Source organism: Bufo gargarizans, chromosome 8, assembly GCF_014858855.1.
Source record: "Bufo gargarizans isolate SCDJY-AF-19 chromosome 8, ASM1485885v1, whole genome shotgun sequence".
NCBI lineage: Eukaryota > Metazoa > Chordata > Amphibia > Anura > Bufonidae > Bufo > Bufo gargarizans.
In genome coordinates this window covers 193,739,120-193,811,208 of record NC_058087.1, presented here as the reverse complement: position 1 = coordinate 193,811,208, position 72,089 = coordinate 193,739,120, and the positions used below count along the sequence as shown (strand labels likewise).

The 72,089-nt window shown below is 45.7% G+C and overlaps 3 protein-coding genes across 4 annotated transcripts in view; 2 read left to right on the top strand and 1 right to left on the bottom strand.

Annotated features, from left to right (window-relative positions):
• Positions 1-4,531, top strand: part of LOC122945799 (kinesin-like protein KIF22) — a 13,121-nt gene extending 8,590 nt beyond the window's left edge. The window contains exons 5-7 of the mRNA XM_044305017.1: positions 2,710-2,907; positions 3,996-4,055; positions 4,174-4,531. Of these exons, the coding sequence (XP_044160952.1) occupies positions 2,710-2,907; positions 3,996-4,055; positions 4,174-4,203 (288 nt within the window). The 3' untranslated portion in view covers positions 4,204-4,531. The remainder of the gene's footprint in view (positions 1-2,709; positions 2,908-3,995; positions 4,056-4,173) is intronic.
• A 9,325-nt stretch (positions 4,532-13,856) lies between these two features.
• LOC122945220 (kinesin-like protein KIF22) lies at positions 13,857-21,857 on the top strand. Of its 2 annotated transcripts, none has more exons than XM_044304194.1 (6): positions 13,857-14,104; positions 14,966-15,140; positions 15,332-15,387; positions 15,537-15,734; positions 21,058-21,117; positions 21,234-21,857. In XM_044304194.1, the coding sequence occupies exons 1-6, from the start codon at positions 13,865-13,867 to the stop codon at positions 21,261-21,263; spliced, it is 759 nt and encodes a 252-aa protein (XP_044160129.1). In that variant the 5' UTR covers positions 13,857-13,864; the 3' UTR covers positions 21,264-21,857. The 2 variants fall into 2 exon arrangements, with proteins under 2 accessions (XP_044160129.1, XP_044160128.1); XM_044304193.1 differs by having other exon boundaries at positions 13,886-14,104; positions 14,966-15,200; positions 21,234-21,855.
• A 7,334-nt stretch (positions 21,858-29,191) lies between these two features.
• LOC122945542 lies at positions 29,192-66,826 on the bottom strand. The gene is made up of 3 exons (XM_044304606.1): positions 64,019-66,826; positions 36,370-36,513; positions 29,192-32,610 (listed from the first exon to the last, which is right to left on the bottom strand). Exons 1-3 carry the CDS (start codon positions 65,585-65,587, stop codon positions 30,991-30,993), a joined length of 3,333 nt encoding a protein of 1,110 aa, XP_044160541.1. The 5' UTR covers positions 65,588-66,826; the 3' UTR covers positions 29,192-30,990.
• Between the last annotated feature and the right edge of the window lie 5,263 nt (positions 66,827-72,089).

Here is a 72,089-nt window from a genome sequence, read left to right as displayed (position 1 = left end):
AAAGGGCCTGTTGCTACGGAGAAGCCTAGACCCAGTGTCCAACGAACGAGTGCATCAAATTCTCATACCCCGACGAGATGCAGGTATGGTGTTGGAGATGTACCACAATCAATCCGGTCACTTTGGGGTCCAAAAGACTGAGGCAAATATCCGACAGCGGTTTTACTGGGTGGGCATGAGAGAAGACATGGAGAAGTGGTGTCGGGAGTGTGTAGCCTGTGCCTTGAAACGAGGTGAACACCATGATCAGAGGGCACCACTGAGACCCATTGTAAGTACTCGTCCTCTTGAACTTGTCGCCATCGACCATGTGAAACTGGAGCCTAGTCGCTCAGGGTATGTGTACGCTATGACTATTATTGACCATTTCACTAAGTTTGTTGTAGCGGTGCCTGTGAGAGACCAGACGGCCAAGACTACAGCCGAACTGTTCTGGAAACACTTCCTCCTGCCCTACGGTTGTCCAGAAAAGATCCTCACCGATCAAGGTCCTGCTTTTGAGTCCCACCTGTTCCATGAACTGTGCCGCCTGCACAACTGTAAGAAGATCCGGACGACGGCCTACCATCCGCAAGGTAATGGATTATGTGAAAAAATGAATCAGACCTTGATAGAGATGCTGAGGACCGTGCCTCCTGAAACCAGGGGAGATTGGCCTAATCTGTTGCCACAGCTCATGTTCACATACAATCATACCATACACTGTTCCACCGGGTATACCCCCTTTTATTTGATGTTTGGGCGCCAAGGGTTATTGCCTGCTGACCACTCCTTGGATGTACTCGTACCTGATTGCATCAACCCATTCCCTAATACCGACTGGGTTGCTGAACACCAAAGGCGATTGAATACGGCCCAAGCTATTGTTCAGGAACGTATGGACTATGCTAGAGACCGGCAGCAGAGAGACTATGACCAAGCAGCCCATGCAGAACCCCTGACGATAGGGGCTGTGGTATGGTTAAAAAATAACCGCCGTACCAGTAAACTGGACAGTAAATGGGAGCAAAGTCCCTATGTTGTCACTGCAATCCCAAATGTTGGAACCCACACTTATGAGATCACCCGGGAGGGCAGGGGATCCCAAATTGTACACCGAAACCGGTTAAAGCTCTGCCTGACACCAGGACCCAGTGCCGAGAGTTCTATATCTGAACCCCCTGTGTCAGAGTCATCGATACAGCCCGAGGATCCTATGCAGGCTGTCCGTAATCTAAGGTATGACGCTGATCCCATGCATTGGCTTCTGACACCATGGTTGAACTTGTTGGTGCCCGCTCCGGCACCTACTGTACCTTTACTTCCAGAAGAGCCGGTTCCAGATGCCCCGGATCCAGTTCCCCCTCTAGTGGATCCTGTTGTTCCTGACCAAGGTCTCACGGATGGAGATCCTCCTGTTGCTCCTCTCTCTTCTACCTCGGTGCTAAGGGAAGAGGAAACCCCTGTGTTGAGAAGGTCCACCCGGATGACCAGGGGACGTCCGCCAGTCCATTTAGGAGACTTTGACTATGCTGGTGGTGTCTCCTCCCGAACAGTTACTATCGGAAATAGCCTGCTTGATGTTTGTGCGCAAGAATGGACTCCTCCACGTGAGCCCTTGCCTGTTCTACACCCACGGGGAAACCCTGTGTAGTTCCTTATTATACTTCAGTCAAGAAAAATAGACTAACCTGGTTCACCTTAAGTCCGCTGTGCCAGGTCAGCGGCCGTGTCTAAGAAGAAAGAAGACGCCCCTTTTTCTCGCGTCATTTATTGCAAATGTTATATTTTTGTGTGAAATAGTTGTTTATTATATTTATAATGCCATGTTTAACTTATGCATCAGCTTATGTTGGTTCAGGCATGTGTGTGAGTACGAGGCCTTACTCACGTTAAAGTCTGGGGGTGTGCAGCATACGGGTAGGCTACCCGACACTGCTAGATTTGAATGTGTAGTTCCCTTTAAGCCAGTCAGGCCGGTTACCGGCAATCCTTATCACAGCCAGCAGAGGGAGCCCCCAGTTCAGTATAAATAGGCTAGGGCCTAGCTCAGGAAGGGAGAAGTTTCCAGACTCAGTGCAGAGAGGGTTCCCTCCTGAGTCCGTATGCATAGAAGTCAGAAGGGCATAGCTAAACAGCCTGAAGACACAGAATACCACAGAGGCCGATCAGATAAAGCAAGAGGTACTCAAGATAACAGAGGAGGTACTAGATAAGGACAGCTTCAAGGATGCGCCAGCTATAGGGCATTAGACCTTGGAGAAAAAGTCACATGTTTCAGGACCAGTCAGGAATAGTGTGCAAGCCGCCTGTACTGCAACTCCTGTAATTAACACTCTGTAAAGAACATTGCTAAAACCGGCCAGTCTGTACTTCTAAGAACCAACTGGGTTCAAATAGAAACCAACTGTCTTCCTTGGAACTGCGCTTCCAACTGCGTCCATGTATGATTCTCACTGACGTTCAGTAAAAAGTTCCCGTTTTGGTTGGCTAACCCGTGGTTGCTTCATTCTTCTACATTACTATACACGGCGTGTCACCGTTTAATTGACACTGGCGTCACGAACATTAAATACCTGCCTGTTCCAGTATTTGCCCCGATTGAAGACGACAGTGGATCCCAGGTTAGTGGGTAAATCTGCACTACAAAGCCCAGCATACACTACTGACCCCCTGGGACACTGCAGTTGTATTTGGATGTTTTTTATTGTCTTTATGTGAATTCCACAGGGAACCCCCACAGGCTGCGAGAACATGCCTGGCTGGGAGTTGACTCTGCGGACAGATCTGCTCCAGAATGGCCGAGAGAAACTTCTGAATCTGCTGAATGAAGGCTCGATAACAGAGCTCAAGTCCTTGCAGAAGATTTGGGACAAGAAGGCCAAGCTCATTGTGGGTTGGAGGGAGGTCAACGGCCCATTCAAAAACGTAAGTGAAAGGTTGTGTATGTGGTATTGTATGGCACAAGGGAATCCTGAATGAATGGCGCGGTGGATGTCATCTGGTTCAGGTCTGAGGGATTTTGGAACTTTGTCATTGTCCATTTTAGGGTAATTGACTTAGGGCTAACCGTATGACACTGGCTGCGGAGGAGGGTATTTTCTGTGTAGGACTTCATTATTTATCACTTCTTATACTATACTGGTCAACTGTAACTGGGCTTTAGGGTCTTCTCTCTGTCCCTTGAATGCTGGGCACCTGACAACCTCATGCCTGATCACTGCAGCAGCAAGCGTAAAGGGGTTATCCCATTTCGGCAAACATCTGGTGTGGGAAGCAGCAAATGGCAGGTGGGGACGAGCCTCCATAGCATTGCAGGTGACGCCAGGAAGGCTCGTCCGCGCCTGCCATTGGCTGCTCCACCCCCCCAGATGTTTTCATCAGTGTGCATGGACTAGGAGCGGCACGGGGTAAGTATATTACCTGTGACTGGCCCGGCAATTCCTTTAAAGGAATTTTAATATTGATGGCCTCAGGATACGTCATTGATTATCCAATCAATCTGGGTTTGACTTCCAGCACCATGGCCTGAGGATAGGCTATGAATATCAAATTCCTGGATAACCCCTTTAAAACAGCCCCGTAAATATTCATTGGCACAGGTTTAAAGACCGGGACCACCTGCTGTAAACTGACATTGAGTGTTTCTAAATGATATGGAAGACAGACTTATTGTGCAGGCCAAGGTTAAAGGGGTTGTCCCATTTCACCGATCCGATGGTCAGATTGGCCTAAGAGCCTAACACCAGGTGGCTGGATAACAAGGGAGCCACAAACAGCGTGTCACAGTAAAGCTATACGCTTACCCTGACTCGCACTATGGCTTGCTTCGCTGTTTACATAGCTCTCATGCATTGCAGTGGGAACTACCGAAACGGTGCAGAGCTGGCCTGCTCCGCTGTTAATCCGCCACCTGGTGGTTTCCTATTAGTCTCATCTTGTCTTCGTAACAGCAAGAAGGGACAACTCCTCTTCTTTTTTCTTTTTTTTTTTTTAAGAAATTATTTATTTTTCAGTTGGAGGACCTGGCCTCTATAGAAGGGATATCTGCCAAATTTGTCGACATATTTTTAGAGGTAAGACTCCATGTTTTGTGTATGGTTACAGCTCTAATGAGATACAAGCAATGATAGGAGTTTTACTTCTGTTGTGTGAGGGTGAAGATCCAATACTGACAGTTCTCCCTCTCCACAGGCCAACATCCTGAGAATAGTAGCAAGATGAAGACGCCCCAGGACCCTTCACTTCTCACTGAGAAGCCTTCACCTCATGGATTCTATGAAACCTCTTATTCGACTGCCTCGTGTACATTCCTATAGTCTCCACCAACCCCCTGGTACATGAGGCTAGTGGGGGGCCTCCTTGTGTTCCACCTCTCATTGTGACTCTTTACCCTCCTCAGTGTGAGGTCGGCGATGGCAGGAGCGTTGTCTTATTTTTGGATTATTTTTATTATCATTTTTTAATGTATTTGGTTGAATCTGTGCAGTGAGCTGCCCCCCACCCCACACAGGCATCATACAGATGTGTCTATAGGATCTCCATATACTTAGGGTCCATTCACACGTCCTGTTTTTTTTCATCCTGAAAAACGGTCCGTTTTTTGCGGATCCGTTGTTCCTGAAAATGTTTCCGTATGTCATCCGTTTTTTGCGGATCCGCAAAAAACGGAAACATGTATACATTTCAATAATCAAATAAAGTTGTTTGGATTTCTTTGAAAAAAAATTGAAGAAAAAAAAAAGAAAATAATTATTTGTTATGTGTTTCCAGGAACGGAATCCGCAAAAAACGGATGACATACGGAATGACATCCGAATGTCATCCGTTTTTTGCGGATCCATTGACTTTGTATTGTACCAGGATCCGATTTTTCAGGACAAGAATAGGACATGTTTTATATTTAAACGGATATGCGGAACGGAACAACGGAAACGGACAGCACACATTGTGCTGTCCGATTTTTTCCAGGACCCATTGAAAATGAATGGGTCCAGATCTGGTCCTGATCTGTTCCTGAAAAAACGGAACAGATCAGGAAAGAAAAAACGGACGTGTGAATGGACCCTTACACCATGTAACCACTGTTGTATATAAGATGAATCAGTTTAGGCAGACTGAACAGACCGCCCTGGGTAGAAAACGTAGCCCCGGCAGCCTGGGCCACACAGGGGAGTAATGCAGGTTAAAGTATAATGTAAGTTATTTGCTCATCTGTATGGATCCTGTGTGTCCAGATACTGGGTCCATATGAGCTGCGGCCACTGAAGTCTATTTTACTTGTTTTACTCTAGCCATATGTCCTGACAATGAAACGTGGAGGTTTTTGCGAAGCCTGAACTTTGTATTGTTAATAAAACTTATATATATATATATTTTTTTATTATTTATTTAAATCTTCCCCAACTGCACGAGAAAAAAATCTATAGAAATATCTATGAAAATTGCTGCGTGGAATTGGGAATAATAATTGTTATCCAAAAGCATCAGCTCAGAATACCCAGGACAAACCAGTGTGGAGGTCCCCGTGCGTGTAGCCCGGCCTACTATCGGAGAGTGTGCCCGCTGACTGTGGGTGGTGTGGCCAATTAGGCGTCAACCCCCTTGCTATTGGCCACATATGTATATTAAATAGTATTAAAGGGGTTGTCCGGCCTTAGAGCCAACACCCCTGGGGTCCTCCCCTGTAGCACTGAACATAATAAACCCACTCACCTGTTCATGCTACTGCTCCGTTCTTGGCCACTTCCTCTCCTTGTAGGACCAGGAAGCGGATTGGTCCCGTGACTGCTGCAGCCAATGACAGGCCTCAGTGGTTTGAACACTGCGTCACAGCATTGATGTACCGTTCAAAAGCAACTGTGAATGCTGAGGCCTGTTATTGGTCGCAGCAGTCACAGGACCCAGCCTCTTCCTGGTCGTGTGGGGACGGCGCAGCGGCAGGACCACAGACAGGTGAGTGAGGCAGAGGAGGACCCCAGGGGTCGTCGGCTTCAATGCCGGACAACCCCTTTAACCTATCCCGCTCAGGTGGATCTGGGTCGTCCACGTATTACGTGAAATACCATTAATTCGAATGGTTGCCTTGTTAGACTACATCTACAAAGAGATTTTGGATGCGACATCCATTGCTCAACCAAAGATCGCAGTATAGCGTTCCTGCCATAGGAATGAAGTGGGTCACAATGCGACTTGCACTTTTGCTACGGCCATTAAACGCAAATTGTAAAAAATCCTGCAGTGTTTGGATTTTTTGCATATCACAGTCACAGCAAACGCGCAAGTTGCTCTGCGACCCCCATTCATTGCCAAGGCAGCCCAGCCACACTGCAGCGATTGGGCGCGCAACACGTATCGCAGGCAAAATTGCAGTGTAGACGTATTCTAATGGCCCAAACACACATACATTTGGCCTGGTGTAGAAACTGCTTGAATTTTTTTTCCATACCACATGTTTTTTTGTGGCAAAAACTGTAGCATGCTGCATTTTTCAATAACTGCATAGGAAACGGAGCATCAGTTCTGCTCTGCATCATCGCCCTATACCCTGTGTAAGTCCGGCTGCACCTGCAAATGGCTTACCCTATGGAGGCCCAACATCAGTTGCTTGTCTAGAATCCATAATGATTAAGAACCCTTTTAAATTATGGGTTTAATCAGAGGTCATGTGACCCAAAACATCACTCATAAAATGGCTTCACATGTGTCTGTTGGTGTCCAGATCCATCATGTATCGTCCTAGAGATGTCAGCCATGCTTTAATGTTGATGGAAACAATCGCTCTGACGGGTGTTGTATTGCTGTTCCGATTGTGTCTCTGTTTCTTACAGGAGTACAGCATGCTGTGTGGGAGAGCAGAGGACTCTGTCAGTGTCCTGCCCGATGACCCGCGACAGATGGTTTTTGCTCTAATTGTATTAAATATCAATAAAGAATGTGAATTGTAGCTAACCAGCTAAGACCTGTCCTAGAATGCTAATTTAGTTATATGTTTATACAGCTAGACCTGCCAATAACCTTAATACAGTTCCTATGTTTGTGTGTTAAAGACAAAAGCAGAGTTATTTACAGTGACTTTATGTTTGGATGTCATATAACTGTTATATATTGTGTTCACAGAAGCAGAAAAGATAATATGCCTTTAAGACTCATTATATTAATGTGAGGTAAGCTCAATGACACAACATAAACAACAGAAAGCATAGGGTTAAACTGTTGTTGCTGGGCAGGAGTATTGACCAATCCTAGCCAGCCTCACACTGCCCAGGAGTTTTGACCAATTACAGCCAGCCTCACACACAGCCTGTCTGGGAAATTCCCCTAGCAGGAGCTGCTAGAATCATTATTCACCAAAGAGAGAAGCTGAACAGACATTCACTCCGCTAAGAGCTGTGTTTCATGGAAGCAGAGAGGCCAAAATAGGTATTTAAAACAGTTATATAATGATCCTACTGTTAATATCGTGATTAGAACTCTATACTGAACTAGTTAGATCTGTGTTTACTTACAGTTCTACCAATTGCAAACTACAAAATTCACAATCCAAATTCAAATTCCATATTGCAATCCAAATTGCATACAACCATACCAGATCATACTCAACCAATCTGCAAATACTTACTGTTAACTGCATACTGCAAATTGCGACCAAATTCAGCAAGTAAAACTATCTCAGATATACCTCTCAGAGAGATCATACAGTGCTTAAATAACTTAAAGTGACAGTACAGATACTGGAGAGAGAAATATATCCACCATTTTATGTTGAATGACAAGATTGAACAGTTGAACCACCATCTCAATCATACCGCCATTTTGTGATATCTTTTCAACACGTGTTATGTACATGGACTATCTGCTACGGAGGCGGCAGTGTTATATATGAAAAGTTGAAGTTAATAAATTTGGAGTGCTCTTTAAATCTACTGTTTCCATAGAACGGCGCTAGAGGAATTACAGAGTAATAGACAGTCTGGTTAGACTAAAAAAGTCAGAGATATCAAAATTCGTCTAATGCCAGAGTGCAAAAGGCACTTCATAGTGCTGCGCCTGCCACAGTGGAACTGTTACCCTCAGAGGGCGAAGTGATAGTGCTCTTCAACTTGCACAGTAAAGAGCGCATTAGAGCATCGGAGCGCCAGCATATACCTCCGCGCAGCAACTGTTCTCTGAATGAGCAAGCAAAGACACCTCAGCAGAACTACCATAGAACGTGTGCATTGGTCAAACCGCAGCCGACTCTTAAAGTGGCAGAATGGCAAAGGCAAAATAGTCAGAGAAAGAGCGCCAACCCTCCCTCGATCCCTAGAGAGAGAAAGAGAAGCATGGTGGGAGGCTAAAGTCCAGAGCTAGAGTGCCTGATCCGCTATCCATGGAGAGACCTTGTACTGCAGCCAGCTAGTTTCCCGCCACTAGGCCCAAAGCCTGCAGCAGCGTATCCAAGCCAGCGCATCGCAAGTCTGCACAGAGCATCGCAAGTCAGCGCAAGCATCGCAACACATCAAGAAAAGACACCTCTCCCTTAAGATTGACATTTGTTCCTGCTCTTCAGAATAAGGTCAGAGCTTTCCTTTTATTACTTATAATTGCATATAGGCTTTGGCATAAAGAGACATTTTTCATGTTCAGGAATAAAAGACAAAAGGACAGTTTGTAATACACGGAATCTATTGCATTTAAAGTGAAAATCATTTATTGCCTGCATTTATTGCTGTTACATTTAAGGTGAAAGTCATTTGTTTCTGCATTTGTCAATATTGCATTTAAAGTGAAAGGCATCTTATTATTCGTATTGATTGTGATAGCATTGAAAGTAAAATGTCTGAGCCTAGTATTACTATGCCACTGTTAGAGGATACAAAGATAGATAGGGTAGAAGGTGAAGAGCAAGAGAACCTGTCTGCGTTAGAAGAGTCTGATGCAGCATTAATCTTGCCTCAAACAAATATAGGCCAAACAGATAAACTAAGATGTTCATCACATGCCAGAAAACTGACCCCAAAGATGCTGGAAAATTTGGAGCAAGAAGCAGCATTAAAAGGAAAAACGTTTGCCAGAATGTATGAGAAGTGGAAATTATACATTAGAGGCAAGAAAGTATAAAAGGGAACTTGAGTGATATAGTAGAGACGGTAGAAGAATCAGAATCAGAGCTTATGGCAGCATATGTCAACCTGCGGTCATTTACGATACCTTCCCAGGACATTGTAAGGAACATGGACACATGTACTGCAGTCACTAAAGATTTAGTAAAGCTCATGAGAGAACTATCATCTGCAGCAAACTATGATGAAGTTAAACCAAGAAGTCGAATGAATGAGCTTTTTATGAGAGACTATGCTAGTTCCTTAGGTGGAACCACAATCTCAAGTGTAACTTCCTTTGCTAGCAGAAGTGCCACCCACGTATCAGAGTCCTCAAGTATTTCAGCCAAAAGAAAGGAATTAGCTGAACAACTTGCTGTGAAGAGAGCAGGAATTGAGATGGAAGCTGCCATCGAGGCGCAGCATGAACTGATGGCTGAAAAGCAAGCTGAAAAGGATGTACAACACCATCAAATGGAAGCCTAATTGAAAAGTCTGGAAAGGCAAAAAGAAGTTAAGATCATAGAAGCAAGACTCAGAGTATACGTTTTGAGGGGCCGCTGGGGGCTCATTTGAAGGTGGAGGTTAAGGAGAGAATCTGGAGGGGCGAGTATGTGGAGATTTTCTCTTTGCTCCAGCTGGAGAAGTTTGGTTTGGATAGGGTTAGGCCTGATGAGTCCAAAAAGGATGAGGAGGAGAAACGTCGGTATCACTGTTCCGCTCTTTTCTGTTACATGGATGCCATTGGTGAGGCCTTCAGGACGTATGGGGGTGTGGCTTGGTTGCGGTACGACGAGCAGTTTCGTCAGCGTAAGGCGGTCCGGGCGAGTATTCGCTGGGATCACAAGGATATCGGCCTTTGGATGCGGCTTATGGCGGCTCCGAAGGTGGGTCAGCAGTCCTTTCGGGGGGCGGCCGGGGGGTTCCCCGGCGTCCGAGCCTGGTATCGGGCATAAGAAGGGTTGCTGCTGGCAGTTCAACGAGGGTTATTGCAGATACCTCGCGGACTGTAGGTTCAAGCATGAGTGTTCCGGCTGTGGCGGGGCGCACAGTCTGTCGCGCTGTTTCAAGCGGGGGCGAGGAAAAGGTGTTGATGGGGGGCAGAAGAGGGGTGACCCCGGTGAAGGTGGAAGAGATGCTGCCGTGGTTAGAGAGGTACCCAGATAGGGCTGCTGCTGCTTTGTTGTTCGTTGGTTTCAGGGATGGTTTCCGGATCCCGTGTTGTTCGGTTAGTCCGGGGGTGGCCCCTCGTAACTTGGCATCGGCTTTGCGTCTGCCTGCCGTGGTGACGGAGAAGATTGGTAAGGAGGTCGCGGCTGGTAGGGTCGCTGGCCCATTTGCGGAATCCCCGTTGCCGGGTTTGTGGGTGTCCCCTTTGGGTTTGGTCCCGAAGAAGGAGGCGGGCAAGTTTAGGCTCATACAACACCTGTCTTTTCCGGAGGGTGGTTCTGTTAATGATGCTATTGCTGGGGAGCTTTGTTCGGTTTCGTATACTTCATTTGATGAGGCAGTTCGGTGGGTGCGTCGTTTTGGGAAGGGGGCTTTGTTGGCGAAGACGGATATTGAGGCCGCTTTTCGTTTGTTGCCCATTCATCCGGACAGTTTTCATTTGTTGGGATTTAAGTGGGAGGGCAGTTTTTATGTTGATTGTTGTCTACCGATGGGTTGTGCAATTTCCTGTTCTTTGTTTGAGAAGTTTGCTTCCTTCTTGGAGTGGGTGGTGAAGCAGGAGGCGGGGTGGACTTCTGTTTTGCATTATTTGGACGATTTTTTGTTTTTGGGGCCTGCTGGGTCGCGTGTTTGTTCTGTATTGCTGCACACGATGGAGAGCGTGGCGGGTCGTCTCGGTGTCCCGTTGGCGCCGGAGAAGACGGAGGGCCCGGCGACGTCCGTGAAGTTTTTGGGTATAGTGATAGATAGTGTAGCCATGGAGTGCCGGTTGCCGGAGGAAAAGGTGGCGGATTTGCGCGAGGATATTGTTTTCTTGAGTAGGGCTAGAAAGGTGCAGTTGCGGCGTGTGCAGTCAGTCCTGGGTAAGTTGAATTTTGCATGCAGAATTCTGCCAATGGGTCGGGTTTTCTGTAGGCGCTTGGCCATGGCGACGGCGGGCGTGCAGAGGCCTTTCCATTTTTTGCGATTGTCATCTGAGGTCCGGGATGACCTGCTGGTGTGGGAGCGTTTTCTGGAGGAGTTTAATGGGCGTTCTGTGTGGATGGGGGCTCCTGTGTCCAGTGCGGATTTGGAGTTGTGTACGGATGCGTCGGGGTCTTGTGGTTACGGGGCCTTTTGTGCGGGTCAGTGGAGCGCGGGTGCCTGGCCGGATGCTTGGGTGGAGGCAGGTTTTTTGAGGAATTTGGTTTTGTTGGAGTTGTTTCCGATCGTTGTGTCTGTAGAGTTGTGGGGGGACGTGCTCCGGAATAAAAGAGTGAGATTTTGCTGTGACAACATGGGGGTGGTTCAGGCGATTAACAGCCAGTCGGCTAATTCTCCCCCGGTTGTGCGCTTGCTTCGCCATTTAGTGCTTAGGGGCTTGCGGTTGAATGCTTGTTTCGTGGCTGTGCATGTTCCGGGGGTTGAGAACGACATTGCTGACTCACTTTCTCGCTTTCAGTGGGACCGTTTTCGCGGACTGGTGCCGGATGCGGACGAGACGGGTCTATCATGTCCTCAGTGGCTCTGGAACGTGGCCTTGGGGTCTCCTCTGAGTTGATTCGCCGGTCCGTGAGTGGGAGTACGTGGTTGGCGTATTCTTCGGTGTGGTCTCAGTGGGAGCAGTTGCTGGATCAGGTGGGGGGTTGTGAGGTAGCGGAGGATTTTCAGATGCTGTTGGTATATTTTATCGGTTTGTCTTATAGTTCGGGGGTGTCTGTTTCGGTGGTTTCCAAGCGAGTGGCGGCTGTCAATTTTTGGTTGCGGTTGCGGGGTCTGATGGGTGTGGGTAACTGCTTTCTGGTTAGGCAAGCTTTGAAGGGTTATAGGCGTAGCGCCGCGCGGCCGGACACGCGTAGGCCGGTTTCATGGGCGGTGTTGCAATCGTTGTGGGAGATGGTTGGTGTGGTGTGCTTGACGCCTTATGAGGTTTGTTTGTTTAGGGCTGCTTTTTCCTTGGCTTTTTTTGGGGCTTTCCGGGTGTCCGAGTTGGTGTCGGGGAATCGGTCGTGTGGGGGAGGTCTGTTGCGGCAGGATGTGTGTTTTTCTGGGGGAGGTTTGCGCTGCGTTTTGCGTAGGTCTAAAACGGATCAGGAGGGAAAAGGGGCGGTTGTTACCCTGCGCCCGTTGCTTGGGTCGGTGTTGTGTCCGGTCAGGTGCGTGGAGGAGTTGTTGGTGGTTAGGCCGGAGGTGATGGGTTCGTTGTTGATGCATGAAGATGGGTCAGCGTTGTCGAGGTATCAGTTTGTGGCGGTTTTTCGTAAGTGTTTGGTTGCAGCGGGATACCCGGCTCGGGACTTTGCGTCCCATTCCTTTCGGATTGGGGCGGCTACGGAGGCGGCCAGATGGGGCCTGGGGGAGGAGGCCATTAAACGTATTGGCCGATGGGAGTCTAGGTGTTATCAATTGTATGTTCGCACCCACATGTTGTGAGTGCCAACGGGGATGATGTTCAGTGGTGTTCAGTGTTTTGTTGCGCTGATTAGTGTGTTAGGTTTTTAATATTTCTGTGTTTCCAGGTTCGGCTTGTATGGCGTGGATCTTCGGACACTCCTACGTGTACTGGGGAGCTTTGCGGGCGGACGTGCGGAGGAACGGACGGCAGTTTGGGGTTTGACCCGGCTGACATGCAAGTGCGCTGGATTGGAATACGGGGCCTTTTGTGGGGTAGGGTGCTTCCTGAATTTCATGCTTCAGTCTTGTTGGATAGGTCACCTGATATTGTTGTGTTGCACGTTGGGGGGAATGACCTGGGTGTGCGCAGTACTAGGGAGGTAATTCGTGATATGAAGCTGGACCTCCTGCGTTTGTGGTCGGATTTTCCGGGTGTGTTGGTGGTTTGGTCTGAGGTGGTGGCTCGGAGAGTCTGGCGTTTTGCGAGGTCGGTTGAGCGTCTCAACAAGGCCCGGGCTAAACTTAATAGGGAGGTCGGACGTTTTGTGAGGCGTCATGGTGGAATTGTGGTGCGTCATCGGGAGCTGGAGGCGGGATCGCCTCAGTTCCTTAGGGCTGATGGTGTCCACCTTAATGAGGTGGGTATTGACATGTGGGCTTTAGGGGTTCAGGAGGGTCTGGAGACGGCTTTCCGGGTTTGGCGGGACTCCCATAGGTGAGGTGTCTCCTATGGTCGTTCGTGGCGTGGTAATGGAGGGTCCTGGAAGGCAATGATAAGTTTATGAGGTGCATGCCAAGGTGGAGTGTGCATCTCAGGAGGTTCGGTAAGCTTGTGCATGGGGCTCCTGTTGGGCAGATGGGCCTACAGGGGAGAATAATTACAGTTTGGAGTATTCGGTGCTCTCGGGTCGGTGACCGCGGCCGAGGGTAAGGCGATATGACAAGTGGAGGTGAATGGTGAAAACACAGCTTACCTGTTGCCTTCTAGGATCCTATTCAATGGTTCAGATGTTATGGTAATTGATATGTTATGCGTGTTATTATTATTACGTATTTATGTTAAGTGATAATTAATGTTGTTGAATAAAATTGGCCGAGAAGGCTCTTTTCCCAAGAAGATGTCTCGGTGTGTTAATTGGGGACAGGAGGGGGGAGTAAGGTAGATGGTAGGTTTATGTGCCTGAGTACCTTCCATCCTTTAAGTCACAAGACTGATTCCACAGAAGAGTCTCCTAATATGTCCAAATACGCAAAAAAGTATGTGCCTAGGTCTGCGGGTATGGTTAGCCGGGGTGTGCCCCTTACTGAACAATATTCTGCTTTCTTACAGGAGGAGGCGCCGGCTTTCCCACTTAGACCCAGCCCTAGCGGAAAGGCTGCTCAAATTGGATAAAATCCTAACAGAAATGGGAAAAATGGAGATGCAGCTACTGACCACACCCAGACGAGAGCGCATGGTGCTTATGAAGCAGTTGGAGGAGACTCGGTTAGAGATTGCGGTGAGGCAGGGCCAGAACATAAAATTTTCTTTATTTCTCTTGGTTATATAGCAACAACCTATTCTGCAGCGCTTTACACACATTGCCATCACTTCAGTTCCCTATCAGTATGTTTTTCGAATGTGGGAAGAAATCGGAGTATCTGTAGGAAACGCACACAGACACTGGGAGAACAAATGCAGATGTCATCCTTGTTCAGACTCAAACCTAGGATCCAAGCGCTGCAAGGCACCAGTGCTAACCACTGAGCCGCCATTAACCACTGAGCCACCGTGCTTGTGTAATCTGCGGCGTCTTTTTGTTAGTATTTTAAAAGGTTTGCCCAGTCTTCTGTAAACAAAAAGTGAACGTTTTGGGGCCACTAATCCACCAGTTTGTTACACAGCAGTGGTTTAGCTGTCCATGTCAAAACCAGCCGTTAGAGCGCTGGGTAGTAAAAGAAGTAATACATTATCTGAGATGAGACTGGAGACATTGGCTACATGCACATTGTGCAAATGAAGCTGCGGACAGTGCACATCGGTTCACTGCGTGTGCAGCAGGGTGCCCGTCCAGGAAGCATCTTGTGGGCAAAGCACTAAAATATTCCCATTGTTAATGGTTTACATTCTGTGGAATTATATTTGCTGCTGGGAGACATGTCAGAGCCTCGGCCGTTCCTGTGTCAGATACTGTGTTGTGCTCTTGCTCACACCTATCCTGCTGATCACCCACCATAATCGATGAGGCCACAGATGTATTTATGGTTCTAACGTGATTATAAAGGAGATAAAACTGGACAGACCTTTATCTGTTTGTTTTCCGGTGGGATTAAATGATGTATTTCTCTCTTTTAATTCTTCCCCCTTTTCCATTCCTCAGAGGTTGAGGGTGGAGCAGAAGGAGAAGTCTCTGGCAGCTGAGGCTCTTGAGAAATCAAACAACTCACACTTAGAGTTGTCCGATTCCAGCGTGAGCGAGAGCATTTTCCGGGAGCCTATGATGACTCGCTCCGCTGCCAAGACCAAGAAAGTGCTCCGTGTCCTGCCACTGCATGGTACGAAACTTGGAGTCTTCACAGTTGAGGAACAGCTCTCTGGCACAAGCCTGGCTAGAGGTCAGAAGCTCCTCTGTTAGTTACTGGTGTTGTGGGTGCTCTGGGTTTCTCCATCTGTCAACTGTAGTGGGTGTCAGATTTTTAGATTTTATGCTTACTGCAGCTTAAGTCTTGTCTCTGGTTGTCTCCAGATTTCAATCTAAACACCAAAGAAGAAGGGATCATAGTAATTGAGAAGAAAACGCAGGTGAGAAACTCCTCTATGCACAAAAAATCAAATAGCCACTAGCATGTCTGATGCACAACGCTCACAGGAACCATCACCCAGCTTTCCCAGAGTTTTGCTTGGGTTGTTGTATTTGGATATTTTTTATTGTCTTTATGTGAATTCCACAGGGAACCCCCACAGGCTGCGAGAACATGCCTGGCTGGGAGTTGACTCTGCGGACAGATCTGCTCCAGAATGGCCGAGAGAAGCTTCTGAATCTGCTGAATGAAGGCTCGATAACAGAGCTCAAGTCCTTGCAGAAGATTTGGGACAAGAAGGCCAAGCTCATTGTGGGTTGGAGGGAGGTCAACGGCCCATTCAAAAACGTAAGTGAAAGGTTGTGTATGTGGTATTGTATGGCACAAGGGAATCCTGAATGAATGGCGCGGTGGATGTCATCTGGTTCAGGTCTGAGGGATTTTGGAACTTTGTCATTGTCCATTTTAGGGTAATTGACTTAGGGCTAACCGTATGATGTAGTGTACGGGAGAGTAATACCCCGTCACTACTGAAGGGTCACTTGGGTACTGTCGTTCCCCCTGTATTTTTGGGGAGGTTGGTATAGAATATCTTATAATGTCATGCTATGTATTTTCCTGTTACTGTGAAACGTGCATTTGCAGGCCGGCTAGGGTGTAGTTCCAGCTCTGAGTCACTAGAGGCAGCTAGGGAACCCTAGGTTATATAAGGCCCAGTCAGGAAGTAATAGCAGGAGACAGACTGTGGGAGCAGAGGTCAGAAATGATCCTGTGTCTGAGAGAAGGCCAGGCTATGGGCCTGTGAGAGCATAGCAGGCCTGAAGCCTGCCGGCTAGGAGAGGGTAGTAAAGGCCCTGTAACCGGGTTCCGGATCCAAGGAAAAGGTTCCCCTCCTGAGTCACCATCCGTTCAGCTGAAGCAGCATAAGCGAGCCACAAGCCAAGACACAGATTACCACAGAGGCCGATCAGATAAAGCGAGAGGTACTCAAGATAACAGAGGAGGTACTAGATAAGGACAGCTTCAAGGGTACGCCAGATAAAGGGCATTAGACCTTGGAGGAAAGTCACATGTAGCAGGACCAGTCAGGAATAGTGTGCAAGCCGCCTGTACTGCATCTCCTGTAATCAACACTCTGTATAATTCATCGCTAAGACCGGCCTTTCTGTAATGTCAAGAACCATCTGTATTCTTCTAAAACCAACCGTCTTTTATGGAACTGTGCACTACCAGTGTCCGTGTATTATCCTGACTGATATTCAGTAAAAGTTCCAGTTTTTGTTGGCTATCCTGTGCTTGCTTCATTCTTCCACCATACTTTACACGGCGTGTCACCGTTTAATTGACACTGGCGTCACGAACTGTTAAATACCTGCCTGTTCCAGTATTTGCCCCAATTGAAGACGACAGTGGATCCCAGGTTAGTGGTCAATCTGCACTACAAAGCCCAGCATACACTACTGACCCCCTGGGACACTGCATCGCTCTTTTTGGCGTCACGAACAGGATACGCATACTTCTGAAGTGCAGAGAAGTGTGAACTGTGTGCTTTAAATATTCCACCACCGTATTACAAAGACTGTAACCTTTATTTCTGAAACCTGTGGATTACAATTGCGCCTGGGAGGAATCAAAGACGCTATACTGTGTTGCGCTACCCCCAGAGAGAAAATCGCATTTGTGGACTGTGTTTTACTGGACTTTTCATCATCCTGCTTGCTGTCAGTGAATTGCAGCATCAGGACATCTAAAATGGCCGCCGACGCCATGAGGCTTTTTACTGCGCCATCGGGATGTGCAGAGGCGCGAATATTTGGCGCCGAAACCTTCCAAGAAGAAGGAGGAGACGATTGCCCTGGAGCGCCACCCACCTTGAGGAGTGACGACGCGGCTGACTACTTTGAAGAGTTACGCCTGGGAGGCGGGGCTCAGATGGAGATAGACTGGCCCAGTGTGTGGGAGGAGTCAGAGTCGATGCAGCAACCAGGAAGAGAAGAGATGGCGTGCGCTGCAGAGAGAGAGGTTGAGACCACGTGCGAGTGGGGCGCCACTCCACCGGACTTTCCGGAGTTGGGGCCGTGGGATCCTCTAGCCTGGACGGCCACCCCCTGGGCCCAGGCCATGGACCTAAGCATCACCCGACCTGAGTCCCCACCGATCCGTCGCCGGCACGCAGAATGGCCGGCTATTATGGAGGAGTTGAGAGCCGCGGTGGCGAAAAAGAACACCAGCCGGAAAAAGCGGTTCGAGGAGATGGCTAAGTCCATACAGGGAGACTCCTTTCTGGGTAAGCCCCAGCTAGAAAGGCGCCGCGGGATCGTGGTGTCCTTTGATAAAGAGAAAGGCTATGGGTTTATCCAGGAGTTGGGGACTGGCCGGGACTTCTATGTCAACCGGCGATCGGTAAAACGGCACTACCTCCCAGAGCATCTCCACAATCTGACTATGGGGGAGATCATAGAATACACCCCTGCCGAAAGTCTAAGGGGCCCCTACGCCACCGCAGTGACTCGCCCGAAGGCGCCGGCTGAGAACTGGGACTCTGGGAAAGAGAGGTCAGAGCCAGTTGAGACAGAGAGAGCGCATGTGGAAAAGGCCCGGACCACCCATCTGCAGAACCAGGCCTACCTCAGCCCCGACGTTTTCTGGGAGCCCATCGTGATGCAGGGGCTGGAGGAGCGGTATCCCCCTCCGGATGCAGTGAGACGAGAGGAGGAGAAGGAGCGACAGGACAGCTGCCGGAGAGCAGAGGAATGGGCTGAGGCCCGGCGCCAAACCGCAGCTGCCATTGTTACCCCAGCGGCCGGACCCCCTGGACCTCCGGTAGATCCGACCACCTGCACTAAAGCAGAACTAGAGGCCCTACGAAAGAGGGTGTATTGGGTGGCGGACCTCGGTTGCGCTGGAGGCGTGCAGTGGTTTCCATTCCCGAGGACGGAGGCTGAAATGGAGGCCGTGAAAGACAAACCTCCCCCTCTAAAAATTGTCAGGGGAGACGGGTTCCAAATGTGGCCGGCCTTGCCAGAACAACTGCTGCAGGTTCCCTATGTCGACTCGTCATCTGAGGAAGAACATGATACTCGTCTGTGAGTACTTCTGCCTTCTTGTCCATCTCTTTACTGGCCGTTTGTCCCTCCATTTGGCAGAGCTGGTGAAGCTCGCTGCCAGTTACCCACGGCCGGTGGCATCCTAGTTAAATAATGTGCCACTGTGTATCAATGCTTCCAGCTGCCTTTGTTTTGTTTGGGACATCCGGTTCGCTGCTACAATCCCAGTTGTGCCTTATTTTGCACTATTTTTCCCTTTTCACCCCCATTTCAGGTTGAAAAGACATTTTTATGTCAGCAATATTTTAAAGGGTAAGCAGGACTTGCCAGGATAACATGGCCCTGGTATTGTCAGAGTCCTGTATTGTCATTTTATATATGTGCTGCTGACAGTGTTCAATAACCGGTTGTTTTTATTCACGTCTATGTGCCCAGAGATGGACTTCCTATGTGCAAGCCTCTGAGATGTTGATTTATTTATGGACTTATTTATTGTCATGGACTATCCTGGTTCTTTCAACATCCGCTGTGCCAGGTCAGCGCCCCCGTTCCACTCACTATCCTGAGAAGAAGAGAACGACGCCCCTTGTCACCGCACTTCGCCATTTCCAATTGGGTCTGATAAGAGTGTAAATGACATATCTGTATGCATGCATGTGTCTTCCTCTATTTCAGGTCATGATTCCAGTTGGGCGGGCCCTGATGGAGTACGAGGTCGTACTCAGCTTAAAGCAGCGGGGTATGTAGTGTACGGGAGAGTAATACCCCGTCACTACTGAAGGGTCACTTGGGTACTGTCGTTCCCCCTGTATTTTTGGGGAGGTTGGTATAGAATATCTTATAATGTCATGCTATGTATTTTCCTGTTACTGTGAAACGTGCATTTGCAGCTAGGGAACCCTAGGTTATATAAGGCCCAGTCAGGAAGTAATAGCAGGAGACAGACTGTGGGAGCAGAGGTCAGAAATGATCCTGTGTCTGAGAGAAGGCCAGGCTATGGGCCTGTGAGAGCATAGCAGGCCTGAAGCCTGCCGGCTAGGAGAGGGTAGTAAAGGCCCTGTAACGGGGTTCCGGATCCAAGGAAAAGGTTCCCCTCCTGAGTCACCATCCGTTCAGCTGAAGCAGCATAAGCGAGCCACAAGCCAAGACACAGATTACCACAGAGGCCGATCAGATAAAGCGAGAGGTACTCAAGATAACAGAGGAGGTACTAGATAAGGACAGCTTCAAGGGTACGCCAGATAAAGGGCATTAGACCTTGGAGGAAAGTCACATGTGGCAGGACCAGTCAGGAATAGTGTGCAAGCCGCCTGTACTGCATCTCCTGTAATCAACACTCTGTATAATTCATCGCTAAGACCGGCCTTTCTGTAATGTCAAGAACCATCTGTATTCTTCTAAAACCAACCGTCTTTTATGGAACTGTGCACTACCAGTGTCCGTGTATTATCCTGACTGATATTCAGTAAAAGTTCCAGTTTTTGTTGGCTATCCTGTGCTTGCTTCATTCTTCCACCATACTTTACACGGCGTGTCACCGTTTAATTGACACTGGCGTCACGAACTGTTAAATACCTGCCTGTTCCAGTATTTGCCCCAATTGAAGACGACAGTGGATCCCAGGTTAGTGGTCAATCTGCACTACAAAGCCCAGCATACACTACTGACCCCCTGGGACACTGCAATGACACTGGCTGCGGAGGAGGGTATTTTCTGTGTAGGACTTCATTATTTATCACTTCTTATACTATACTGGTCAACTGTAACTGGGCTTTAGGGTCTTCTCTCTGTCCCTTGAATGCTGGGCACCTGACAACCTCATGCCTGATCACTGCAGCAGCAAGCTTAAAGGGGTTATCCCATTTCGGCAAACATCTGGTGTGGGAAGCAGCAAATGGCAGGTGGGGACGAGCCTCCATAGCATTGCAGGTGACGCCAGGAAGGCTCGTCCGCGCCTGCCATTGGCTGCTCCACCCCCCCAGATGTTTTCATCAGTGTGCATGGACTAGGAGCGGCACGGGGTAAGTATATTACCTGTGACTGGCCCGGCAATTCCTTTAAAGGAATTTTAATATTGATGGCCTCAGGATACGTCATTGATTATCCAATCAATCTGGGTTTGACTTCCAGCACCATGGCCTGAGGATAGGCTATGAATATCAAATTCCTGGATAACCCCTTTAAAACAGCCCCGTAAATATTCATTGGCACAGGTTTAAAGACCGGGACCACCTGCTGTAAACTGACATTGAGTGTTTCTAAATGATATGGAAGACAGACTTATTGTGCAGGCCAAGGTTAAAGGGGTTGTCCCATTTCACCGATCCGATGGTCAGATTGGCCTAAGAGCCTAACACCAGGTGGCTGGATAACAAGGGAGCCACAAACAGCGTGTCACAGTAAAGCTATACGCTTACCCTGACTCACACTCACTATGGCTTGCTTCGCTGTTTACATAGCTCCCATGCATTGCAGTGGGAACTACCGAAACGGTGCAGAGCCGGCCTGCTCCGCTGTTAATCCGCCACCTGGTGGTTTCCTATTAGTCTCATCTTGTCTTCGTAACAGCAAGAAGGGACAACTCCTCTTCTTTTTTTTTATTTAAGAAATTATTTATTTTTCAGTTGGAGGACCTGGCCTCTATAGAAGGGATATCTGCCAAATTTGTCGACATATTTTTAGAGGTAAGACTCCATGTTTTGTGTATGGTTACAGCTCTAATGATACAAGCAATGATAGGAGTTTTACTTCTGTTGTGTGAGGGTGAAGATCCAATACTGACAGTTCTCCCTCTCCACAGGCCAACATCCTGAGAATAGTAGCAAGATGAAGACGCCCCAGGACCCTTCACTTCTCACTGAGAAGCCTTCACCTCATGGATTCTATGAAACCTCTTATTCGACTGCCTCGTGTACATTCCTATAGTCTCCACCAACCCCCTGGTACATGAGGCTAGTGGGGGGCCTCCTTGTGTTCCACCTCTCATTGTGACTCTTTACCCTCCTCAGTGTGAGGTCGGCGATGGCAGGAGCGTTGTCTTATTTTTGGATTATTTTTATTATCATTTTTTAATGTATTTGGTTGAATCTGTGCAGTGAGCCGCCCCCCACCCCACACAGGCATCATACAGATGTGTCTATAGGATCTCCATATACTTACACCATGTAACCACTGTTGTATATAAGATGAATCAGTTTAGGCAGACTGAACAGACCGCCCTGGGTAGAAAACGTAGCCCCGGCAGCCTGGGCCACACAGGGGAGTAATGCAGGTTAAAGTATAATGTAAGTTATTTGCTCATCTGTATGGATCCTGTGTGTCCAGATACTGGGTCAATATGAGCTGCGGCCACTGAAGTCTATTTTACTTGTTTTACTCTAGCCATATGTCCTGGCAATGAAACGTGGAGGTTTTTGCGAAGCCTGAACTTTGTATTGTTAATAAAACTTATATATATATATATATTTTTTTATTATTTATTTAAATCTTCCCCAACTGCACGAGAAAAAAATCTATAGAAATATCTATGAAAATTGCTGCGTGGAATTGGGAATAATAATTGTTATCCAAAAGCATCAGCTCAGAATACCCAGGACAAACCAGTGTGGAGGTCCCCGTGCGTGTAGCCCGGCCTACTATCGGAGAGTGTGCCCGCTGACTGTGGGTGGTGTGGCCAATTAGGCGTCAACCCCCTTGCTATTGGCCACATATGTATATTAAATAGTATTAAAGGGGTTGTCCGGCCTTAGAGCCAACACCCCTGGGGTCCTCCCCTGTAGCACTGAACATAATAAACCCACTCACCTGTTCATGCTACTGCTCCGTTCTTGGCCACTTCCTCTCCTTGTAGGACCAGGAAGCGGATTGGTCCCGTGACTGCTGCAGCCAATGACAGGCCTCAGTGGTTTGAACACTGCGTCACAGCATTGATGTACCGTTCAAAAGCAACTGTGAATGCTGAGGCCTGTTATTGGTCGCAGCAGTCACAGGACCCAGCCTCTTCCTGGTCGTGTGGGGACGGCGCAGCGGCAGGACCACAGACAGGTGAGTGAGGCAGAGGAGGACCCCAGGGGTCGTCGGCTTCAATGCCGGACAACCCCTTTAACCTATCCCGCTCAGGTGGATCTGGGTCGTCCACGTATTACGTGAAATACCATTAATTCGAATGGTTGCCTTGTTAGACTACATCTACAAAGAGATTTTGGATGCGACATCCATTGCTCAACCAAAGATCGCAGTATAGCGTTCCTGCCATAGGAATGAAGTGGGTCACAATGCGACTTGCACTTTTGCTACGGCCATTAAACGCAAATTGTAAAAAATCCTGCAGTGTTTGGATTTTTTGCATATCACAGTCACAGCAAACGCGCAAGTTGCTCTGCGACCCCCATTCATTGCCAAGGCAGCCCAGCCACACTGCAGCGATTGGGCGCGCAACACGTATCGCAGGCAAAATTGCAGTGTAGACGTATTCTAATGGCCCAAACACACATACATTTGGCCTGGTGTAGAAACTGCTTGAATTTTTTTTCCATACCACATGTTTTTTTGTGGCAAAAACTGTAGCATGCTGCATTTTTCAATAACTGCATAGGAAACGGAGCATCAGTTCTGCTCTGCATCATCGCCCTATACCCTGTGTAAGTCCGGCTGCACCTGCAAATGGCTTACCCTATGGAGGCCCAACATCAGTTGCTTGTCTAGAATCCATAATGATTAAGAACCCTTTTAAATTATGGGTTTAATCAGAGGTCATGTGACCCAAAACATCACTCATAAAATGGCTTCACATGTGTCTGTTGGTGTCCAGATCCATCATGTATCGTCCTAGAGATGTCAGCCATGCTTTAATGTTGATGGAAACAATCGCTCTGACGGGTGTTGTATTGCTGTTCCGATTGTGTCTCTGTTTCTTACAGGAGTACAGCATGCTGTGTGGGAGAGCAGAGGACTCTGTCAGTGTCCTGCCCGATGACCCGCGACAGATGGTTTTTGCTCTAATTGTATTAAATATCAATAAAGAATGTGAATTGTAGCTAACCAGCTAAGACCTGTCCTAGAATGCTAATTTAGTTATATGTTTATACAGCTAGACCTGCCAATAACCTTAATACAGTTCCTATGTTTGTGTGTTAAAGACAAAAGCAGAGTTATTTACAGTGACTTTATGTTTGGATGTCATATAACTGTTATATATTGTGTTCACAGAAGCAGAAAAGATAATATGCCTTTAAGACTCATTATATTAATGTGAGGTAAGCTCAATGACACAACATAAACAACAGAAAGCATAGGGTTAAACTGTTGTTGCTGGGCAGGAGTATTGACCAATCCTAGCCAGCCTCACACTGCCCAGGAGTTTTGACCAATTACAGCCAGCCTCACACACAGCCTGTCTGGGAAATTCCCCTAGCAGGAGCTGCTAGAATCATTATTCACCAAAGAGAGAAGCTGAACAGACATTCACTCCGCTAAGAGCTGTGTTTCATGGAAGCAGAGAGGCCAAAATAGGTATTTAAAACAGTTATATAATGATCCTACTGTTAATATCGTGATTAGAACTCTATACTGAACTAGTTAGATCTGTGTTTACTTACAGTTCTACCAATTGCAAACTACAAAATTCACAATCCAAATTCAAATTCCATATTGCAATCCAAATTGCATACAACCATACCAGATCATACTCAACCAATCTGCAAATAGTTACTGTTAACTGCATACTGCAAATTGCGACCAAATTCAGCAAGTAAAACTATCTCAGATATACCTCTCAGAGAGATCATACAGTGCTTAAATAACTTAAAGTGACAGTACAGATACTGGAGAGAGAAATATATCCACCATTTTATGTTGAATGACAAGATTGAACAGTTGAACCACCATCTCAATCATACCGCCATTTTGTGATATCTTTTCAACACGTGTTATGTACATGGACTATCTGCTACGGAGGCGGCAGTGTTATATATGAAAAGTTGAAGTTAATAAATTTGGAGTGCTCTTTAAATCTACTGTTTCCATAGAACGGCGCTAGAGGAATTACAGAGTAATAGACAGTCTGGTTAGACTAAAAAAGTCAGAGATATCAAAATTCGTCTAATGCCAGAGTGCAAAAGGCACTTCATAGTGCTGCGCCTGCCACAGTGGAACTGTTACCCTCAGAGGGCGAAGTGATAGTGCTCTTCAACTTGCACAGTAAAGAGCGCATTAGAGCATCGGAGCGCCAGCATATACCTCCGCGCAGCAACTGTTCTCTGAATGAGCAAGCAAAGACACCTCAGCAGAACTACCATAGAACGTGTGCATTGGTCAAACCGCAGCCGACTCTTAAAGTGGCAGAATGGCAAAGGCAAAATAGTCAGAGAAAGAGCGCCAACCCTCCCTCGATCCCTAGAGAGAGAAAGAGAAGCATGGTGGGAGGCTAAAGTCCAGAGCTAGAGTGCCTGAACCGCTATCCATGGAGAGACCTTGTACTGCAGCCAGCTAGTTTCCCGCCACTAGGCCCAAAGCCTGCAGCAGCGTATCCAAGCCAGCGCATCGCAAGTCTGCACAGAGCATCGCAAGTCAGCGCAAGCATCGCAACACATCAAGAAAAGACACCTCTCCCTTAAGATTGACATTTGTTCCTGCTCTTCAGAATAAGGTCAGAGCTTTCCTTTTATTACTTATAATTGCATATAGGCTTTGGCATAAAGAGACATTTTTCATGTTCAGGAATAAAAGACAAAAGGACAGTTTGTAATACACGGAATCTATTGCATTTAAAGTGAAAATCATTTATTGCCTGCATTTATTGCTGTTACATTTAAGGTGAAAGTCATTTGTTTCTGCATTTGTCAATATTGCATTTAAAGTGAAAGGCATCTTATTATTCGTATTGATTGTGATAGCATTGAAAGTAAAATGTCTGAGCCTAGTATTACTATGCCACTGTTAGAGGATACAAAGATAGATAGGGTAGAAGGTGAAGAGCAAGAGAACCTGTCTGCGTTAGAAGAGTCTGATGCAGCATTAATCTTGCCTCAAACAAATATAGGCCAAACAGATAAACTAAGATGTTCATCACATGCCAGAAAACTGACCCCAAAGATGCTGGAAAATTTGGAGCAAGAAGCAGCATTAAAAGGAAAAACGTTTGCCAGAATGTATGAGAAGTGGAAATTATACATTAGAGGCAAGAAAGTATAAAAGGGAACTTGAGTGATATAGTAGAGACGGTAGAAGAATCAGAATCAGAGCTTATGGCAGCATATGTCAACCTGCGGTCATTTACGATACCTTCCCAGGACATTGTAAGGAACATGGACACATGTACTGCAGTCACTAAAGATTTAGTAAAGCTCATGAGAGAACTATCATCTGCAGCTAACTATGATGAAGTTAAACCAAGAAGTCGAATGAATGAGCTTTTTATGAGAGACTATGCTAGTTCCTTAGGTGGAACCACAATCTCAAGTGTAACTTCCTTTGCTAGCAGAAGTGCCACCCACGTATCAGAGTCCTCAAGTATTTCAGCCAAAAGAAAGGAATTAGCTGAACAACTTGCTGTGAAGAGAGCAGGAATTGAGATGGAAGCTGCCATCGAGGCGCAGCATGAACTGATGGCTGAAAAGCAAGCTGAAAAGGATGTACAACACCATCAAATGGAAGCCTAATTGAAAAGTCTGGAAAGGCAAAAAGAAGTTAAGATCATAGAAGCAAGACTCAGAGTATACGAGGATGATATGAATCAGAGTAGTCATAGGTTCAAATCTGTACTAAGTGAAGAGGCAGACTCCTACTTTCCTACATACTCCAAGGAGAATGGAAGGAAATCTCCAGCACTTAGTGAGGAAATAAGTCATTATCCTTCCATCCCTGCTCAGAAAGACAAAGAGAGGCCTAGTCCAGTGTAAGGAAAAAGGTGTGTGGATTTACCCTCTATCTCTACCAGAAAAGAAGAAGAAAGGGACTCATCTAATTCAGAACCAAGTGAGAAAATAGAATTGGATGATTCTATTTCTAGATATCACGGCAATACTCAGTAGTAATGTCCCGAACTATTCGCCGGCGAATAGTTCCCGGCGAACATAGCTTGTTTGCGTTCGCCGCGGCGGGCGAACATGTGCGATGTTCGGTCCGCCCCCTATACATCATCATTGAGTAAACTTTGACCCTGTGCCTCACAGTCAGCAGACACATTCCAGCCAATCAGCAGCAGACCCTCCCTCCCAGACCCTCCCACCTCCTGGGCAGCATCCATTTTAGATTCATTTGGAATCTGCATTCACAGTTAGAGGAGGGACAGTGCTGCTGCTGCTGATTCAATAGGGAAAGCGTTAGCTAGGGCAGTGTTCTGTGTCCACAGACTCATCTGCTGTAAGGACAGCGTCCAGACAGCACCCCAAAAAGCCCTTTTCAGGGCTGGTACATCAGTCTGCTTTTTTTTTTTTTTATATATATATTGCAGTTGCCTGGCTGCCCGTGTGTGAGAGGCTGCAGGCTCAGTCACAGACAGCACTGTGTGCACCATTCATACAGGGTGTGACAGAAAATACCTCGCAGATAAAAAAAAATTCTATTTAATATTTTTCTGTGACATAATCACATTTGCAAGCCCGTGTGTGTCAGGCCCACACATACTGTATACTGGCTAGTGGCTAGGCCTGCACTCATACCGTTACAGGGTGTCATTCACTCAAATACCTTGCAGATAAAAAAAAAATCTATTTAAAAATTTTCTGTGATATTATCACATTTGCAAGCCCGTATGTGTCAGGGCCACACATACTGTATACTGCTAGTGGCTAGGCCTCCACTCATACCGTTACAGGGTGTCATTCACTCAAATACCTTGCAGATAAAAAAAATCTATTTAAATTTTTTCTGTGATATAATCAAATTTGCAAGCCCGTGTGTGTCAGGGCCACACAGACTGTACTGTGCCCACTGCCCACCACTTATATAGGGTGGCACAGTACCTTGCACGCATAGTACCACTTCACATAAAAATAAAAAAAAAACTGTCAGGCAGAGGCAGGCCACTCCGCAGGAGCCGTCGTGGTCGCGGTGCTGTGATTTCCACTGGCCCTGGAATAATGCCCAGTGTTCAGAGGCCACGTACCCTGAACCCAAAAAATTCGGAGAAAATAGTTGACTGGCTTACACAGGACACCCAATCTTCAACAGCTTCCGCTAAGAACCTTGACGCACCATCCTCCTCCAGCTCAGCTTTGGTCACCTGCTCTCAAGTCACCACTCTCCCGCCCGCCGCCGCCGCCACCACCACTACCACCACAGCCGCTTCACTTGATCCCTCAGAGGAGTTATTTACACATCAGTTGGATGAAATTAGTGATGCACAACCATTATTGCCAGAGGATGTAGATAACAGGGATATGTCTCAGTCAGGCAGCATTACACACATGGACGTACGGTGTGATGATGATGATGTTGTACCCGCTGCTGCTTCCTTTGCTGAGGTGTCAGAAACAAGTGAAGTGGTTGATGATGACGATGTGTCCGTGGATGCCACGTGGGTGCCTGCTCGAAGAGAAGAAGGGGGGAAAGTTCAGAAGGGGAGACAGAGAGAAGGAGGAGACGAGTTGGAAGCAGGGGGAGGTCGTCACAAGGAGCTAGTGGCACAGTCAGACAGCATGTATCGGCACCCGGGGTCAGCCAGACAGCACGCCAATCAACGCTTGCTGTTGCCACCACCAGAATGCCGTCATTGCAAAGCTCAGCAGTGTGGCATTTTTTGTGTGGGTCTGCCTCTGACAACAGCGATGCCATTTGCAACCTGTGCCAAAAGAAACTGAGTCGTGGGAAGTCCAACACCCACCTAGGTACAACTGCTTTGCGAAGGCAGCTCTGCTGCAAAAACTGCTCAACTACACAGACATACAGCTCTGCTGCATACACTGCTCAACTACAGACATTTAGCTCTGCTGCATACACTGCTCAACTACAGACATTTAGCTCTGCTGCATACACTGCCCAACTACACAGACATACAGCTCTGCTCCATACACTGCTCAACTACACAGGCATACAGCTATGCTGCAAAAACTGTTCAAATACACAGACATCCAGCTCTGCTGCATACACTGCTCAGCTACACTGTAAATACTGCTCATCTACACAGACATACAGCTCTGCTGCAAAAACTGCTCAACGATGCAGACATACAGCTCTGCTGCATACATTGCTAAACTACACAGACCTACAGCTCTGCTCCATACACTGCTCAAATACACAGACATACAGCTCTTCTCAATACACTGCTCAACTACACAGACATACAGCTCTGCTACATACATTGCACAACTACACAGACATACAGCTCTGCTCCATATACTGCTCAACTACACAGACATACAGCACTGCTACAGACACTGCTCAACCACACAGACATACAGCTCTGCTGCATACACTGCTCAACTACACAGACATACAGCTCTGCTGCATACACTGCTCAACTACACAGACATACAGCTCTGTTGCATACACTTCTCATCTACAAATAGCTCTGCTGCATACACTGCTCAACTACACAGACATACAACCCTGCTGCATACACTGCTCTGCTACACAGACATACAGCTCTGCAGCATACACTGCTCAACTACAGACATCCAGCTCTGCTACATACACAGACATACAGCTCTGCTGCATACACTGCTTGTCTACACTGACATCTAGCTCTGCTGCATACACTGCTCAGCTACACAGACATACAGCTCTGCTCCATACACAGCCATACAGCTCTGCTGCATACACTGCTTGTCTACACAGACATCCAGCTCTGCTGCATACACTGCTCAACTACAAACATCCAGCTCTGTTACATACACTGCTCAACTGCACAGACATACAGCTCTGCTACATACAGTAAGTAACGGCAGGTATAGCGTATTCCTAACACTTTTCCGCAGGACGACAAACAGAAAAACGAAAAATGAAAATGAGAAGCAGAAAATAAAACCCTTCAGGGATGAAAAGTGTCAGTTACACTGAGAGGCACCAGGAAGCTCGTGCCTCCAGGACGTGAGGCGGTCGCTGCGCGGCTGCTCTACAATATTTCAGCGACACAGAGAGGGAAGTATTAGAAAGCCGCACCCCGAGCCACATACACCGCCATATAATGCTGCTAACAACAGAACAGAATGTGCATGAAAACAGTACAGTATTAATCACTAGACATGGCGAAGTGCGGCCGACAGTAACGTAGCGCGGGCGCCGTCCGACATGCTGCGCCGCAGGGAAGGCGACCATTACAGGGGATAGTTAGAAAAGTGCTGAGTCCAGGCGGAGAGCACAACAATGGGAGCTCTATAGGCGGCACAATACGGAGCGCGCGGTATGTTCTCACACTAACAATGTATAGAGTTGGGACCAAGACACCTCGTCGTGTAGACGTCGCCTTACACTGAGCGCGTGCGACCAGCTCAGCGCGACCGGCCAAAGATAAGGAAGAGAACAGCAGGTGGCGCTGTACAGATCCAGTGTATTGCAGAACTCATTACCTGCGGTTATAACAGACATGATGGCGGAGGAGACCACTGACACCCAGATGATAGGACCGACAACTCTGATGGACAGAAGTAGTCAGACATTTATTCCATAAAAAGGGAAAACACAACAAATGCCGCGTATAGTGCGGAAAGAAGCGTCACATTGTCACATCTCTACAGAAATAGGAAAAGCTGATTAATAATTATATGTTCCCCAAATGTGTCCCAGAAACATAAAGAAGCCCCTACAGCGACATCAGTGGAGGACGGGGAAGGGTTAATGATGCCCCCATGAGGTACGTGCACTCGGCGGTGTATCTCCGCTACAGGATCCACACCTGTTACCTGCAGATCCTGACACGGATCTCCCCAGATCTCCCCCTCTGCATTGTAAAGGGAGAAATCCGCACGGACAATCCACCGGCCGCAAATCTCCGGATCCGCTCCGCAGGTCACTCCTGACGCAGGAAACTTCCGCTCCGTGTAGATGAGATACTGAGAATCCCATCTGCTTAGGCGGTATTATTTCACTCTGGAAAACCAGCAGGTAATACGCACCGTGCGCTTGTACCCGAAGGCCATCTGCACACGGTGCGGAATACGCTCAGTCTTTCCATGCGAATTCCCATGTGGAAAAACCGTAAGGAATTACAGCAAAGTGTATGAGATTACCCCGATCACGTACACTTCGCCGATTATTTCCGTGCGATTCCCAGATCTGCGGCCTGTCAGTTATGTTTGTGGTTTTAGCTGCGGATTTCACCCTTTTCAGTGGAAAAACGCATCTTATCCGCATCAAAAACCGTAATCACACATTGCAGGTATTGGTGCGGATACGCTGCGGATCTGATGTGCGTTCACCCGAACTCGTGTGCAGACGACGTAACTTTTCATTTGTCTCAAGCATCGATTCTGGATCTGATCTCCAAGGAATATAAAATAATCGTACAGTAACCCCCCCATAGAGCCGCCATATACATTGTGTGATCGGAGGCTCCGCCCATACAGCGCTATATAGTGACTTATAGGCGGAGATTATAACGGGACGTGGACGCATCGGCCTCAGCTTATTATTCTAACAGAGGCTCCATCCCGCACATAGAAGAGAACATGTAGGGGTTGAGAGAAGGAGGCGGTGAAGGTGTGTAAGTGTCTGATGGGGTCACACAGCTGATAGAAGGACAGACGCCCGGCCTCATAGTCTAAGAAGACCCCAAGTCTAGGACATGTTGTATCTACACTGAGGGGGGATGTGACTGAGCGGTGACACGCTGTACATCCTGCACCAGACATAGCCAGACACCAAGATTTATCATTACATCTAATACTAGACTCCTGTCCTTTCCTTTCTATACTGGGATAGGACAGTCCGATGTCACATTTCCCTTTCTGGTTCCACTCTACCTCCCAGTAATGTCTTCTTGAGGAGAGGCCACATCTGCTCAACACCTCGGCACAATCCAGGAACCTTCCTGGTGATTCTGGTCTGTTCTGTTTATCTTTAGATGCTGTTGCTGTTTTCAGATCTTCTGATATCTTCACATATATATTAGCAGTGTCCTCATCCAGCAATATGTCTGGAACATGGAGCCCGAGCTCTGATGTGACATTGGTGACAATATCCCTCATAGATCGGTGTAAGGTCAGTGACATCAGAACCTCATCCAGACCATCCTCAGACCTGCCCTCTCCACCATCTCCCCCTGTGTCCTCATCATCTCCACGACCACGTACTGTAATGTCACTTTCTTGTAGGAGTCTTATTGGGTCGGTGACATGACACATCTCCTCCACGTGACGCATCTTCCTGGACAGCTCGTCCTCCTCTATTTCCAGCTTCTTGATCAGATCAGATATCTGGGACACAATCTTCTCCTCCTGCCTGGAGATCTCGCTCAGCGCTTTCTTTTCTGCCATTTCCAGTTGCTCCTTAATGTCCATAAATAACTTCCTGACGTTCTTCCTCTGATCAGAGGCCTTCTCCTGGATATTCCTCTGACGATCCTGCAGATTCTGAAGTCTTGTCTGAATTTTTGCTTTTTGTGGGTTTCGTTGCTCTAGATATTTCCTCAGCTTCTCTTTCTCCTTCTCAAAGGCCACGTCCAGCAGCTCCACGGCATGTCCCTTGTGGTCTCCGGCCACCCAGCAGGACACACAGATACAGGCGGCGTCTATAGAACAATAGTATTTCAGCACCTCCTTGTGTGTGGAGCATTTTCTTTCCTTCAGGGTAGCAGTGGGTTCAACCAAAGTATGTTCTGATGACTTACTGTGTCTACTCAAGTGTTCTCCACAGAACGAGGCCTCACACTGCAGACATGTCTTCACAGCCGTTACAGGAGACTTAGTACAGTAAGTACAGAAGATCCCGATCTCCTCCATATCAGGCCGAGCAGATAAGAAACGCTCCACTATGTTCCCCAGCTTCCTTTTCTTCTCCAGGGCCGGACGCTCCGGATATTCTGCTCTGCAGTCAGGACAGGAATACACTCCAGCTGCCTCCTGTGCATCCAGCACTGTCACGATACAGAAGCGGCAGAAGTTGTGTCCACATCTCAGGGATACGGGGTCTGTATAGAGGCTCAGGCAGATGGAGCAGTCCAGCTCGGCCGCGGCCCTCAGATCAGCAGACGCCATTGTGGTACGGAGGAGCAGGAACCGAAAGTGGAAAAGTCTCTTCCCCTAAGAGGGCGGAGAGCTCCTGTAGAAGAATTAACCCCTGCAGCTCAGAGATTGTGTTTACTGCTGATTCATACTGAGGAAGACAATGATGAGTGATCACTGACGGGATCTGGTGCGGATCCTGGTGGAGTAGTTGTAGCGCAGTCACAGATTTCCCTGGACTCCTGTCTTTGGTGGAATTCAGTGGCTACTCTGTAAACTCTCTCATATCTTTCTAAACATCTTAGACCAGGATCAGCAACCTTCGGCACTCTAACTGCTGTAGAACTACAACTTCCAGCATGCTCCTTTCTCTTCTGTGGGAGTTAAGAGAACAGCCAAGCAAGTGTGCATGATGGGAGATGTAGTTTCACCACACCTGCAGTGCCGGAGGTTGCTGATTCTTGTCTTAGACCCTCTTGTCTACATTTACACCTCGCCTCGGTTGATTTACTTTAGACCGGGGGTGCACAACCTTTTTTGATCTGAGGGCCGCACTGTCACAAGGGGCTGCAAATACAAAAAATGTTGATTGGCGCTCATTTGCATCAGCCTAATACACAGGCCAATGTAAAGTGACTGGGGAGGAATGATCGCTATGACAGTCATTCCTCCTTCATTGAGTTACATTGATTATCAGTAGCACATCCCTGATTACACAGAGAGATGATCGGCACGATTATACCGCCAGTTATCAGGAACGAGCCTTGCAGCATGGCCCCTGAAACCGAAGAGTTATACTTACCTGCCCCCAGCGCTGTTCTCACCTGGCAGTGCACGGCCATGGTCACATGTGCATCTCCAGCCAATCACTGGCTTCAGCAGTGATGTGGCCACAAGCAGCGTGTCACTGCTGAAGCCAGTCATTGGCTGGAGCGATGTATGTGACCATGGCCATGCACTGCCAGGTGTAAAAGTGCAGGAACCAGAATATGGAGGCAGAGGGGGCAGGAAGCGGGTAAGTATGCATCTTCTGGCTCAGGGGCCACGCTGCAGGAACTTTTTAAAAGTCATTTTTACAGGAAAAGTGGTGACATTTCCTTCCTGCCTCCTATTCATAAATCAGTGCTTTCCTTCACTGCAGAGGACGGCGCTCCCTGGTTATTACCGCCTCCTGCCCCCCCAGTTACAGGCGCCATGTAATAACCAGTAAGCACTTTCCCTTACCAGTGGCTGAAAGCGCTTATTGGTTAACACTTTAATAACCGTGCCTGAATAGACATTTTTTTTGTGATTTAGCGCACATGGTGGTTCGAACGGTTGTAACTTTTTTATGTGTTGGGGCTACCCAAAAAATTTTTGCAACAATTGTTCACTTGACACATAGGGCCTTATAATTTATTTTTTAGTTTTATTTGGGGGAAACTGTACAAAACATTTAAAAAAAAATTTTTTTCTAACTTTAGCTCCTTATTTTTTAAATATGCAAACTAACACCAAAATAAATTATTGTAATTAGTTCCGTATTTTGTGTCGGTCATTTTGTTCTATAATATGTGTAGTTTTACGTGAATGGGGCGATAATGGCGACGGTTTTGGTTGGTGTGGGTGTTTTTTTTTTTAATCAAATCGTTTTTATTGAAACAATAGCCGTAGGACATCATAAAAACAATACAGTCTTTCCTCATCATATCCACCATGTGGAATCGATATACAACAGTTTCCATATAAATACCAACATATGTTTATACCAGGCATCTGTATACAGCATGTACACTTGTAGAATCCGGTAATGAGACAAAAATTTGTACCTGTCCTAACTAGCCCCAAGACCCCACCCAGTTCCCAACCCCCCCCCCCCACCCTTCCCTAACCCCTCCCCACCCTACTAACTGGTCATGAGCCATCCAAGGTCTATATAACCACATGAGTATGAGATAGCCATTCACTCCACAATTTATCAAATTTCTGATAACACCCTCTCTTCACATACACCCCTTTTTCCAATATCAACATGTCGTGCACCTTCCGTTCAAACTCTTCTAATGTGGGCGGACTTCCCTGGATCCACCTCATGGCCACCAAGGTGTTTTTTTTTTTTTTTTAAATGTATTTTATAAAAAAAAAATTAAATCTTTTTGTAACTTAATTTTTAATATCATTCTGCTACAAATAATATCCCCCAAGAGGTCATACAAAGACCTTTGGGGGACACTGACACTTTTTGTTAATTTTTTTCCTTTTATTTGTGATTTATTAATATTTTATTGTATTATTTTTTTTTTATAATTGGTTTATTACTTATTATTTAAAATTTTTGCCACATAATATGTCCTCCAAGAGGTCGTAGAGAGACTGTTGGGGGACAATGAACATACTACTATTTAGCATTATTTTTAATTTTATTTTTATTTGTATTTTATTATATTTTTTTTCTATTACTTTATTAAATATATTTTTGCCACATAATGTGTCCCCCAAGGGATCATAAAAAGACTGTTAGGGGACAGTGAACACTCTTTTATTTTGCAATTTTTCCTTTTCTTTTATTTGTATTTATTTATTTTTTATCATTTTAAATTTTTTTGCCACATCATATTTTATTTCTTTTTTCTTTTATTTGTGTTTTATTATATTTTTCTGTTTTCAAAATGTTTTTTTTTATTATTTGTTTATTATTTTTTTCCACATAATTTGTCACCAAGAGGTCACTAATAGACCTTTGGTGACACAGACTTTTTTTGTACTATTTCCACTCTAATTTGGGCATCCAAAGGAGCCCCAGTTACAGGGGAAACCAGCCTGCTGTTGGGGGCATTGTAGACAGGCAGAGCTGATCAGGGCCTCCTGATCCTGTAGCTCTGCTATTACGTAGGAAGGGAAGAGTGCAGCCCTGATTTCCACCCGCACCCCTGTCCCTACCTACTTGCACGGCCCGTTCTAACTGACGGCGTACAACTTGGCGGCGGTCCCTAGCTTAGATACGTGCATGGGCCTAAAGAGGAAGGAGAAAACCGTAACAGAGTCAAGGAAGCAAAAGGTCAAGGCCAGGAGGTCACGAAGGTACACAGGGAGAAGGAAAAAACAAGGTCAATACAATCCAAAGTCAGAAGCCAAGAGGTCACGTCTAATCCAAGGTCACAAGGTCAAAACTAGCCGAGGTCAAAACACACAATAGTCAATATCCAAATACACAGGTAAGGGTAACAAAAACCAATCATAGGCAACCTGTGGCCAGCAAGCTGCCTGTTTAAATAGCCCTAAGTGGTGAGTCACATGAAGTAACCAGCGTCACGTGACTCACGTTACACAATCCAATACAGCTGGGCATTATCGGCGCTCAGCTCCCCTGCAGCTCGTTGTCTAGGGGATGGGGATGGAGGACGCCGGCCGCAGCCGGATCCTCCCCGCCCCCTAGTAACTGTGGAGACGAGGACGCTGCGAAGGGGGAGTGTGTCGCCGACTCCCTGTTACAGTACCCCCCCTTCCACGAGAGGCCACCGGACCCATAATCACTGGAGTAGGTTTCTCCGGGTGAGCTAGATGGAACTTTCTCACCAACCTCATAGCATCCATCTTAGTAGCAGGTACCCAAGATTTAAAATTCTAATTGGCCGGCAACCTCCACTAGCAGCTGAGATTCCCATGTAGGGGATAATGGTGACACATACTTTTTAAGTAAAGATTTGTGGAAATCATTATGGATATGAAAGGAGTCAGGTAACCGTAACCTAAAAGACACAGGGTTAATGATTTCAACGATTTCATAAGGACCAATAAACCGCGGTGCAAATTTACTTGAAGGTACCTTCAGAGACAAATTCCTGGTAGATACCATACTTTATCTCCCAACCCAAAATCTACTCTTAGAGAGCGCCTTCTTTTAGCATTAACTTTTTGAATCTCCTGAGCTTTTTTCAAGTTCAAATTAACCTGGGCCCAGACTGTGCACAGTTCTTTAACTACCACATCCGCTTCCGGAGTCTGCGAGGATGACAGCGAAACAGAACTAAATCGCGGGTGAAAACCAAGATTACAAAAAAAATAAAAGGAGACATACCAGAAGATGAATTCACCTGATTGTTAACGGCGAATTCCGCGTACGGACAAGTATTCCACCCACCGATGTTGGTTGTCAGAAACATAACACCTCAAATATTGTTCCAGAGACTGATTTAAACGTTCAGTTTGACCATTGGTTTCAGGATGAAAGGTTGAAGAAAAAGACAAAGAGATATTAAACTTCTAACAAACGCCTTTATCCGATAGGACATTCTCTGGAATCCTGTGTAAACGTATCACATGATCTACAAATAGGGAGGCCAAGGTCTTAGCATTAGGGAGCTAAGTAGGTGTCACGAATAGTGGGGAGGGACACCAGAATAGCAAGAGAAGTGGAAAAACAAAGTACTAGGCCTCAAGGCTAGGGAGAGGGGAACGGTCACCTCCTAGAAAACCCTTAAACCTGGCCCTGACTCCTGTCAGTATGTATAAACCCGGAAGGTGGGAAAATACATACACCGTAACCTAAACCCTAGGAGCCCTGAAATGCCCTAAGGTAGTGATAGGGAATGAGACAACTGGTTCCTTCCAAGGTGAATGAACCAGCGTCTCCCTGAGGCCTAGAAACAACAAGCACAAGGGAACAACCAACTTATCTTATAGAACATGGATGAGCAGGAACACAGCAAAGGTCCCCACACCAACTCTTCCAAATCCAGGCAGAGAATATAATGCATGGACAGAAGTGTGAGAACAAACTAAATAGGGAATGCAGTAATGAGTACAAGCTGCACCTAAAATGAGGGATTCACGTCTGTGTCTTTTCTCTGAACAGAGGCGGTTTGCCCCGTATTTGACACTTTGGATAGATGATTGATTACAATTGGTCCTACATGACTCCTAAGGACAGAATAAGAGCTTTCCTCCGTCCTCTCACTTAGGGTTGGAAAATAATCTCTGAACAAAGACGGTTTATTCTGCATTTGATATTCTGGATAAATAAATGATTATTATGAGTCCTACATGACTTTTAAGGACTGAGTAAGAATAAAAATATACAAAGGGTCGGGGACCTTCTTATAGATCAGGAATGAGCTTTTCTCAGTCTTCTCATTTAAGAATATACATTAAGTAAAAAATAAATGAGAGAAGTAATAGTATATACAATATTAGGAAATTGCCAATCATGATTGAAAATAACTAACTATATAAAGAATGGTTAGGAAAAGCAAAAAATAGATAGGGAGACCACTAGTTTATTAGAAATAAATAAGTTAATATAATAGTATATAAAAATATAATAATGAAAATTCCAATCATGCGTAATAACTAAATAATAGTCATTTATTATTAGTTTAGGTATATTATATATTTATTTTCTCCCCTTTTTATAAATTTATATACAGCCCGCATAACTCAAAAGAAGTAAATATTGTGGGAGCAAGAAACTATAATAAAAACTTAAATCCATGGTGCTACCCTTTGTAATTTTTATGAAAAAACCTACAGGCATTAGTATTCCAGATAGACTTTGAATAGCCGGTACATCTATACAGAAAAGTCTGAGTTCAGAGACCTGCGCAACTTATGCCATTGAAAAGTCCTGAGACAAGGAACAGGATACTATATAGTGAATCTAGGGGAAGAAAATCAAAGTCTAAAGACATGCGCATAGCACAACAAGTTAATGAAATAAGTGTAAGTCCGAGATCATGCGCGGAATACCAGTGGGAGGAAAGCAGCGAAGGAGAAGGCGACACATCAGCAGCGAGGAGGGGAGAGAAGGACGGGAGCGCTACAATCAGAAGCGAGGAGGGGAGAGAAGGACGGGAGCGCTACAATCAGCAGCGAGGAGGGGAGAGAAGGACGGGAGCGCTACAATCAGCAGCGAGGAGGGGAGAGAAGGACGGGAGCGCTACAATCAGCAGCGAGGAGGGGAGAGAAGGACGGGAGCGCTACAATCAGCAGCGAGGAGGGGAGAGAAGGACGGGAGCGCTACAATCAGCAGCGAGGAGGGGAGAGAAGGACGGGAGCGCTACAATCAGCGCTCCCGTAACTAACCCCATTAGGAAGCATAGCAACACTGAAGCCAACGATACGCTGCAAAGGATTATGATGTCGGAATGAGAGGATTTAAAAGCCCATCCTGACCCCTTCAAACATATAGAAACGATAAAAGTTATGTTTTAAAGTATAAAAGCACATGTAACAATAAGGCTTCTTTGGTCTCACTGACATTTGTAAATAGACATATTGTTCCCTAACTTAAAGGGGTTGTGCAGGCGGTATATATATCGATGGTCTGTCCTCAGGATAGGTCTTCAATATCTGATCGGCGGAGGTCCGGCACCCCCCCATGAGCTGTTTGAAGAGGAGGCGGCGCTCCATTACACTGCCTGTGGTCTTAGAAGTGCAGAAGATGAGTACTTGTAATGACACTACTCCACCGCTCCGCAGGAGATGAAGAGGAAGCAGCGCTCACATGGAGCGTGGGGGGGCCGGGTGTCAGAACCCCGCCGATCAGATATTAATGACCTATCCTGAGGACAAGTTATTAATATAAAACCCCTTTAAGATATGTACTTAGTGGGCAGAGTATTATGAAGAGATTTATTTTAGTCCTTGCCCACAACTGTAAATCCATTTCACCTTCTCGTAAATGGGCGTAGAGTGAGCGCCAGCTGTAATATGCAGCCGACTCCTCTATATATCACCGCTCTAAAATCTAGACCCATCTTACTTCAGCTTATCCCATTTAACTCCTTACGTGCCACAGTCATCTAGATGGTTAGTCAGAGGGAGAGCCCCCCTTTAGTGTCCAGCAACTTTATCCCCGGATGCCGATGGGTTTCCACGGCAGTTAAGGGCCCAACAAAGCATAGTTAGATGCCCTCTGAGTACACTAAAGCATTATAGAAGTTATGAAGCCCCTTAAGAATGAAAGTTAAATTCTATAAAAAACTGTTTTGATTTAGCTAAAATTACATGTATATGGTATAACCGCCAGGGTAACGACCAGTGTAATATAGATAACGACTTATAAAAACTACATGTTAAATGATGCAAAAAAATATATATTTTTTAAATCTTCCCTAAAATAAATAAAAGTTAGTGAATAATGTGTATGTATTGCCCATATTCAGCAAAATTTGTAAAACATTGAAAAATCCATACATATTTGGTATTGCCGTAAGCCTACTGACCCGTAGAATGAAGATCATGTTATTTATGCCGCACAGTAAATGAAATTGCTGTTTTTATCTGTTTCCCTAAAAGAGTTGAAGGCGTTTTCCAGGGGTAGAATATTGATAAGCTGTCAATCAATATCTGATCGTTAGGGGTCCGGCCCCAGCATCACTACCGATCAGCTGTTTGAGGAGGACATGGCGCCCGCTGTAAACCAAGCAGAGCGCTGTGCATTCTATAGTGGCCGTGCTTGGTATTGCAGCTCACTTCCATTCACTTGAATAGGACTGAGCTGCACATAGGCCATGTGTCCCAAGTCTAGGAAGAGGCCGCAGAACTCGCTGGAGCAATGGAGTCTCCCACCATTCAGATATTGATGACCTATCCTGTGGGTAGACCCCATCGGTATTCTACTCCCAGAAAACCCCTTCAATAAAAGTTAATCCATAATCCAAACATGGAAGAAATATTTTTAGAATGCGCAAAGGTTATACATGAGATGTAGCGCAGGTAATGTCACTGTCCGCAGCGTCTACGGACAAAGTCTACTGGATGTCACAGATATTTTTAGGATGCGCAAAAGTTATACAGGAGATGTAGCGCAGGTAATGTCACTGTCCGCAGCGGCCAAACATCAGCACGCTATTTAGTGCAGGTTGCGCTAAAAATATATACAGATGAAACTCGAAAAATTATAATATCGTGCAAAGTTTATTTATTTCAGTAATGCAACTTGAAAAGTGAGATATTTCAAGCCTGTATTTGTTATAGATTGGATGATTATAGCTTACATCTTATGAAAACCCCAAAGTCACAATCTCAGGTCCCCTTGGCTCAGGGGGTACGGATTAATTAGCTGACTAGAGGGTGACACTTTGAGCCGAGAATATTGAACCTTTTCACAATATTCAAATTTTAAGCTGCATTAATGCAATTCCTTTTAATTTGCATTACTGAACTAAATGAACTTTTGCACAATATTCTAATTTTTCGAGTTTCACCTGTATTGCTGCCAGATGCAACAATAGTCCTTAAAATGACTTTTGGGTCTCCAACACCAACCCTGCCTAACCAAAAAACTAAAATTCAATTCCCTACACTCTCTGTCCCTTCTACAGCACAGCTCTCCCTGAGTAAGACTGAGCCGAACCACGTGTCATGGGGTGCTTTATAGCACCAGCTGACGCGTTCCGGCCAGCCAATCACTGTCATGCCAGTAACCAACATGGATACGGCATAACAGTGATGGCAGTACTTACCTGCACGTTTATTGGCTGTGTAGCAGGAGACTCGAGCATGGCGCTTGAGCACACTCGGTATTCGGCTGAACACCGCGATGCTTGAGCCGTACTAGTGTTCAGCCGAGCATGCTCGCTCAAAACTAGTAGTAATTCATACAAAAGGAGCTCAAACCAAGTACTGAGTGCATATACTGTACATACATTTCAGTAGGCCAACATTTCTGTATTAAAAATATTTTTTTACTTGGTCTTATATAATATTCCAATTTTCTGTGATGCTGACTTTTGGGTTTTCATTAGCTGTAAGCCATAATCATCAACATTTAAAGAAATAAACAATTAAGGCTACTTTCACACTTGCGTTCGGGGCTCCGCTTGCGGTGCATTGTCTATAGCACAGACCTGTCACTTACCAGTAGGAGGAGCTCCCGGCCGGTCACAGACATCGCAGCTCTTCAGGTAAGTATAATGCTTCTATTTATTGCTAAGTAACCATGGCAGCCAAGACTGCAATAGCGCCTTGGCTGCCATGGTAACCGATCGGAGCCCCAGCGATTAAACTGGGACTCCGATCGGAACTCTCCGCTGCCACCAATGATGGGGGGGGGGTGATTTTAATTAGGGGGGGGAAGAGGGGAGGCCGCACTGGTCACATTTAATACTGGGAATCCGCACTGGCCACCAATGAATATAGAGGGAGTGGGGCCGCACTGGTCACAATTAATACTGGGGAGGGAGGGAGGGGGGCCGCACTGGCCACCAATGAATATAGAGGGAGGGGGGCCGCACTGGTCACATTTAATACTGGGGAGGGAGGGAGGGGGGCCGCACTGGCCACCAATGAATATAGAGGGAGGGGGGCCACACTGGTCACATTTAATACTGGGGAGGGAGGGAGGGGGGCCGCACTGGCCACCAATGAATATAGAGGGAGGGGGGCCGCACTGGCCACCAATGAATATAGAGGGAGGGGGGCCGCACTGGTCACATTTAATACAGGGGAGGGAGGGGGTCTGCCCCCTCCTGCCTGGCAGCACCTGATCTCTTACAGGGGGCTATGATTCGCACAATAATCACCATGGGAACGCCTCTGTGTTAGAATATACTGTCGGATCTGAGTTTTCACAAAGTAAAAAATCAGATCTGTAAAAACCAGTTATGCAGATGGCTTCGTTCTGAACGGATGCAAGCGTTTGCATTATAGGAGCGGATCCGTCTGTGCAGACACCAGACGGATCTGCTCCAAACGCAAGTGTGAAAGTGGCCTAAAATAGATCATAGATGTGTAATGAATCTATAGAATATGAGTTTCACTTTTTGAATTGAATTACTGAAATAAACTAACAACTTTTTGATGGTATTCCAATTTATTGAGATGCACCTGTATGTGAAATGGGCCTTACTATTGGCTGGTGTATTCAGACATTTAGTCCGGGTCCACATCAAACGTGAATATATTCCACCCCGCATCTCTCTGCCGATCTGCCCCAAACTCTCAGAAAATTATTCTTGTGCTACATTGAAAGTGGTAAAATCCATGTCAGGATGCCAAAACTTGAAAATCCGCAGTCCGCTGATATTAATGTGTGGAAAAAGTCTGCAGCGTGTAGATCTGAAACAGAATTGAGGGCATGCCTGCTGCAGATTTGTTGCTGTTTTTTTTTTTTACCCCAGATATCATCCTTTGTAATGTATGGGGTGAAATCCACAGCAGAACCTTACCTATATCTATGTTGAAATTTACACGACACATGGATTTTACAGCAAATATGCCACAAAATCGTGTGGGAAAATCCTGAAAAAATTCATAACGGGACACAATTAAAAATAGCCTCTAGGGGGCACTAGATGTACGCTTCAAACTGTGTAGTCATCACTTCTAGAGAAAACATGGGAAGGAGTTTCTTTCAACTGTATTTTTTTAGGGAACTTGTAACTTTACAAATGGCTTGTCAGAGTCAGGGTAACGCTTAAAGGGGTATTCCAGATTTTAGTTATTTATGACCTATCTTCCAGATAGACAAGGAGAAAAGAGACCAGCACTGGCTTGTTTAGATAATATTGCTGTGATTTATTGTCACATTCCAGTGACGCGTTTCGGCATGCAATCTGGCTTTGTCAAACTGTGAACAAACAGTGAAACAGAACCCACTTAAATAACCCGCCAAACCTCAGACCTTGTGTGAGGTAGTCATGGCAACCAAGTAAACAGAAGGAGAAGCACAAGGAGGGGGGGGGGTGAAGGAGGGGGAGAGTTTGTTGAATAACAAAAATCCGTGGCATGGTGAGAATCATTATACTTCATAGAGGACTTCCATCTTATCGGTGTGTAGTCATTAATTCATTTCACGTCCGCTGTAAGAAAATTCTATATAAATATATATGATCATTATCATCTTCAAAAAAGTTTTTATAAAAGGCTATTTAATGCATAGTCCCGATGTAGTCCTCTGGGTTCCAGTGTCTGGAGACGATGAATCCAATAAGCCTTTATTTAAGCAGAAGTTTGTGCCTGTCGCCGCCACGTCGCGGTTCGGGGACATTATCAATGATCTGGAAGCATAATTGAGCAACTGTGTGTCTATGGAAATGAAAATGGTGAGGAATGGGTGACATCAGGTTTCCTTTCCGTATGGTGGACTTGTGTTTTGAAGACCTGTCCTTCCTCCTCATAGACGTCTCGCCTACATACACCAGACAACAAGGGCACTTCAGGATATGTATGATGAATTGGCTGTTACACGTAAATGTGCCCCGTGTGGAGGAGTGAGATGTGTGCCTTTAATGATGCTGGAGCAATGTACGCAACTCACACAAGGAAAGGTTCCAGATCTCGGAGTGGAGAGCGTGCTCTGTCTGGAGAACCCTCTATTACTCCTAATGTCTAATTATTGTATCCCTGATGTTGCTTGCCCTTTTATAACAAACCATCGGTGGGCTTGGAAATTCTTCTACCTGCAAATAAGACTGGGCTATTACATCCCAATCTTTACAAATCACCCGCACCTACTGTGTCCTTCTCCCCTACCATGTAGATTGTAAGCCTCGCGGGCAGGGCCCTCTCTCCTCCTGCACCAGTCTGTAACCCGGCTTGTTTATGATTAGTGCAATTGTCTGTATTATATATGTGCACCGCTTATCATATGTACAGCGCTATGGAATGAATGGCGCTTTAATAATAATAATAAATGACAGACCTGATATTTTTCATCCAAGGGCGGTATTTTATGATTAGAGGAAGACGCGGTTTCTTTGGGATTTTTTATACTTGTGTCTTATTTACCTTTCCCCGTTGTTCTATCAGCACATTTTTGGGATAATCTCTGGCCAAGAAGAACTTGTCAGTCCTTTCATTTAGTCTGACCTCACAGTTTTCTGTGGCACTGACTATCCGCTTTACCCTCTGATATTGGGAACACGGGAGGGATTTTTTGTGTGGAGTTTGGATGATTGCTTTGGAATGGGAGTAAACTATTCCTGTCTGTTTCGTTGACATACAGGTCAGTGTGAACGGTTCCATCCGACCCCTTAATTACCCGTGTGTCTAAGAAGGACATTTTCTGTGGGTCAAAGTGTATTGTGAATTGGAGTTCTGGCCAGATGGAATTGATGTAGGTAGTAAATTCTTGGAGGGTTCGCACGCTGCACCGCCACACGCTGAAGATATCATCTATAAAGCCTCGCCAAAAAATGCTATTTTGTTTATATAATTTGTTGGAATATATGTAGATATTCTCAAAATGGGCCATGTACGAATTTGCGTACGGCGGTGCCACGTGCGAACCCATCGTGGTCCCACGCCGCTGCTGATAGAATGTGTCCTGGAACAAAAAATAATTCTGCTCCAGGACCACCCTGAGGGGTGAAAAGAAAAAAGTTTTTTTCAGTGTCACTATACCTACTATGCGTTAACAGTTGTTCCACCGCATGGATTCCTTTCTCATGAATGATGGACGTGTACAGGCTACATACATCCAATGTGACCAGAATACAATCTGTGTCAATCTGCAGTGATCTCACTTCTTCAAGAAAGTGGGAAGTATCCCTCGGGTATGAAGGAGCAGATTTGGTAAGTGGTGTCAAAACCTTTTCTAGAAACATGGCTGGTGGAGAGAGAATTGAATCAGTCGATGCCACAGAGGGTCTACCGGGAGGACCAGTCATGGATTTATGTACCTTGGGTAATGTATAAAATACAGCAGTGATCGGATGCTGATTTATCAAGAAGTCCCCCAGCTTGGCATCGACTGTTCCATTCTCCCTGGCACCGCTCACTATAGTCTGCAGAATATTCTTGATCTGGAAAACGGGATCAGTATTCAGAATCTCAGACACATAATAATCTTATCCGGTACTACAAGGCTCCCCCTTGTCTGCTGGTGTAAAGATAAGAGATGGATCATCAAGCAGGTGATTTAGAGCAAATCTCACTTCAGTGGTTAGATTATTACGGTAGTGAAAGGCACCTTGTTTGAACTGATGTAATAGTCCATCCATTACTCGCTGGACTAGGTTAATGTAGGTCTCGACTGGATGATAGGATTCGGGTGGTGAATACATACTCTTTATTTTGAGATCAAACAGTTTTAAAGTTAGTGTCAGTCATGTCACACGGTGACACGGAAAACTGTGAGGTCAGACTAAATGAAATGACTGACAAGTTCTTGGCCAGAGGTTATCCCCAAAATGTGCTGATAGAACAACGGGGAAAGGTAGATAAGACACAAGTAGAAAGAATCCCAAAGAAACCGCGCATTCCTCTAATCATAAAATACCGCCCTTGGATGAATAATATCAGGTCTGTCATTTATAAAGATTGGGATGTAATAGCCCAGTCTTATTTGCAGGTAGAAGAATTTCAAAGCCCACCGATGGTTTGTTATAAAAGGGCAAGCAACATCAGGGATACAATAATTAGACATTGGGAGTAATAGAGGGTTCTCCAGACAGAGCACGCTCTCCACTCCGAGATCTGGAACCTTTCCTTGTGTGAGTTGCGTACATTGCTCCAGCATCATTAAAGGCACACATCTCCGCAGGGCGGACTAGCGGTACCTGATATTGCCAAGTATTGCTCTACGCACCTTAGGAGACTTCTGGCCTGGTCTGCACTTCTGGCATATTCTAGATGGGTTGAAATAGAAAAATTATGGATAGCCGCTATACACCTCAACTCTCTTTTATGGTCACCCCTACCAGCAGCACTTATCCCGAAACTACTAGGTCCTATGGCCCTCACATATAACGTATGGCGAAATTGCAAACAACGCTTTTCTTTGGTCTCTGAAAAATCATCCCTGACTTCTTTCCTATTTAACCCACAGTTCCCATTGACTGTGGAGCCATTTGTTTTAAAACCTTGGTTTATTAATAAACTATTCAGGTTTGCAGATATTGTAGACTATAGAACCCTACGAATATTACCATGGGAAAGTCTTAAATCTTCATTCAAGTTGCCGGATTCCACCAATTTCCATCATCCTCAATTACAGTATTTTCTCCGTAGCTCATACAGTTCTTCCCAAGTGTCTAAACCTACTGCGTTTGTGTCAGCTCTCGGACACTACGAGGGGTTTGACATCTACGTTATCCTATCTTCTCCCCCTTCTCCTACACTTGTTAGACATGCGTATATGACTAAATGGGAAAAGATTCTGAACCGTACTGTCTCGGCTGGTGAATGATCTGGAATAGGACGGCAATGACTTCCTCCTGCATTACTCACAGGGAGAACTCCTACAAGGTGTTAGGCCTCTTTCAGACGGGAAAATGTGCAGGTGCGTTATGTGAACACCCGCGATTTTTCCGCGCGAGTGCAAAACATTGTAATGCGTTTTGCACTCGCGTGAGAAAAATCAAGCATGTTTGGTACCCAAACCCGAACTTCTTCACAGAAGTTCGGGCTTGGGATCGGTGTTCTGTAGATTGTATTATTTTCCCTTATAACATTTCCCTTAGATGATCGGGATGGAGGCCCGATCATTATTATTTTCCCTTATAACATGGTTATAAGGGAAAATAATAGCATTCTGAATACAGAATGCATAGTAAAATAGCGCTGGAGGGGTTAAAAAAATAATAATTAATTAACTTACCTTAGTCCACTTGATCTCGCAGCCCGGCATCTCCTTCTGTCTCCTTTGCTGAACAGGACCTGTGGTGAGCATTAATTACAGGAACAGGACCTGTGATGACGTCACTCCGGTCATCACATGATCCATCACCATGGTAAAAGATCATGTGATGACCGGAGTGACGTCATCACAGGTCCTGTTCCTGTAATTAATGCTCACCACAGGTCCTGTTCAGCAAAGGAGACAGAAGGAGATGCCGGGCTGCGCGATCAAGTGGACTAAGGTGAGTTAAATTCTTTTTTATTTTTTTTTAACCCCTCCAGCGCTATTTTACTATGCATTTTGTATTCAGAATGCTATTATTTTCCCTTATAACCATGTTATAAGGGAAAATAATAATGATTGGGTCTCCATCCCGATCGTCTCCTAGCAACCGTGCGTGAAAATCGCACCGCATCCGCACTTGCTTGCGATTTTCACACAACCCCATTCACTTCTATGGGGCCTGCGTTGCGTGAAAAACATGAGCATGCTGCGATTTTCACGCAACGCACAAGTGATGCGTAAAAATCATGTGAATAGCCCCATAGAAATGAATGGGTCGGTATTCAGTGCGGGTGCAATGCGTTCAACTCAAGCATCGCATCCGCGCGGAATACTCGCCCCTGTGAAAGGGGCCTTAATGTTTTGGTACCACACCCCGCAGCTGCTGAGACATCTTAACTCCAATGTTTCAGACAGATGTTGGGGTTGTGGATCGGGATTTGGATCTCATATCCACTTTTTCTGGGAATGCTCCCTGATACGTCCTTTCTGGTCTATAGTGCAAGACATTCTCTTCCAACTTCTCAATATTAGGTTTCCATTAGACCCCTTTTTTTTCTGTTGAACATGCCTCATATTCCACTGAAACAGCATTTCCTAAGACTAACTTTGCACATTCTGACGGCCGCCAGACGTCTGATTGCGAGCTTTTGGAAGAGATCTGTCCCACCTGTACAGCTTGATCTTATTACTAGTATTGCTGAGGTTAGAAAAATGAAACATCTAGCAGCCATACTGGCTACCAGACGGATCGATTGGAGAAAATATGGCAATTGTGGGATGAGTTTTTTGACTAACACTCTTAAGCATCAATGGTACCAGTCTCCTCTCCCTCCTTCCCCCCTTTTTGTCTTGTGGTGTCCTCCCCTTTTGTACGAATCTACTGTTTATATGACTCTTTAGTGACGGACATCACATTTATGGCATACTTTATTGTATTTTGGTTCATGTATCTTGCCGATATTCAACTGCTACCTTTATTGTTATTGGATTTATGTTCCTTCCTTGATTACCCATGCATTTAATTGGCCAAATGATTGCTTCCATTGGTGTATTACTGTATTATATAAAATACTTTAATAAAAAGACAATTACAAAAAAAAAAGGCACACATCTCACTCCTCCACACGGGGCACATTTACGTGTAACAGCCAATTCATCCTACATACCCTGAAGTGCCCTTGTGGTCTGGTGTATGTAGGCGAGACCTCTATGAGGACGAAGGACAGGTTTTCAAAACACAAGTCCACCATACGGAAAGGAAACCTGATGTCACCCATTCCTCACCATTTTCATTTCCATAGACACACAGTTGCTCAATTACGCTTCCAGATCATTGATAATGTCCCCGAACCGCGACGTGGCGGCGACAGGCACAAACTTCTGCTTAAAAGAGAGGCTTATTGGATTCATCGTTTCCAGACACTGGAACCCAGAGGACTACGCCGGGACTATGCATTAAATAGCCTTTTATAAAAACTTTTTGGAAGCTGATAATGATCATATATATTTATATAGAATTTTCTTAGAGCGGACGTGAAATGAATTAATGACTACACACCGATAAGATGGAAGTCCTCTATGAAGTATAGTGATTCTCACCATGCCACAGATTTTCGTTATTCAACAAACTCCCCCCCTCCCCTTGTGCTTCTCCTTCTGTTTACTTGGTTGCCATGACTACCTCACGCAAAGTCTGAGGTTTGGCGGGTTATTTAAGTGGGTGCTGTTTCACTGTTTGTTCACAGTTTGACAAAGGCAGATTGCATGCCAAAACGCGTCACTGGAATGTGACAATAAATTACAGCAAGATTATCTAAACAAGCCAGTGCTGGTCTCTTTTCTACACGGGACGCCGGCCCTGAGACACGTGCACCGCGACACATTGTACTATCTTCCAGATAGGTCATCAATATTAGATCGTGGGGGTCCAGAAACCGAACTGTGTAAAGGCTGTACCGTTGTACTGCAGCTCAGCTCCCATTCAAGTGAACGTTAGCTGAGCGCAGTACGCTGGTGCAGCCACTGAACGAGCCCCCTGCTTCCAGCGCAATTGTTATACCCCAGAGTTGTGTTACTACACGCCTCTACCCCGCTACTATCTTTTAAGAGCCTTTATACTGTTATTTGATGTAAGTTATATTATGTCTTCACAAATGTGCATCTAAAACCATGTTAAATTCCATTGTTCTGTAATTTTCCAGGTTTACCAGCAGGTGGCAGCAAATCCATGGCCAGGTACTAGTTCTAGTTTAGTGTATCTAAGCTGAAATGGATCATTCCAGCTTAGCTCCCCCTCTGTGGAGGTGTGGACTGTTCCCACATCCTGCAGCATGGGTGAAGAAGGAAGTTAGAGTCAGTGTAGCCCATCCCTGCTAGTGGTAGGGTGTGTGTGTAGCAGATCCCCTGTATAGGGAGGAAAGCAAGGATCTTGTCTCGGCTGAGACATTGATCACATCCCCAGCCTGAGAACCTCCAGCCTCAGCTGGATGCAGAAACCAGACAACCTCCAGAGTTCCAGGAAGAAAGCAGCCCCTGAGAAACTATCTGAGAGATAAGTCCAGAGACCTGGGAGAAGCCATATCCTCTTCAGCTAGTCTGTCCCCACAAATCAGAAGCTACAGAAAAGTGCAGAAGATTAATTCCTGCCACAGTTACAGAGCTACCAAGCAGACGTCTTATCCTGCAAGCTCCAGATTTAAAGTGCAGAAGTGTTTATTCCTGCTAATGATTGCTAAAACCTGCTGGGACCAGAGACCAAAGCTGTATACCGCTTGGATACAAGTTATCTTCAGTAAAGAAATGTTTTAACTGCATCTAAAGGTCTGGACATCATTTTTACTGCAGAATTCCTCTATTACTCCTACTATCACTACACTACAATTTATTGCAAGTGAGCTAGGAGTCCGGCCGTACCCAGGTAGGAAACACCGTTGACACAATTATCACTACCCTACAGAGACATTATCGGTAATTACACCACTCTGGCATTCCTAATCTGGGACGTGCGTTATAACACCTTGGAAGGGCCCTGGGGTAGTACCCTGCGCACGCTGCAATTGGCGTCACAAACAAATACAGAACATTAACAACCCATATCCTGGCCTACTGCATGAATGGCGTCAGCGTTACCCCGTATCCTGCTCATTGCACAATCAGTTGTTTAGCCCCCCCCCCCCACATTAGCAACTGCCAAAAACAACTGACCCCCACCGATGTGATATTGATGGACCTTTCTGAAGAACAGGCCATCAGTATTTAAAAAGCTGGAAAGGTCAGATTCACAGCAATACCAGAAAGGTTACCTTTTCTCGAAAATCTTTATAATTTTTTATGTATTAGGATTCTTAACCCAGCAAATTATAATTTATATATTTTGGCCATTTTTTCACATTATAGATCTTGGGGGAGGGGGGGGGGGGAATTAGTACCCCAGATGCCTGCTAGAAAAAAATGTACAGGATATATTTTTGCTACAACTGAAGAAATAAAGTGAACGTATGTACTTAAAGAAATCCTCCACAGATTTTGCCACAATGCCCAGTAAAATCTACGTGCAATTTTGATGCAGATCTCCACAGACTTCACCATTCACCTCTTTGGCATCTGGCATAGCCGTTTGCAATAGCGCTGGGGCTGACCTCCACTTTGGTATCTGATGCTTGACTCCTTTCACCATCAGAGCTAGACTAAGGTAAATTAGGTGAGGCCGGGTTCACATTACTGTTTCCTTTTCCGTCCTTCTGATCCATCAGAAGAAAACAAAAACGGATCCTTTATTTTGAGCATCCGTTTCTATCTGAGACCCAGGGTCCGTTTTTTGTTTGTTGCTGTCTGTTCTTCTGTCAGTTCAGAGAAAGCTGTAAAAATTGGCTCAGGATCTTGAAAGCCAGGGCTTGGATAAGTAGAATATCAGGAGCGATGTCGATAATATAGACTAATCTTTACTTGCAGTTAGTCTACGCATTTCGAGGGCTGTATACACTTAATCTTGAAAACACTTGGAAAGATGTTAACGATAGGTTACACGTATGAAATTAGGTCAGAAACAAAGTGAGAAATAACGTGCTTACTTAAAAGAAATTGATACCTTTATTTAATGAATGGGTATGAGCAGGATCAACGATGTGCTCAGATAATATAATATATTTGAAAAGAACCTCCTATTATAGATAGGTAATGAATATATGAATCACTAGAGGGTTGGGGGTAATGATAGGTAAATCTGTGGGAAAAATTCTTTCCCTAGATAACCGTATGGAACTAATGTCCTGAAGCACAGGAATGTCCCCTGATGGTGGAGACACCCTGCCCCCGTACCTAAGCCTAGATATGGCCCTAGTGACGCCCTACTTAACAAAGCTGGATCGGGAAATATTGATCCAGAGAAAAAAACTAAAAGAATAAGTCTAATATAAAAAAAATATATAAAGACACAACCCCAACGCGTTTCGACTGCATACAGCAGCTCATCAGGAGGTGATGTAGGTGTAGTGAATGTAGGGAGTACAAAAAGCAATTTTAGATGGTGCTTAGAAATAAAATGGTACTTAGCTCCTTAGTATATTTGATTGCGCAGTGCATATAGATATGGACCTCTGTCAATTTGAATGATGAAATCTGAGGGTGAAGGTACTAGATGTCAGGCATTCATTCTAAGATAATACAAGAATCTGTGATGTAGCTATAACATGCACTTACCAAACAGAGGGGGGCCCTGTGGAGAATGCAGCTGGTATACTGGAGACTGAAGGGCTCGTATCGGCATGTCAGCACTCACTATTTAAGCGCTGGTGCCGACTCGTGCTTCCGGACGCCGGGGAGAAAAGACTTCCGGTGAGTGAACCGCATCGCGATGACACGACGCGTCACTTCCGGTCCTTGGAACGCATGTGTGGCCAGAGGCGCTACAGGTTACTGGCCTATGTATATTTGCAGGGGGGATATAACCTGTTTTTGTACAAAATCTCAATCGGAGGAGTTAACATGATGAAAAAAGATACAGATCATCTCGTACATATAATAAAGGATTTAAGGATTACATGAACGTGAGAAGGAAAAAATTAGAGTGACAATGGTATATGTCACTACTCGTAAGAAATGGTGCTTCCCGCACCAGCATAGACAGAAAATTGGACAAAACTTGGAAAAAATGTATCAAATAAAGCATGTGTATGTGAGTCGCTCATTTAGACCGCTTGGCGACTGTGACCGGAATCGATATATCCATTCGGATTCCTTTTGGAGTATCTTCCGGTCCCAGTCGCCCCCCCTTAGAGGTTTAGGGATGACCTCGTGTACTGAAAATTTAAGGGAACTTGGGTCTCCTCCATGTAGATCATTGACATGATTGGCAACTGAGGTGTCCTTCTTTTTTGCTATGTCATTGACGTGTTCGCAGACTCTACGTCTCAGTTCCCTAAAGGTCTTGCCAATGTAATCTTTCGGACAGGTGCACTGACATATGTAGACAACCCCCCGTGTTTTGCAGTTAGCAAAGGAGCCTAATATTTGTACAACGTTGGTCATGGAACAGGTAACCGTTTTTGAAACGCGTATAAATTTACAGGCCTTACAGTTTCCGCATCTAAAAGTCCCTTTCGGTTGTCTATCCAGCCATGTTCCCTCTTTTTTTATGCCGGTGTAATGGCTGTGCACAAGCCTATCTCTAAGACTCCTCCCCTTACGGTATGTTATTTGAGGGAAAGTGGAGATGGCCTTGGACAAATCTTTGTCCATTGTTAGAATTGGCCAATGGGTTTTTAGGATGGCAGAGACTTCGCTATTTGCCACATCATACGTGGAGATTAAGCGAATTACGGTAGTGTCTTTCTTTTCTTTTTGGTATTAATAGTCGCCCCTGTCCCTACTCTCTGCTGCCTGAAAGGCCTCCCTTAACGTGGACTTTGGGTATCCTCTCTGTAGTAGTCTATTTTTTAATTTCCTTGACTCTTGGTAAAAGTTTTCTTTATCAGAGCAGTTTCGGCGCATGCGTAGGTACTGGCCTTTTGGAATGCCTCTTTTTACTGCTTGTGGGTGGTGACTGTTCCAATGTAGGATATTGTTAGTAGCGGTCGGTTTTCGATAAACATTTGTTGTAAGATTTCCAGCTACGCATATTACTTCCACATCTAGGAAGGTGATACTTTTGGAATTTATCTCGCTGGTAAATCTTAGTCCCACGTTGTTAACATTAAGAGCGGAAACTAAGTCAGCCCATGGCAGTCCCCCTGAGCTGGTGGTAAATGGACCCGCTATATGTTGAAGAAATTATGTGTAAGAGTGTACTCCAGGAGGCTCATAATAAAATTGTTATGATTTTCAAACTGTGTACCCCTTGATCTCAAGAAGTGGGCTGTTGCTGCTAAGCCTTTATCGTGTGGTATGGATGTATACAGAGATTCAACGTCGATACTTGCAAGATGGCAATGAGAGTCGACGGAGATGGTTTCAATTTTTCTAAGGAAATCCATCTTAAATCGGCTTAAATAGTGAGCGCTGACATGCCGATACGAACCCTTCAGTCTCCAGTATACCAGCTGCATTTTCCACAGGGCCCCCCTCTGTGATGTAGATATAATATGCACTTACCAAACAGATTCTTGTATTATCTTAGAATGAATGCCTGACATCTAGTACCTTCACCCTCAGATTTCATCATTCAAATTGACAGAGGTCCATATCTATATGCACTGCGCAATCAAATATACTAAGGAGCTAAGTACCATTTTATTTCTAAGCACCATCTAAAATAGCTTTTTCTACTCCCTACGTACACTACACCTACATCACCTCCTGATGAGCTGCTGTATGCAGTCGAAACGCGTTGGGGTTGTGTCTTTATATATTTTTTTTATATTAGACTTATTCTTTTTGTTTTTTTCTCTGGATCAATATTTCCCGATCCAGCTTTGTTAAGTAGGGCGTCACTAGGGCCATATCTAGGCTTAGGTACGGGGGCAGGGTGTCTCCACCATCAGGGGACATCCCTGTGCTTCAGGACATTAGTTCCATAGGATTATCTAGGGAAAGAATTTTTCCCACAGATTTACCTATCATTACCCCCAACCCTCTAGTGATTCATATATTCATTACCTATCTATAATAGGAGGTTCTTTTCAAATATATTATATTATCTGAGCACATCGTTGATCCTGCTCATACCCATTCATTAAATAAAGGTATTCATTTCTTTTAAGTAAGCACGTTATTTCTCACTTTGTTTCTGTATACACTTAATGTCTCCTGTCCCTTTTCACCATCTTTAAAGGAGCAGTGGAAAGGGACAGGAGACATTATGTGTATACAGTCCTGATGAAGAGGGCAATCCAGCCCTCGAAATGTGTAGACTAACTGCCAGTAAAGATTAGGGTCCATTCACACGGCCGGCACCCGCTATAGAAATGCCTATTCTTGTCCGCAGCTGCAGACAAGAATAGGACATGTTCTATCTTTTGCGGCGCTGCGGACTGGAAGTTCGGGGCCGCGCTCCGCAAATACGGAAGTGGAGAGCACATAGTGTGCTCTCCGCTTCACGTCCGGGCCCATAGAGAATGAATGGGTCCGCACCCGTTCCGCAAAATTGCGGAACGGGTGCGGACCCTTTTGCGGACGTGTGAATGGACCCTTAGTCTTTATTATCAACATCGCTCCTGATATTCTACTTATCCAAGTCCTGGCAGTGCCTTTCAAGATCCTGAACCAATTTTTACAGCTATCTACTTAACCTGTCGATTGCTCCAAGCATCAAGGAGGACCACGGCCGCAGCCTAGGACAACCGCCCACTGGTTGCAATTTTAACCCTTTCAGAACCAAGCCATTTTTCACCTTAAGGACCAGGCTATTTTTAGCAAATCTGACACGTGTCACTTTATGTGGTAATACCTTTAAATTGCTTTTACTTATCCAGGCCGTTCTGAGATTGTTTTCTCGTCACATATTGTACTTCATGACAGTGCTGAAATTGAGTAAAAATATTTCATTTTTATTTATAAAAAAAATACCAAATTTACCAAAAATGTTTTAAATTTCCATCTCTCTACTTTTATAATAGATAGTACTAACTCCAAAAATAGTTATTACTTTACATTCCCCATATGTCTACTTCATGTTTGGATCATTTTGTGACTGCCATTTTATTATTTGGGGACATTGCAAGGCTTTGAAGTTTAAAAGCAAATCTTGAAATTTTTCAGAAAATTTCCAAAACCCATTTTTTAAGCACCAGTTCAGGTCTGAAGTAACTTTGCGGGGCTTACATAATAGAAACCACCAAAAAGTGACCGTATTTTAGAAACTACACCCCTCAAGGTATTCAAAACTGATTTTACAAACTTTGTTAACCCTTTAGGTAAACCACAAGAATTAATGGAAAATGGAGATGAAATTTCGAAATGTAACTTTTTTGGCCGATTTTTTTTTAATCCATTTTTTACAGTAACAAAGCAAGGGTTAACAGCCAAACAAAACTCTATATTTATGGCCCTGATTCTGTAGTTTACAGAAACACCCCATATGTGGTCGTAAACTGCTGTACGGACACACGCCAGGGCGCAGAAGGAAAGGAACGCCATGTGGTTTTTGGAAGGCAGATTTTTGCTGGACTGGTTTTTTGACACCATGTTCCATTTAAAGCCCCCTGATGCACTCCAAGTAGAAACTCTCCAAAAAAGTGACCCCATTTTGGAAACTACGGGATAAGGTGGCAGTTTTGTTAGTACTATTTGTTTTTTTTAGCACAGTTTTTATTTTATTTTTTTTGACGGTCAATACAGACACGGCGATACCCAATATGTCTACTTTTTTTTAACTTTATTTTGGTAAAAGGCCACTTTTTTTTTTGTCCCACTCTGGGACTTAAACTTTTAGGGGTCTGATCCCCTTTACAATGCATTACAATACTTCTGTATTTTATTGCATTGCCTGTCAGTGTATTACCAGTGGAATATCGGGGCCCGGGTCTCACAGGCTTCCGTAGAAGGCAAGCCCCGATTCCTGTGGAAGGAACCCTAACCCGTCACTGCAGCGCGGGGACCTGATGGGGAGGAAGCCTGTCCTGCCAAGCTTTGTGTCTCTTTACATTTCCATAGAAAATATCACACAGCAGAGCTCCATACACTGCTCAACTACACAGACATAGAGCTCTGCTGCATACACTGCTCAACTACCCAGACATACAGCTCTGTTCAATACACTGCTCTACTACGCAGACATACAGCAGAGCTCCATACACTGCTCAACTACGCAGACATACAGCACTGCTGCATACACTACTCAACTACACAGACATACAGCTTTGCTCCATACACTGCTCAACTACCCAGACATACAGCTCTGTTCAATACACTGCTCTACTACGCAGACATACAGCTCTGCTGCATACACTGCTCAAGTATACAGACATACAGCTCTGCTGCATACACTGCTCAACTACGCAGACATACAACTCTGCTGCATACACTGCTCAGCTACACAGACATACAGATCTGCTACATACAATGCTCTACTACGCAGACATACAGCTCTGACCCATACACTGCTCAACTACGCAGACATACAGCACTGCTGCATACAATGCTCTACTACGCAGACATACAGCTCTGCTGCATATGCTCCATACACTGCTCAGCTACATAGACATCAAGCTCTGCTGATACTGCTCAAGTACACACAAATACAACTCTGTTGCATACACTGCTCAAGTACACACACTGCTCAACTACACAGACATATAGCTCTGCTGCATACACTACAAAGACATATTGCTCCTCTACATACACTGCTCAACTACACAGACATACAGCTTTGCTGAATACACTGCTCAACTACACCGACATACAGCTCTGCTGAATACACTGTTCGACTACACCAACATACAGCTCTGCTGAATACATTGCTCAACTACACAGACATACAGCTCTGTTCCACACACGGCTCAACTACAGACATACAGCTCTGCTGCATACACTGCTCAACTACACAGACAAACTGCTCTGCTCTATACACTGCTCAACTACACAGACATACAGGTCTGCTGCATACACTGCTCAACTACACAGACAAACTGCTCTGCTCTATACACTGCTCAACTACACAGACATACAGCTCTGCTGAATACACTGCTCAACTACACAGACATGCAGCTCTGCTCTATATACTGCTCAACTACACAGACATACAGCTCTGCTGAATACACTGCTCAAGTACACACAAATACCGCTCTGCTGCATACACTGCTCAAGTACACAGACATACAGCTCTGCTGATTACACTGCTCAACTACACAAACATACAGCTCTGCTACATACACTGCTCAACTACACAGACATACAGCTCTGCTCCACACACGGCTCAACTAGACAGACATAAAGCTCTGCTGCATACACTGCTCAAGTACACAGACATACAGGTCTGCTCTATACACTGCTCAACTTTGCAGACATACAGCTCTGCTCTATATACTGCTCAACTACACAGACATACAGCTCTGCTCTATATACTGCTCAACTACACAGACATACAGCTCTGCTCTATACACTGCTCAACTACACAGACATACAGCTCTGCTGCATACACTGCTCAAGTACACAGACATACAGCTCTGCTGAATACACTGCTCAACTACACAGACATACAGCTCTGCTGAATACACTGCTCAACTACACAAACATACAGCTCTGCTCCACACACTGGTCAACTACACAGACATACAGCTCTGCTCCGTACACTGCTCAACTACACAGACATACAGCTTTGCTCCATACACTGTTCAACTACACATACAGCTCTGCTGCATACACTGCTCAACTACACAGACATACAGCTCTGCTGCATACACTGCTCAACTACACAGACATACAGCTCTGCTGCATACACTGCTCAACTACACAGACATAAAGCTCTATTCCATACACTGCTCAACTATGCAGACATACTATGCTGCCAATGTTACCAACGTAATACCTTCGGAGATTAGGAAAAAGTCTGCGAAGTTTCCCCCCTTGTCGTTATGTCCGGCGATTGATCTTTTTGTCAAGATGGTCAGCAAGGATTTTGAACAAATCCCGACGTCTATTCGACGTGATAACCTTAACAGGGACCAACGATTGAGCCTTGATAAACTCAAAGATATCAATGATGTGATCTATACACCGGCCGACAAGGGGGGAAATTTGGTGGTCTGGCCCCGGAGCATGTACTTGACGGAGGCATATCGACAATTAAATAATTCCATCTGTTACCAAAAACTTACTTTTAATCCCTCTATTTCCTTTAGAGGTGAACTAATGAAAATCTTGGACACTGGTTTGGAGAAGAACATCATCTCCAAACAGATGCATGAAGCTCTCATTATCCAGGAATCATCTATCCCAACCTTGTACCTTTTACCTAAGGTTCACAGGAATGCCTCAGTACCCCCAGGTAGACCCATTATATCTGGGTGTAACAGCATGGTGGAAAATATTTGTAAACTGTTGGATTTCCACTTAAAACCCATTGTGGAAACCCTGCCATCGTTTGTCAGAGACACCTCTGACTTCTTACAGAGGATACAGGGGATTATGTTGGATGAGGATAACATCATGGTAACCTGCGATGTAGAGTCCCTCTACACTAGTATCCAACATGTAGATGGTTTGCGGGCAGTAGAGTTTTTTCTCTCTGCCAGCAACCTGAAGGGGGACTTTGCATCGTTCTTATTACAACTCCTCAAGTTTGTGCTTACGAGGAACTTTTTCTCCTTCAACGGGTCCTTTTTCCTGCAGTTCCAGGGGACAGCTATGGGGGCAGCGTGCGCGCCCGTATATGCCAACCTGTTCCTGGGGCTGTGGGAGAGGGACCTTTTCCTGTCAGACAGACACGTCATCATGGACCACGCCATTTTATGGGCGCGGTACATAGATGACGTCTTCTTGATCTGGCAGGGAACTGAGGAACAGCTCCATGATTTTTTTAAATTACTGAACACTAACTCCAGAAATATAAAGTTGACCTATACATATCACAAACAGAGGGTTGATTTTCTGGATGTATCAGTGTTCAGAGATACTGGCGGCCACCTTAGGACTGACGTTTTCCGTAAAGAGACAGTCATCAATGCGTATCTACACGCAACTTCCCTACATCCCAAGAGTACCATCTCTGCAATTCCTGTGGGTCAATTTTTGCGCATCCGTCGGATATGTTCCGACGATGCGACATTTGAGAGACAGGCCAGTGATTTGAGGGACCGATTCCTCAGGAGAGGTTACAGTCAACAGTCTAAAGGCCTATTGGCGGGCTAAAACCCAGAGCCAGTCCCAATTGTTACAAACTAAAAAGGAGATGGTACCTGATAAAAAAGTTAGATTTATAAGCACTTACCATTCATACTGGGATGAAATGAGGAGTTGTTTGCCCACACATTGGCCAATTTTACGCACGGACCCAGTCCTGGAAAAGCTCCTGTCCACACGACCCCTTGTCACGGCGCGCAGGGCCAATACCCTGCGAGAAAATCTGGTTAGAGGATACTTACAACCGGCTCCTCCCCAGCTCTTTGCCGGACAGGGCAGTCCCAGGACTGGTTTCAGACCATGTGGCAGGTGCGCTGCGTGTCCTAACATGGAGCGCTCCTTCGATTTTGTGGATTCCTCTGGCACTAGGACGTTTAGGATTAATCAGCCCCTCACATGCTCCAGCACTCGGGTGGTATATTATGCCCAATGCCCATGCCGCAAGATTTATGTGGGTTTGACTACACGGGAGCTGAGGGTCCGTGTGCGGGAGCACGTGAGGGACATTTTGAATGCGCAGGAACTAGAGGAGGTTGAGGTCCTCAAACCCATTGCGAGGCATTTTAAAGAATTTCATTCATGTAACCCGAGGCTCCTCAAGGTGAGGGGAATTGACTGTATCCGGGTGGACTTACGTGCTGGCAATATATCCAAGAGGCTAGCCCAAACGGGAGAGCCGTTGGATTTGGACCCTGGGGACCTTACGTCCCAGGGGCCTTAACAAAAACTTGGGTTTCTCTGCTTTTTTGTAGCCGCTGGGCCCACAACTGTGGATCCCATTATTTCTTTTATCAGTATGTGTGTGTACTAATTTACAAATTTTATAGATTTTTTCTTTTATTTATTTGTCTCTCTCTCCAGCACTTTATCAGTTCTTTACAGGACGCCATATCCACTTACCCTCTATCTGATCCACCATCGTATTGGATTTCTTCATTTGGCTATATTTCCATCACTGGAGCTTCTGTTGCACATCTGTGTTTACATTTGTATTTATATTGATGCATTTCCATGTTGGTTTGGCATACTTGTGTTGTTTTCCCTTTTTTCCTCCTTCCCCTCTGTTTCTCTTTTTTTCCCTTCCCCCCCCCTGTCTTGTTTTTTCTGTCCCCTCCCCCTCTTCCCTTCTCTTCTCTTTTTCACTCACCCCTTTTATCTTTCCAAAGCGGTGGGTGCACATACAATAATTTCTTCGGTGGTCTTTCCATCGGTTATTTACCTACTATGCACCCATCACACATTTAAGGCTACTTTCACACCTGCGTTCGGGGCTCTGCTCGTGAGCTCCGTCTGGCCCCGAACGCATCCGTCCAGCCCTAATGCATTCTGAGTGGACGCGGATGCGCTCAGAATGCATCAGTCTGGCGGCGTTCAGCCTCCGCTCCGCTCAGTGAGCGGACACCTGAACGCTGCTTGCAGCGTTCGGGTGTCCGCCTGGCCGTGCGGAGGCGTGCGGATCCGTCCAGACAATGTAAGTCAATGGGGACGGATCCGTTTGAAGATGACAGACTGTGGCTCAATCTTCAAACGGATCCGTCCCCCATTGACTTTCAATGTAAAGTCTGGACGGATCCGTTCAGGCTACTTTCACACTTTGAAATTTTTCTAAGTTATAATGCAGACGGATCCGTTCTGAACGGATACAAACGTCTGCATTATAGGAGCGGATCCGTCTGAGCAGACATCAGACGGACCCGCTCTGAACGCTAGTGTGAAAGTAGCCTAATCAAGCCATCTTGCTTAGCACTCTGCACTTTATCTACATGTATGAATTATTGGTTTTTACATAATTCCGTTATTGTTACACACTCCTTATTTGTTCACTGCACCTCACGTCATCGCACGACACATTTGGATATATTAATTATCCTTTTGTTTTTCATTCGTATGCCTTTTTATCCAATCATGTACTTATTGATTACTATGACCATATGGGTTATTAATCATGTTTATATATATTTCTTTGCATTTATGTATTTATTTTTGTATGTATTTATGGCCAAGTATGGTCTATTATAGATCTTTGACCTTACTTTAGTACTGCACTTGATGTTCTCGTGCGTATGTCTTTTACAATTATTGCACCATTTTTACCTAACACAATTATGGATATATCAATTGTTATGATCATGTTATGACCTTTTTTCTCTATCTTGGTATGTCCTCTCATTATAATTTACTCATCTATATGACCATACATAAGCTACTGTCTTTAGTATTTGCACGCATTTTCACATTTTTATTGTCCATGCATATCTGTGTGTATTATTGTCTATACATATATGTATATATGCGGGCATATATTATATGTTTTTATTTGTTTTTCATTATATATATTATGATGTATGTGGTCACCAGTATGAGTATGTATACAGATGTGCCTTAAGTAGTCCATTTTGTTTCCATGTAATGACTTACGATGAATGTATTCGGACTTTGGAGGGGATGTGTTTTGAGCTGTTGATGTCCGTTGCTCCTCCCCCTTGTGATGTGTGCGCACGTCATCCGGCGCCCCGCGCCTGTGCGTCCTTACGTCATCTCCGCCCGATCAGGTGACCTGTCACGTGAGGTGGATGTCTTTGACGGGCCGCCGGCCGCGGGGTGACCGGACGTGTTCGCGCTGGATTGTTTGCACGCCAATCAGCATATACACCTGGGGACGAGTAAGTATTGGTTTCTGATTGGCCTAGAGAGACTTTAAATACCTGATCTACAGTGATGGCGTTACCCCCTGACGAAGGCACGCCGAAACGCGCGTTGGGGTAGCGCCATCCTGGGTTGTTTCACTCTTGGTCTTTTTTAGGTGAGTCTCGGCTGCAACCTCACTTCCATGTTTTTTTTTAGCTGGATGTCTTCATTACGCCTAGTCTTGATCCATTGTGGTATGCTGGTTATTATTTATTCATTTTTATCCTATTGCTTTTGCTCAACATACCTTGCTTCATGCCCGTGGTTGTTCTTTGCAGCTGATTTTTGATTCACCTTCGATTCAGTATATACATTTGGTCATGGGTTGGTCAATGTACCATGTACTTCCCGTTGACCTCCACACATTTATGCATTTTTTACCAGTGTGTTCCTCCCAGGGCGGCGCCGTTCTTTCCCTCTCCCTGCTCCCATCTACCCTGCCCTCTGGCATCACATGTATGTAATTTTTAATTATGTCTTGTTATACTACAATAAAATTTTATATTTATTATTTGGTACTTTGAGCTCCATTTTCTTTGTTTTTCTGCTATTGTACTCGGGAGCTTGTACCGAGCTATCTTTCAGGGGTATCCTCTGTGATTATATTGGGTGGGCACCGCCCCCTTTTCCCCTTGGCACACCCGGGGTCTTTTCCCTTTTCTTATGCAGACGTACAGCTCTGCTCCATACACTGCTCAACTATGCAGACATACAGCTCTGCTGCGTACACGACTCAACTACACTGACATGCTGCGCCATCCAACATGCTGCGCCGCAGGGAAGGCGACCATTACAAGGGATAGTTAGAAAAGTGCTGAGTCCAGGCGGCGAGCACAACAATGGGAGCTCTATAGGCGGCACAATACGGAGCGCGCGGTATGTTCTCACACTAACAATGTATAGAGTTGGGACCAAGACACCTCGTCGTGTAGACGTCGCCTTAAACTGAGCGCGTGCGACCAGCTCAGCGCGACCAGCCATAAATAAGGAAGAGAACAGCAGGTGGCGCTGTACAGATCCAGTGTATTGCAGAACTCATTACCTGCGGTTATAACAGACATGATGGCGGAGGAGACCACAGACACCCAGATGATAGGACCGACAACTCTGATGGGACAGAAGTAGTCAGACATTTATTCCATAAAAAGGGAAAAAACACAACAAATGCCGCGTATAGTGCGGAAAGAAGCGTCACATTGTCACATCTCTACAGAAATAGGAAAAGCTGATTAATAATTATATGTTCCCCAAATGTGTCCCCGAAACATAAAGAAGCCCCTACAGCGACATCAGTGGGGGTCCTTGCTGTCTTCTCTATGCGGGGGTAGCTAAATCTTGATCTAACAGTTTTTTCCCTCCTTGCTGCAGGAAGACGGAATAGTCCACCTCTCTCCAGAAGGGGGGGCAGAATAGAACAGGATTGTTTCACTCTGAACTGCCATAACATTAAGACTATGTCTGCCAATTATGCTGGTAACCAGGCAGATTACATGAACAATTTCTATGAACATAGATTTGTATGCACAGAGGACATGAGCAAAATCACATCTGATGATAGTACAAAGCTCTTAGGAGATAGTAGCAGGGAAGAGGCGTGTAGTAACACAAGTCAATATAGAGATATTGCTGCGGATCTGATGTGCGTTCACCCGAAATCGTGTGCAGATGACGTAACGGGACGTGGACGCATCGGCCTCAGCTTATTATTCTAACAGAGGCTCCAGGACACAAATGGAAGACAACATGTAGGGGTTGAGAGAAGGAGGCGGTGAAGGTGTGTAAGTGTCTGATGGGGTCACACAGCTGATAGAAGGACAGACGCCCGGCCTCATAGTCCAAGAAGACCCCAAATCTAGGACATGTTCTATCTACACTGAGGGGGGATCTGACTGAGCGGTGACACGCTGCACACCCTGCACCAGACATATCCAGACACCAAGATTTAGCATTATATATAATACCAGACTGAAGTCCTTCCCTTTCTATACTGGGATAGGACATTCCGATGTTACATCTTCCTTTCTGGTTCCACTCTACCTCCCAGTAATGTCTTCCTGAGGAGAGGCCACATCTGCTTAACACCTGGGGATAATCCAGGAACCTTCCTGGTGATTCTGGTCTGTTGATATATTTATTTACTAATGTTGTTGCTGTTTTCAGATCTTCTGATATCTTCACATATTCATGAGCAGTGTCCTCATCCAGCAATATGTCTGGAACATGGAGCCTGAGCTCTGATGTGACATTGGTGACAATATCCCTCATAGATCGGTGTAAGGTCAGTGAAATCAGAACCTCATCCAGATCATCCTCAGACCTGCCCTCTCCACCATCTGCCCCTGTGTCCTCATCATCTCCATGACCACATACTGTAATGTCACTTTCTTGTAGGAGTCTTATTGGGTCGGTGACATGACACATCTCCTCCACGTGACGCATCTTCCTGGACAGCTCGTCCTCCTCTATTTCCAGCTTCTTGATCAGATCAGATATCTGGGACACAATCTTCTCCTCCTGCCTGGAGATCTCGCTCAGCGCTTTCTTTTCTGCCATTTTCAGTTGTTTCTTAATGTCCATAAATAACTTCCTGACGTTCTTCCTCTTATCAGAGGCTTTCTCCTGGATATTCCTCTGACGATCCTGCAGATTCTGAAGTTTCGTCAGAATTTCTGCTTTTTGTGGGTTTAGTTCCTCCAGATATTTCCTCAGCTTCTCTTTCTCCTTCTCAGAGGCCACGTCCAGTAGCTCCACGTCATGTCCCTTGTGGTCTCCAGCCACCCAGCAGGACACACAGATACAGGCGGCGTCTATAGGACAATAGTATTTCAGCACCTCCTTGTGTGTGGAGCATTTTCTTTTCTTCGGGGTAGCAGTGGGTTCAACCAAAATATGTTCTGATGACTTATTGTGTCTACTCAAGTGTTCTCCACAGAACGAGGCCTCACACTGCAGACATGTCCTCACAGCCGGTACAGGAGACTTAGTACAGTAAGTACAGAAGATCCCGGTCTCCTCCATATCAGGCCGAGCAGATAAGAAACGCTCCACTATGTTCCCCAGCTTCCTGTTCTTCTCCAGGGCCGGACGTTCCGGATATTCTGCTCTGCAGTCAGGACAGGAATACACTCCAGCTGCCTCCTGTGCATCCAGCGCACTCACAATACACGAGCGGCAGAAGTTGTGTCCACATCTCAGGGATACGGGGTCTGTATAGAGGCTCAGGCAGATGGAGCAGTCCAGCTCGGTCCTCAGGTCAGCAGACGCCATTGTGGTATGGAGGAGCAGGAATCGAAAGTGGAAAAGTCTCTTCTCATAAGAGGGCGGAGAGCTCCTGTAGAAGAATTAACCCCTGCAGCTCAGAGATTCTGTTTACTGCTGATTCATATTAAGGAAGACAATGATGAGTGATCACTGACGGGATCTGGTGCGGATATTGGTCGAGTAGTTGTAGCGCAGTCACAGATTTCCCCGGACTCTTGTCTTTGGTGGAATTCAGTGGCTATTCTCTCTCATATCTTTCTAGACATCTTAGACCAGGGATCAGCAACCTTCGGCTGTCTAGCTGCTGTGGAACTACAACTCCCAGCATGCTCCTTTCTCTTCTGTGGGAGTTAAGAGAACAGCCAAGCAAGTGTGCATAATGGGAGATGTAGTTTCACTACACCTGCAGTGCCGGAGGTTGTTGATTCCCGTCTTAGACCCTCTTGTCTACATTTACACCTCGCCTCGGTTGATTTACTTTAGACCGGGGGTGCACAACCTTTTTTGGTCTGAGGGCCGCACTGTCACAAGGGACCGCAAAAACAAAAAATGTTGATTGGCGCTCATTTGCATCAGCCTAATACACAGGCCAATGTAAAGTGACTGGGGAGGAATGATCGCTATGACAGTCATTCCTCCTTCATTTAGTTACATTGATTATCAGTAGCACATCCCTGATTACACAGAGAGATGATCGGCGCGTTTATACTGCCAGTTATTAGGAGCGAGCCTTGCAGCATGGCCCCTGAAACCGAAGAGGTATACTTACCTGCTCCCAGCGCTGTTCTCACCTGGCAGTGCACGGCCATGGTCACATGTACATCCCCAGCCAATCACTGGCTTCAGCGGTGATGTGGCCACAAGCAGCGTGTCACTGCTGAAGCCAGTCATTAATTGGAGCGATGTATGTGACCATGACCATGCACTGCCAGGTGTAAAAGTGCAGGAACCGGAATATGGAGGCAGAGGGGGCAGGAAGCGGGTAAGTATGCATCTTCTGGCTCAGGGGCCACGCTGCAGGAACTTGTTAAAAGTCATTTTTACTGGAAAAGTGGTGACATTTCCTTCCTGCCTCCTATTCATAAATCAGCGCTTTCCTTCACTGCAGAGGACGGCGCTCCCTGGTTATTACCGCCTCCTGCCCTCCCAGTTACAGGCGCCATGTAATAACCAGTAAGCACTTTCCCTTACCAGTGGCTGAAAGCGCTTATTGGTTAACACTTTAATAACCGGGCCTGAATAGACATTTTTTTTGTGATTTAGCGCACATTGTGGTTCGAACGGTTGTAACTTTTTTGTGTGTTTGGGGCTACCAAAAAATTTTTTGCAACAATTGTTCACTTGACACATAGGGCCTTATAATTTATTTTTTTGTTTTATTTGGGGGGAACTGTACAAAACATTTTAAAAAATAAAAATTTTCAAACTTTAGCTCCTTATTCTTTAAATATGCAAACTAACACCAAAATAAATTATTGTAATTAGTTCCCTATTTTGTGTCGGTCGTTTTGTTCTATAATATGTGTAGTTTCACGTGAATGGGGCGATAATGGCGACGGTTTTGGTTGGTGTGGGTATTTTTTCTTTTATGTATTTTTTTTTTTTTTTTAATCTTTTTGTAACTTAAATTTTAATATAATTCTGCTACAAATAATATCCCCCAAGAGGTCATACAAAGACCTTTGGGGGACACTGCCACTTTTTGTTAATTTTTCCTTAAAATTTTTTCCTCTTATTTGTGATTTATTAATATTTTATTGTATTATTTTTTTTATAATTGGTTTATTACTTATTATAAAAAAATAAATTGCCACATAATATGTCCTCCAAGAGGTCGTAAAGAGACTGTTGGGGGACAATGAACACACTATGAACACACTACTATTTTGCACTTTTTATTTTATTTGTATTTTATTATAGTTTTTTCTATTAATTTTTAAAATATATTTTTGCCACATAATGTGTCCCCCAAGGGATCATAAAAAGACTGTTAGGGGACAGTGAACACTCTTTTATTTTGCAATTTTTCCTTTTCTTTTTTTCTTTTATTTGTATTTATTTCTTTTTTATAATTTTAAATTTTTTTGCCACATCACATTTTATTTCTTTTTTCTTTTATTTGTGTTTTATTATATTTTTCTGTTTTCAAAATGTTTTTTAAATAATTTTTGAATATTTTTTTTCCACATAATTTGTTCCCAAGAGGTCACTGATAGACCTTTGGTGACACAGACTTTTTTTTTACTATTTCCACTGTAAGGCTACTTTCACACTAGCGTTCAGAGCGGATCCGTCTGCATTATAACTTAGAAAAATTTCTAAGTGTGAAAGCAGCCTGAACGGATCCGTCCAGACTTTTACATTGAAAGTCATTGGGGGACACATCCGCTTGAAGATTGAGCCATAATGTGTCAACTTCAAACGGATCCGTCCCTATTGACTTACATTCAGTGGCGTACCGCCCATAGAGGCAGACCACGCCACTGCTATGGGGCCCGCGGCACTGGGGGGCCCGTAGCGCAGATAAGGCCCCGCCCACTGATGACCTGCAGCCGGCTATGCGGCTGCTTTTCTCCCCAGGGGCCCCCCCCCCGTGTTTAGCTGAATCGCCTCCCAGAGGCGCGGCTAAGTCCTAGACACCCGCCCCCCTCCTCAGCGCTGCGCTCTGAAACACCCGATCCTCCTCTCGTCGGCGTCCCAAATCCCGCGCAGGCGCAGTGCCGGCGATTGCCTGCGCTCTGATAATACGGCTGAGGGCGACAGCTTCAACATCGTCACTGGGCATGCGCCGAGCCCAGTGACGATGTTGAAGCTGTCGCCCTCAGCCGTATTATCAGAGCGCAGGCGCAGGCAATCGCCGGCACTGCGCCTGCGCGGGATTTGGGACGCCGACGAGAGGAGGATCGGGTGTTTCAGAGCGCAGCGCTGAGGAGGGGGGCGGGTGTCTAGGACTTAGCCGCGCCTCTGGGAGGCGATTCAGCTAAATGATGGAGCCTGGCGTTAGTAGTTCATATTTAGGCGGGCACGGCACTAATCAGAGGGGCACCGTGGAGAAAGAAAAACGCCCCTCTGGGCTCCAGTCCTTACAGCAAGAATCGATTTTTAGAAGAAAGGACAAGACTGACATGGAAAAGAAGAACACAGATGGAAAAAAGGTACTTTATTAAACATGGATCCATGAGTACCTTTTTTCCATCTGTCTTGTTCTTTTGATTGTGAGTCTTGTCATTTCTTCAAAAAATCGATTCTTATGATATGTAAATGACGCTGTAAGGAGCCCAGAGGGGCGTTATTCTTTCTCCACTGTGCCCAGGAACGCCCCTCTGAAGTGCCGTGCCCGGCTAAATTTGAAAACTAATAACGCCTCCAAGTTCATCTAAATCGCCTCCCAAATCCGATCCTCCTCTCGCCGGCATCCCAAATCCCGCGCAGGCGCAGTGCCGGCGATTGCCTGCGCTATGATAAGATGACTGACGGCACTGCGCCTGCGCGGGATTTGGGATGCCGGCGAGAGGAGGATCGGGGTGTTTGCCGCAGAGCGCGGCACTGAGGAGGGGGGTGTTGAGCACTTAGCTGCGCCTCTGGGAGGCGATTTAGATGAACTTGGAGGCGTTATTAGTTTTCAATCAAAAGAACAAGACAGATGGAAAACAGGTTCTCTGTTAAACATGGATTCATGAAAAAAAAAATTGGGGGTAAATTGCTAGTGACAGATTCCCTTTAAGGCTACTTTCACACTTGCGTTCAGAGCGGATCCGTCTGGTGTCTGCACAGACGGATCCGCACCTATAATGCAAACGCTTAGATCCGTTCAGAACGGATCCGTTTGCATTAACATGAACAAAAAAAAACTAAACATTTTTTTGTTCATGATAGTGCAAACGGATCCGTTTTGACTTTACATTGAAAGTCAATGGGGGACGGATCCGTTTGAAAATTGAGCCATACTGTGTCAACTTCAAACGGATCCGTCCCCATTGACTTACATTGTAAGTCTGGACGGATCCGTTTGCCTCCGCACGGCCAGGTGGACACCCGAACGCTGCAAGCAGCATTCAGGTGTCCGCCTGCTGAGCGGAGGACAGACGGAGCCATACTGATGCATTCTGAGCGGATCCGCATCCACTCAGAATGCATTAGGGCTGGACGGATCCGTTCGGTGCCGCTTGTGAGAGCCTTCAAACGGAACTCACAAGCGGAGAGCCGAACGCAAGTGTGAAAGTAGCCTAACATGGCACCCCAAATAAGGAGACCTGCAGGCTGCAGCAGATATCCCATGTGACAGGTCACCCCCAGGAAACCCCTAACAGTTTCTGTAGGTCATGTATAAATTTATTTAATGGGGGTGTGGCATGGGAGGGGCAAAGTCAGGAAGTGGGAGGGGCCATGGTGGGTAGTGGGCGGGGTTAAGGGGCCCAATTCAGATTTTTGCTATGGGGCCCAGTGATTCCTCTGCTTACATTGTAAGTCTGGACGGATCCGCTTGCCTCCGCACGGCCAGGCGGACACCCGAACACTGCAAGCAGCATTCAGGTGTCCGCCTGCTGAGCGGAGCGGAGGCTGAACGCCGCCAGACTGATGCATTCTGAGCGGATCCGCATCCACTCAGAATGCATTAGGGCTGGACGGATGCGTTCGGGGCCCTTCAAACGGAGCTCACAAGCGGAGCCCCGAACGCTAGTGTGAAAGTAGCCTAATTTGGGCATCCAAAGGAGCCCCAGTTATAGGGGAAACCAGCCTGCTGTTGGGGGCATTGTAGACAGGCAGAGCTGATCAGGGCCTCCTGATCCTGTAGCTCTGCTATTACGTAGGAAGGGAAGAGTGCAGCCCTGATTTCCACCCGCACCCCTGTCCCTACCTACTTGCACGGCCCGTTCTAACTGACGGCGTACAACTTGGCGGCGGTCCCTAGCTTAGATACGTGCATGGGCCTAAAGAGGAAGGAGAAAACCGTAACAGAGTCAAGGAAGCAAAAGGTCAAGGCCAGGAGGTCACGAAGGTACACAGGGAGAAGGAAAAAACAAGGGCAATACAATCCAAAGTCAGAAGCCAAGAGGTCACGTCAAATCCAAGGAGGTCACAAGGTCGAGGTCAAAACTAGCCGAGGTCAAAACACACAATAGTCAATATCCAAATACACAGGTAAGGGTAACAAAAACCAATCATAGGCAACCTGTGGCCAGCAAGCTGCCTGTTTAAATAGCCCTAAGTGGTGAGTCACATGACGTAACCAGCGTCACGTGACTCACGTTACACAGTCCAATACAGCTGGGCATTATCGGCGCTCAACTTCCCTGCAGCTCGTTGTCTAGGGGATGGAGGACGCCGGCCGCAGCGGGATCCTCCCCGCCCCCTAGTTACTGTGGAGACAAGGACGCTGCGAAGGGGGAGTGTGTCGCCGGCTCCCTGTTACAGTACCCCCCCTTCCACGAGAGGCCACCGGACCCATAATCACTGGAGTAGGTTTCTCCGGGTGAGCTAGATGGAACTTTCTCACCAACCTCTTAGCATGCATCTTAGTGGCAGGTACCCAAGACCTCTCCTCAGGACCAAAACCCTTCCAGTGAACCAAATATTGCAACGAATTCCGGACCCTTCTCACATCAAGGATTCTAGAAATTTTAAATTCTAATTGGCCGGCAACCTCCACTAGCAGCTGAGATTCCTGTGTAGGGGATAACGGTGACACATACTTTTTAAGTAAAGATTTGTGGAAAACATTATGGATACGAAAGGAGTCAGGTAACTGTAACCTAAAAGACATAGGGTTAATGATTTCAACGATTTCATAAGGACCAATAAACCGTGGTGCAAATTTACTTGAAGGGACCTTCAGAGACAAATTCCTGGTAGATAGCCACACTTTATCTCCCAACCCCAAATCTACTCCTAGAGAGCGCCTCCTTTTAGCATGAACCTTTTGAATCTCCTGAGCTTTTTTCAGGTTCAAATTAACCTGGGCCCAGACTGAGCACAGTTCATTAACTACCACATCCGCTTCCGGAGTCTGCGAGGATGACGGCAAAACAGAACTAAATCGCGGGTGGAAACCAAGATTACAAAAAAAAAAAGGACACATACCAGAAGACGAATTCACCGATGTTGGTTGTCAGAAACAAAACACCTCAAATATTGTTCCAGAGACTGATTTAAACGTTCAGTTTGACCATTGGTTTCAGGATGAAAGGTCGAAGAAAAAGACAAAGAGATATTAAACTTCTAACAAAAAGCCCTCCAAAACCTTGAGATGAATTGAACGCCTTTATCCGATACGACATTCTCTGGAATCCCGTGTAAACGTATCACATGATTTACAAACAGGGAGGCCAAGGTCAGCATTAGGCAGCTTTGTCAAAGGGGTAAAATGCACCATCTTACTAAATCTGTCAACAACTACTTATATCACCGACTTACCCTCAGACACCGTGGGTCGGTAATAAACTCCATGGAGATATGGGAACAAGGTCTACTAGGGATGGGAAATGGTCGTAACTCCCCCACCGGACGG

Excerpts from the sequence above, each read along its gene's own strand:
- LOC122945220 (XM_044304194.1), top strand. The coding sequence starts at position 13,865 with ATGTGCCTAGGTCTGCGGGTATGGTTAGCCGGGGTGTGCCCCTTACTG. Across the intron at positions 15,141-15,331 it reads CCGTGTCCTGCCACTGCATG|ATTTCAATCTAAACACCAAA; the intron begins GTACGAAACTTG and ends GGTTGTCTCCAG. Across the intron at positions 15,735-21,057 it reads TCAACGGCCCATTCAAAAAC|TTGGAGGACCTGGCCTCTAT; the intron begins GTAAGTGAAAGG and ends TTTATTTTTCAG.
- LOC122945542 (XM_044304606.1), bottom strand. The coding sequence starts at position 65,587 with ATGGCGTCTGCTGACCTGAGGACCGAGCTGGACTGCTCCATCTGCCTG. Across the intron at positions 36,514-64,018 it reads CCTCTGTTAGAATAATAAGC|ACTCCGGAAGCGGATGTGGT; the intron begins TGAGGCCGATGC and ends TCATCCTCGCAG. Across the intron at positions 32,611-36,369 it reads ATTTTGGGTTGGGAGATAAA|GGGAAGAGACTTTTCCACTT; the intron begins GTATGGTATCTA and ends CCGCCCTCTTAG.